Source organism: Manacus vitellinus, unplaced genomic scaffold (genome assembly GCF_001715985.3).
Source record: "Manacus vitellinus isolate BGI_N305 unplaced genomic scaffold, ASM171598v3 scaffold_66_pilon, whole genome shotgun sequence".
In the NCBI taxonomy this organism is placed as follows: domain Eukaryota; kingdom Metazoa; phylum Chordata; class Aves; order Passeriformes; family Pipridae; genus Manacus; species Manacus vitellinus.
In genome coordinates this window covers 1,056,815-1,124,957 of record NW_021940729.1, presented here as the reverse complement: position 1 = coordinate 1,124,957, position 68,143 = coordinate 1,056,815, and the positions used below count along the sequence as shown (strand labels likewise).

Sequence of the window (68,143 nt, the reverse complement as noted above, 5' to 3'; positions counted from 1 at the left end):
AGCTGAAGGTTTCTGCTTACACAGTCTATACCTTGACAGTATCATAATTAAGAGATCTGCTGATAATGTATAGCACTGATAGCCGTTTCAACCTCAGTTTGTTTAATTTCGTAGTTAATCTAGGCTACTACAAAGGATCTTTGGATACTCTGGATAAATTGATAACTAGGCAAGATTATTGAACTTTGTGATTGGCTCGTGAGGAAGTGAGCTCTCAGTTTTTCTGAAGTAGAGATTTAAAATATAAGAGTGCATTTTTGAAGTGCACATCTGAAATCTGACTACCAAAAAAGCGTGCATCTTTTGAGAAGACCAGTTAAGGAGACATTGTAAATGCTGATTGTGTTGCACCCATTCGTAATAAAGTTTCATGATGCCAGGCACTGTAAATTTTGTGGTAGGGTACTAAAAAACAGGGGTGGCTAATTTCTATTTTGTGTATGGATTTCTTCGAAATTATTAAATGTAATAATTATCCCATGTATGATACACACATGAACTGATTAACATTAGTTATTGTCTATGAAATTTTAATGGTGTGTTTAACCAGTTTTTAGCCTGGCACTTGTGGTTTGTTTCATTGTCTCGAGCTATCTGAGACAGAAGAGTGCTCAAATTTCTTGCTTGTTATCCCATCTATCTCTTCTCTTATCTCCTTTGGTCTAAATCAAAACAGTAACTGTATATGTTCACATGAAGTAAAATTCCCATTTTAAAGATACAAATCTTCTTGGTGGACAAGAGCCATCACCTCCTGCCCTGTGTGAAAACCTACTGGGCTGGTATTAATAAGATATTTGTTTTAGTGTCAGTTTGTGATGCCAAACAACAAACATTAGAGAATGCAGAGATAAAGCTGGTGCTCTGATCTTTGTTTAAACAGGTCATGGTTTTTATTTAATGCTGCATGCTCATTATGGGAACTGTCAGCAGGAATGTAAAGCGGGCTGGAGTTCTGGTTTGGCAGGCAGGGATGATTCTGACGTTGATGTTGCTGCTTCTTGAGTTAATGGCTCGTAGAATGTAGTGTTGTTTGTGATCATATTTATTTAGTTGAATGTATTATATGAAATTAGGAAGAGATCTCCAGATTATGCCCTTCCAGGAATCAAATGTGATCAGATCTGCTGCCTCAGGTGCAGTCCTCCTGACCTTCAGGGTTACACAGGAGTGGGCTCTTCTATTTAGGAGAATGTGCAGAAGTGTAGAGAAAGGTCACTATTATTTAAGTCAGCTGGAGTTCTGCCACTAAATTATAAGGAAGGAGACTCAAATCCCCTGAAACCAGGTAACTGCTTAATCAATCACCCAGGCGGTTTCTTTTTTTCAGGCATATGAAAACAATATCAAATAGTAATTAGAAAGTGCATTTGCAATTGAGAATTTTAATATTTTTTTGTCCATGAAAACGGTTTTCATTGTGGTTAATAGACATAGTGAAAATATGCAGTCCCTTTGGTTCTTGCTGAATCTTACTTTGAAGAATTCAGAGGTGTGCAAGGTAAACTGTAGGAAGAGCCTTTTCACATGTTCTGTTACCTTAAGATATATTAGAATATTGCAAGGTACAGTCTGAACTTTCAAAATAAGACTCAGTGTAGTGCTGGAAACTTTAATTTGGGTGTTCTGGATCGTACACCAGTTGGGGTTCTGTGGTCATTGTCCGTAGGTAAATTCGGTCTGCGTCAGAGTGCCTGAGAACAAAGTGGTCTCTAATTGTTATTTCTAACTTAAAATAAATGCTTAATTTAAAATCCTGGGTATTCTAGGTTATGTTTTGAAATACAAGCAAAGTTAGTAATGTGAGAGAGTCCTTTAAGGTTACTGGATTGGTACCCTTTGACTTCTTCTTGGAAAAGCATTGTTGTAGTCAATGTTATTCCAAATAAAATAGCATCGAGAGTGTGATGCGTGGGCAAGGCTGCAGATGACAGTCCAAGATCTATTGCAAAAAGGGGCAGAGCTGTTATGGGACTGGTTATTCCCCTGCTTCTGCAGTGACCACCCCTGGAGGGTGAAGCAACTCGTTCTTTGGGGCTGCTTGACCTCATTGTTGACATGTCAACAAGTGTGACACTTCTGGTGGGATTTGATATGACAGTGGAAATTGTATGAGGATTAACAATTAACCAGTGTGGTATATGGGTAGTAACTTGCAGTCATAACTGATTTGGGATTCATAACACCAACCCAAATACAAAATGCTTGATGTTTTCTTTTCGGTCACAATTTAAGATGCTTTTATTTACCATGGGAGTAAGATTGAGTTCCTAATACCATTTAAATATGCTGTATTCTGTGTGGCTATGGAGAGCCATACTAATATTACTGTAGTAGGGACTCATCTTCACTCAGATTGAGAGGTGTAATGCTGATGTATAATACATTTCAATTGCAAGTATTAGCCCTTACTTCTTACGTATTTGTAATTCAGACTTTTCTGCTGAAAACAAGATCACTCTATTTAGTGTACATCACTTTTTTGAGAGCTATTTTTTCGTGTGGCATGTCCTCTTAACCTTTTCCATTCGGCTCCTCTGCCGTGCAGTCAGTCTGTCTTCCCTGATGGCAGGTGAGGGGCTTGTCACTCGCCCAAAGGCTGAAGCCAGCAGAGCAGCTGTACAGGTAGCATACGAAGGAGGTTGATGGTGACTGATATTTTTGACTGGTTTTTTTTCCCCCTTGCTTTTCCTAACTGGGTGTTTTGCACGAGCTCCCTTCTCCTGCTGGCTCCCGATCGCGTCGCTTGGCTCGCCGTGCCGTGTCACACGCGCACACCCTGCACACCACTTCATTTCTCACCACCTTTCTCCTGCTCTCAATGGCTCTATCATATCCCATCTTCTTGCTACTTTTGCCTTTTGTGATGCTAGTCTTGCTTATTTTTCTTTTTTTTCCTTCTCCCTAAAAGAAAATGGAAGGAGCACCCTGTGCTGCCGCTGCACCGATCGTTCCTCTGCGTTGCTGGGTGGTTTTTCTCCCATGTCCTTTGTTGAGTTTCTGGAGACTCTAAACTGTTTGAGGCAGAGACTCTCTGTTCCTGTAGGGCTGTCCAGTGTCCAGCATCCTTTGCTGTTGGATTTCATAATAAATAGCAGTACTAGAATTATTTTGACTTGGTGGGACGGCCTTTCTTCCGGTTCTTTGGTAGAAAAGCAAAAAAATTTCTTGCTCAGAGCTTTTCTACGCTGTGTTGCTGTTCTGAGGTAGATCTCAGTTTTGCCCCTCAACCCTTTGTCCCTAAAATGAGTAGCTTCTGGTAAAAGTTCAAGATGCATTGCCTAATGTAGTGGGGATGGGGTGGATTAAAACTTAGCTACTGCCAGAGGTTAACAGTCTTGTAACTTGGTTAAGAATGACAATAAAATGTTGACTTCAACATGTTTTAGTGGAAACTTCAGATTTGTCAACTCTGAAAAAATGTTCAGATTTCACCATGTTGATCAAATAAGACAAGAGGGAAAAGAAAATCCAAAAATGTGTAGTGAGTTTGTTCCAGTACTTGGCTCTTTCCCTCCTAAATAGTTTTTCATTTTGATTTCCATTTCCTTTTTTCCCCTAAACTGTATAGGCTTTATGTCATAAAGGGGGTTCTTTGTGGGCATGACTTTACAGGAAGGACAAGTGAGTGGTTCAAACAACTGTTGACTGTTTTTTCTGTACGCCAAGGAATACCTGGAAAAATAAAGTAACAAACCCAGTGACTCCCTCCCTGAACATTAATCAGATGACACGAAGGACCTCAATGGGGTGGCTGCAGCTAAATGAGGGAAAAGTGGAGACAACAAAATTAATATGGCAGTATACTTCATTTCCAAAGTTTTGTCTCTAAGAGAAAAAAATGAAACTGGTAAGGATTTGCTTGATAAAGTTTATAATTTAACTCCAGGCATTAATAGAAAAAGTTATACTGATCTTGGAAGTAGTATCATTCTAAATATATTTATATGTAAACTGTGTTCTACTTTTCACCTCTGACATATATTTGTGTGCATGTATTGTAGCATTCCATTAATCTTGAATGGTGGGAATAGACTGGCCACTTTTGTTTTGTGGATGGGGCCAAAAGAGTGAAGAAAAAGCACTTTCTTCAGTTAAAAAATAAACCAAGCTCTTTCTTAAATAAGTCATGTTTCAGTACTTACATAGTCTTCATCTCAGTAAATAATATTTGGAGAGATTCAAGAGTTGAATCAGCTGACATGCCCAAATTGCAGAGTGAAATGTAGAATCAAATCCCCACATCCCTAATTTATTCCTGTTGGAATGTCCGTTTTTTATAATTCCCCCACATAACCTGTATTTTTAGCTATTTGCCTTTAGAATGAGTAGCATCACTTTGAGGCTTTTGATTTGTCCTTTATGAATGTATATACACACATGGTTCTCAGGAATTCAGGTAGTAGATTTTGTTTTACTGCCAGACACGAAGGCACATTTTTTAGAATGAGGAAGGAATTTTGTGGCTCTTGGATATTTATTTAAAATTTCCTTCTCTAGAGGTAATTACTTAAATGGATTATCTACTTCTGCAGGTATTTTTGGATAAATACAGGTAGTATGGGACCAAAATAGTATATTTTTCAGGGAAAAGATTGGGTTTTACTCAAGAAAAATGTATCCATTTAAATATTTCATGGAAATATGACAATGTTTTGTACATTCAGGCAATATCCTAAGTAGGATTACAGTAATGCATTTAACCTTGACAAACATGAGGTCTATTTGTAAATCTTAAGAGCACTGCAGTGTTTAAAATATATTGGATATATGGTAAAGCAGAAGTTTAAGGTGAAAACAAAGCAGTACTGTTGGGTTGTGTTTCTTTTTTTAAATTGAATAAATCAACAGTTTATTTGTATGGATGAGAATTTGATTCAGAAAATGCTGCCGCTAATGAGCCAAAATAAAATTAAATCTTCATAAATAGAATATTCAGTTACTGCAGTTTTGGGAACCAGGTAGGGAAATGAGAAAAGGTAATTTGAAATTATTCAAAATAAGACTAACTAAGCAGGTTTCTAAGTGGTAACTACTTTAAATAAATACAGAATTAGATTTCTTAGGTAAATGTGCAGCTTTTGTATTTTCTGAACTCAGTGTCTGTCTCTTTCTGGACACCTGGTCAGGACTTTGTTGTACAGTAGGTACAGGATATTTTTGCAGGAAACTTCACAGAAGTGGATGTTAGGGCACCATTCCAAAAGGCAAATAATTCCTCTCATTTCCTACTTGCTGTGTCTATATAATCTTTCTATGACAGTTGAAGCTAACAATTATGTTGGTGTTCCTTATAAATAAAGCAATGAGGGCAACATATAATATTTGTGTTCGAGATCAGTGGAAGAAAACTAATTTGAAGCAAAAAAATCATTTCAGTGAAGAATTTTCTCATAGTGTGTTTGACAGGTCGTTAGGATCCAAAAAAGTAGAAACAATGATGTGTGTTTTAGCTTGGTGAGAAATATCTTGGGGCATTTTCTTGCCTTTTTTTTTTCCTAATGAAGGTTAAGATAGTTGTAATTATAGAGAAATAAGAGGTTTTACTTAAGTCACTGATTTTTTTTTTTGCATGTTACAAACCAGATTGCTCAGTGCCCTGTAGATCTGCAGTTAACAAATATGTGATATATGTGAGACACATATATATATGTACGTGTGTGTGTGTGTGTATGTTGTATTGGTATGTGAAATAGGAGTTTCTAAACAGAAGAGGACAAAATGAGTAGGATTCTGAGGCTTACAAGTGACTCAGAATTATGTCCCCTGGTTTTGACTCTATAGGTGGGAATAGCTCTGACTTCCAGGGAAAAGATACAGTCACAAAACTGAGTATTATTTGACTGATAACAGATATCAAATTTAGATTTGCTGGCTCAGAAAACCATCTCAGACTTTTTTTTATAGAGGCAATCCAAAGAGTTCTCTTAATAAACGATGGCTTTGGTCTAACTTGCTTCAGCAGAAGCCATTGAACAGAGCAGAGACAGAAAACCAGGATGCTTCAGATCTCTTTCAATTAAAGAAACACCATAGGCAAAGGTTTTTGAAAATACCATAGTGGGCCTTATGTGCTCAAGATGAGAGCCATGGTAAAGGGGCATTTTTAAAGGTTTTTTCCAATTTTTGACCTTAAGACAACTCTCCAGACTTACGCAGCAGTATTCTGACACACCGTGCCCTGAGGAGAAGGGGGACACAGTGCATGTTGTCCTCTCATGGTTCTCACAGAATGAATTCAGTTTTTTGGCAACCAGCAAATGAAACTCACCCTCATCTGTACATTTATTTGCTGCCTAAAGTCAGGGATGTCTCAGCCTGTGTGGATACAGAGTCAGGGCAGCAGAGTCTGGAGGCACCCAGGAGGGCCAGGGAGGGGTCCCAGCCCCTCTGCCTGGGACTGGGGTGGAGGGAGGGCCCCAAGGCTCTCACCCTGGCACGCTTCGTGCCCCCTTCACTGGCATGTAGAAAAAGCAGTGCCCCCAAATGCCACGTTGCTTCTGTAGCTGAAGGAGGGTCAGAGTTCCAGCAGGATTTGAGGTTCATCGTGAAGGACTCTGTGAGGTTTTTTAGGGTGGCAAACACAGAACCACATAACCACAGAATATCCTGAGTTGGAAGGGACCCACAAGGATCATCCAGTCCAGCCCTTAGCCCTGCCCATCCCCAAGGATCATACCCTGTGCCCCAGAGGATCATCCAAACCCTCCTGGAGCTCTGGCAGCCTTGGGGCTGTGCCCACTGCCCTGGGGAGCCTGGGCAGTGCCAACCACCCTCTGGGGGAAGAACCTTTGCCTGAGATCCAACCTAAAGCTCCCCTGACACAACTTCAGACCTTAAAAGGCACCAGAGGTTGTGAGGTTGTAATTCAGATATCCAGGAGAAGCCTGTTCATTTTTTAATGCTGTTGTTTAGTTCTCATCGACACAAATTGCAGGCGCCTGAAGTGTTTGCTTTGGGAAAAGGGCTTAGAAGTGCATATTTCACGTCAACACGTGTTAGTTTTATTTGTTTATTTTTTTAAAAGCAAGGGGGAATGTTTCTATCTAAAAGAAGCCATGTTTATTTAGAAAGCCTAATGATTCCATCAGGAGAAGTGTGCATGATCAAACTTAAAGTCCACAAGAGTCTCGATGACATTTGATTGTGCTGCCCTCACTTTAAAGTCCTCACTTGTCAAGTGAGCAGACCAGTCTGCCAAGGGGAAACTCAGTGGTTTTGGTTTCCCAGGACTTGTTTTCTGTTTCAGAAAATGAAGAGGAGGAGAGAGAGGAGAGTGTATCTATCCCTTTGGAAAGGCTTTCATCTGCAGAGTGATTTGCCTGGCTCATCCTTTCCCAGAGAATAATGCCTTTTTAGGATTATTTCAGCATTCATTTCCCAGTGGCAGAACTGAAGATAGCAGACTAATTCCATTGATTGGCCTCTATCTGAGGTATCTAAAATGGGTATTTTAGACAGCAAAAACCCTTAGTATTTTCAGCCTATTTTTCATAGTGAGTGATTGCTTTACTAGTGATTGCTTTACTATTTTCAGCAGGTTCACTTAACTCATGGTCAGTCTTCTGGGGGTTAAAACAAAAATAGTAATTTGTGATGCTGAAGTCAATCACTGGTGGTTATAGAAATGTTACTATGACAATTAGGACCATTGCTGCAGAATACTCTGTAGTGCATTTTTTTGGGTTTAAATAAAGGCTCTATTTCCTGGTGTAAAGGATGATCTGACAGTTTATGAAGAGCACTGTAGTATAGGGAATATCTGAACCATTGTTAAAGCTCTTGGAAGGGTTTCTGGTTAACAGTGATTTGCACAAGAAGCATGTGGTCCATCAGAAACTCTCAGGCTCCTCTTTAAGGTATTTTACTGCTCTTGTCTTAGTTGCTTTCCCTGAAAAAAAAACAAACAAAAACCAAAAAACATGGCTTTGATGTTTTATAGCTGCATGAAAATACCTTTTTTTCCACTTTTTTTTGATACTACATTTTGTTTCTTCATTGCCTCCATAAACCCCAGCTTGTCAGACTGTGTGAGCAAAACTAACACTTTCTGGAGTTACCACTTTGCCACTGATCTTGGTACTGCTGAGAGTCCCAGAGTTGTCTTCTTTCTTTGTGCTGTCTCACTGTTAGTGCAAAATCTGGCAAGTGCCCCTCTTCAGCTCTTGCTGGGATGTGCTACAGTCATGCTGTTCTTCTTGACCTCCAGATGTTCTGTAATGTACCAAAGTGCCTTTATAGTTTTCTCTCTTAACTTATGACTTTTTTTTTATTATTATAATGATTGTCATCAATATTTTATCTTGGTTTCTAATTATTATTTCAGCGGCATCTGCCTGAGCAATGTTGTTTTCAAGTCTAGATTCATCCTGTGTGTTGCTGGAATTGTTTTCAGGAAGCCTCAGTGGTGTTTTTAGGCTTGAGACAAAGGGTAGATGATGAAGAGAACAGTGGGGACAATGGAATGAGATATAGTGAGAGTCAGTGGACATGGGACTGAACTGAGGGAAGAACCTAAAATAAAGCAAAATCTGTGAGTGGAGGAGTGAGATTAAAATAAAACATTGTCTTGAAATGCACAAAGCAAAAAAAGATAAATAGGATGCATAAAAAGGCTGGAAAATTCATGTAAAAGGGGGAAATATTTATGCTAGCTATACAAGAACAGTGTGAAATACAGTACCAGAAATTTCAGGCTGGAAAAGTAGAAAAAAATCTTACTACAAAGATTTACTGGAGGACCTCATCAAAGGAATTAAATATGTGTGGGTTCAAGCACCTTCCTAGTCCAGTAATTCTTCAGGAGAGGTGTTTCAATGCCCATATTTTTCTGGCCTGATGTGAAGCCCCCTGAAGGCTGTGGAGCAGTGTCCTTTGCACACAGTGGGCTTTGGGGCCCCTCTGAGCACGTGCTGGAGAAAGCAGCAGAAAAATAATGTATGGAGAACATTCCTGCCATCAGTAAGAAGATGGCTTAGCTGATTTAATAGCTTTTTCTCAGTCTGTGATTCTAACAGCCAGGTTTGTGATATTTATTTTAGTATTCATGTTCTTGCAGTCCTTTTTACATTCCTCTGTTTTTCCCTGGCAGACATCCCGCAGCTCCATAAGTCTGGGGGAAGAGGATGGTTAGCATGTTGTTGCTGTGGGGATTTGAGTCTTAGCTCTCTGTGTTGGTAATGCTGGGCATATAATTTTAAAACTTGCATGCTGTAGAAGCAGATAATTATTTCCCTGCTGCATTTTATACCCTGGTTTGGGAAAGGAATAAATTTCAGAATATTAAAGGAAAGGAAAAGTTCCGGTTTGGGGGACTACTGGAAATGGAAGCAGAAAGAGGGGAGTAATGGGTGTCAGTCTGGTTATCAGTCAAGCTGCAAAGAGACAGCTTGTTCTGTCACACCAAGAGTGTCAGTAGTCAGCCAAGCACTTATGCAGGAGGAAAACCAGAGACTGAAAGGTAAGGTTCAAAGACATCTGTGTGTGTTTCTGAAATGAGCTTGAATTAAGCTACTGGGTTCTGCTTACTGAGTCTGTGTGTCACATATCTGATTTCTGCTTAGCACAGGATATTTGTGTGATTGCTACTTATTTTTATTGCAGGATCTATCCCCTTCCCTTCCCTTCCCTTCCTTTCCCATCCCAAACCTTCCCAAACCTTTCCAAACCTTCCCTTCCCAAACCTTCCTTTCCTTTCCCCAGTCTTTAAGCTTTTTATATGTCCAGGGTTGGGTGACTGTCATCGAGTAGAAGGCTTACCTGTCCTATCACATACCTTTTTTTCATCTTTCCCCCCTTTTTTTTTCTTACCTCAGGTGGAATATGTTGTCTTCCCATTTCTTTCATGTATATAGGGTGAACTTCTGTTCAGCTCCTTTCTCAGCTGCTGTGAGCTCCTGAGAACTTCCTAAGGCCAAAGGTCCCTCAGGACCTTTGTAACCACAGTTCAGTCCTGTGTAAAGTGGGCATAATCCCTGAATTACAAAAGAAAGGCTCTGTTTTGCAGGTAGTTCAAACCCCTTATGTAGAGCTGTGGAATCATAAATTATTTATCTTACTGGAGAATATTTCTAGAGGTCACCAGTTTCTGATAGTTTCCTTCAAACCAGAAGTAGGTTCACTTAGAACAGTTTGCCCCCCCTAAAATCTCTGACCTTGCCTATTCAAACTTCTTTGCGAGTGCATCATTTAATACAGGAAGCTCCTTGGGGAGGGTTCTTCACATCTGCTGTCATAATTTCTTATTTCCTAAATGCAGCAATTTGTACTTGAGTATTCTTACCAGGATTGTGCCTCCCTTCCCTCCCCCTTCTCTGGCACATTCCTTTGTGGTGCTTCTTGTGTTTGAAATCCCAAATCTTCCCCGTTGTTATTCCAGCGTTTCCTTACCCCTCGATTCTGGGGGAGGGCATGAAGGAATCTGCTCCTTTATTCTCAGGCTGTTTTCCTGCGGCTTGTTAGTGACAGCAAGTTGTCATCATTTTACAGCCATTCAGCCGGTAACAAAACCAGGCGGAATCTCTCATTTCAGCTCCCCGGGAACAAGATTTCCCCAAACAAAAACACGCCACCACTTCTTGGAGCACTCAGCCTCTGTAGTAGCTAAGCAGAGGACCGAAGCCCACTTTTATAAAGATGTTTAGGTGCTTGACTGCCACTAAAAACTGAATTGGACCTAAGTACCTGTAAATAGCTTTAAAACTTGGAGTGGCTATGAAGGCCTCCCTCATCCATCACTCTTGGCAGTGGTCCCCTCAGAATGGAAGGGAGGCACATCAGCAAGGTCACAGAAAATACTTCCAGTCCTGCTTTCCAGAAACTGCACAGATTAAGTGAATTGCTGCATTCTAGCGTGGCTTTTTATGAAATACATCTTCTGAAGCAGATTGCTTGTATTCCCTAGAAGAAAAGAGCCCTTGCTTGCATGAAAGCAAATATTTAAGTCAGACAACTTTTAAAAAGGATGTAAAATTATACTATAAAAATACCCACCTTTATAGCTTATAATCCATTTTTTATTAAAGCTGGGAAATAAAAGTAAAATTCACATTCAAATTACTTTCTGCTGTTTCTAGGGGATACTCTTTGCATTCCAGTTGGTTTCACTTGGCTCTTTCTCTACCCGTTTTCAGTGCTGCTGTTCTAGACTCGCATAACCCTCAGGGAAAAATTTATTCCCAAACATAAAACCTGTATGGATTTTACATTTTTAATATTTAGTAACATTTAACTGTGTGTTAGCCTTGGAATCACTTTGTTTTCCAGTGCACCCAGAACGCTGGGCTAGTGCTGACTGAAAAGTGTTTGAAGGGGGGAGGCTTTCATACTTGTGCCAGGAGTTCCCTCAGTGACACTGTAAAACCAGGAGCAAGTGCAGAGAAGGCCATTTATTCTGTTTTTTTGGTGTAAAGAACAACCACTTGCAATGATTCCCTGCAATAAATGTCACAGACTTTGGGAAGATTTGGTTCACAGAATGACAAAATCACAGGATATTCTGAGTTGGAAGCGATTTAAAGTCCAGCTCTTTAGTGAATGTCCCCCCCAGGGATTGAACTCACACTTTGGCAACATCAGCACTGAGCTAATCTCAGGGTTGAGCTGGTTCTTGTTTAATTAACTTGCGCTTTTGTTGTGCACAGTCACTTTCAGGTTCTGTGGGGTTTTTTTGAGGGAGGATGGGGAACAAACATTCATCAGTGCAATAAATAAGTCAGTGGTCGTGTTGGAGAAACACCTGATGCGCCTTTCTGAATGCCTGTCTTGTCTTTTAGGTTTGTATTAAATGTCTGAAGTATTTGAGCAAGTTCTTTAGCAAGTTTACTTTCAGTCCATGCTCCCCAACTAAAGCATGTTCCTCCAGTAGCTGGGTTGGAAAGGTCTGTGATGAGTCCTTGGAGGAGTCTTTGTCCTTCTGTGTCTCCACCTTTGTCGTGTTAAACAAAGCGAATCCCAGGCAGCCCAGCAGTCACTCTCCATCTCTCCCTTCTGCTTTCAGGTGTTTCCGAGGGGGCTGTGCTGCTGAGGTGAGATGTGCTGGTGCTCTCCCATGGACGCAGGGAGATAGCAGACATGATCCCCTGAGGAGGCCGAGCCCCGCGCCGCAAGCATGGCCTTCGCGCAGTCGCACATCATGGCAGCCCGCAGGCACCAGCACAGCAGGCTCATCATCGAGGTGGACGAGTACAGCTCCAACCCCACGCAGGCTTTCACCTTCTACAACATCAACCAGGGGCGTTTCCAGCCCCCACACGTGCAGATGTGAGTATTACAGTTCTGTCCCTGCTCCAGCCCGGCCTCCCTGGGGGTTACTGCTGTGTTGGACCAGTCAGGAGGAATTCGAGGAACTGCTGCCTTTCTAACAATAATTACTGTAACGATACAAAACCAGCCCATCTGCAAGGCACTTTGTTAAAGGAGGGGAGAAAGATTGCTCCACTAGTGTAATACGTTATGCTTAGGTGTTAAAAAGAGAAATGAACGGCGAGCAGTGGCAATAAAACACGAGATGCTACAAGGGTGATACTTTCTGCGATCTTAATAATGTTTGTTTGCTCTGTGCAGTTGCATATTGATGCACAGAGCTGTTGGAACTACCCCAACCCCTGTCTGTCCAACACATACTGTTGGGTTGGTTATATTACAGCTACATACGAGGGAAAAATCATCTCAATAAATAAAATAGTGTGGGCACCCATCCGACAACTTACTCTCATTCCGATGTGCCGAAAATGCCAAGTGCTTAAAGAGTGATTAAAATACTGTGTTTGTTTCTGACTTCTTATATAATGACAACATCAGTGAAATTAACTGCTCTAGATGATTTACTTGTAACGTAAAGTGGAGAATTATAATTACAAAATGAAACCTGCCATAAAGTTTAGAGCCAGAAGGAAGAGCAAAACAGTAAAAGCTATTACAAATAAATTAAGTATAAAATTCTACTGTAAAATATTTTTATAGGGAATAAAAATGTCTGCACCATTTTATTGTGTTTATTAAAGAGAGAAGCAGCCTTATCTTTAGAGCAGAAGGCTGTTTTTTTGGTTTTTAAAGAGAACTCCTTTCCTTTAGGAAGACTGAACAAATAATCATCTTGTTCACATTTTTGGTGTTTAATATGATTTAATAATTTACAAAACAGGTTATGATTTCTGCAGCTAAAAAACTAAGCACTGAATGCTATGTGTCACTTTAGTGAATGCTTATGAACGTTATTTGGTATAAATTAGATTATGTAAAAAGAATCTGAAGACTAACGTGTGTATCAGGATGGTGAGCAAACACTCAGTTTTTGGGGGCAGTGTATTATGGTCTGTGATGGGGTTTTTTAGATCCCACTGAAATGCAAAGAGTAAAGTGGGTTGAATGTTAGCACTGGTTAGTTATATTACAGCTACATAAAAACATCTTTAGTTTGTAGAGCTGGCAAATGGTAGCAAAAGTACAAACAAACAAATGTAGGTTCAGAAATACTTTTACAAATGAAAATGCCAGATGCAGGTTGATTTGATGAGGCTTAGCTGTTTTCTGTGAATAGTCAGACAGCTCCTGGGCACTCAGAAATTTGTTTCCTGGTCTTAAAAGCCGAATGTTTTTTACTGGGCTGTAAGCAAGTTATTTATTTGTATCCACTTGGTACTCAACAATATGCTGTTTAAACTTCTAACCACTAAGAAATTATGGTACTGGAGGGCTTGGACAATCAACTACATGATAGAAATTCAGCACCTGAGCAAATAGTTGAAAATAAGCTGTCCTTAGAAAATGGTTCCTCAGAAGAGTTTAGCAATCTCTCATGAGTGATTAATACTATTGGAGAAGCTTGTGCAAATAGAAAAACAGGCCAAATCAATTGGAACATGTACCACAATCTGACCTACTCTTCCTCCTCATACAGAAATTGTAAATAATGTTTCTTGAATACCAGCAGGATTGCCTTTGCCTCCTACCAATGAATAGAATAGTAACAAAGAAGGGAGAAGGAGACATAAAAAGGGTAACAAAAGCACCTTTTATTCCCATGATTGTCGTGGGTGAAAGCCCTGTTTCCGTGAACTCAGGTTTTGTCCTTAACTTCAGGGAGGTGCAGGCTTTGTGCATAGTTCCAAACACCTACATTAGTGATGTTGTAGGCAACCACAAAGAGATTTCACACAGACCTGTTAACATCTGAGCCCACAGTAAACTGTTTTAACCACGGGGGTCCCCCTTTTCTTCTGCATTCAGTCCTGCAGATCTTCCTTGGTCCTCTGTGAAGTTTGATATTTCTCCTTTGACGTGTTAGCTCCTTCAGGACTTTTCTAGACCTGTCATAATCTGACATCCCTGTGCTTATGAGATGGCTGGGTTGCCACTGACGAGAAGGGTGGTAAATTCTGCCAGTGTTTTCAAGCCCATCAGTCATCTCTGGAAAGTCCTTGCCTTGCCCCTTTGTGAAACCACTGAAATCCGGTGTACAAACCAACCTCTGGAAATGTTTTTTTTTGCTCTGAGATTTTTCAGCTCAGCTTTTCAATTTTCGTGCTGATTTAAAGAAAAAACAAAAGCATTTGCACAAAAAATAATCAGCAGATCTGTATTCCTCTGCTCACGCTGCAAGCTGTGCATTGGGTGTTGGTGTGACAGCTGCTGTGGGAACATGTTACACGAGAATATGGGGATTGAGCCTTCAGAAATTATTTCCAGTAATACAACTTAGATGTGTTTGTGAAACTTGACATATGTTTTTACCTATATACGGTCTCAGTGTGTGCATATCACTTCAAGATGAAAAACCTGCATCTCATTTATTTGCCTTTTTTTTTTTTTTTGCATTGATGTTGTTTTCCCATGAAAATTCTCTGGCCTATTGCACAGAATTTAAAAGTTGCACATAACCTCTGCTGTCCACATCTTCCCCATGCCCATCCAAACTGTAGGAAAAAAGCACGTGCATTATGTGCTGCATGGGATTTCCATGGGATGTCTGTTGTTTTTAACATTCAGCTTCACATGTGAGGTGCCTGATACTCCCTAACACCCAACTTACTGCTGTGCTGAGCTCTGAAAGGATTCTGAAGGAGAAGCAGTACCTGCTTTGAAGGCTGCTCTGCCATGAAAGGTCAAAAAGTAATATTTTAAACCAGTCCACGTGTTAGACCAGACCAACCCTTATGTCGTGCCAGGGTAATATGCATAATTTAGAGCTGGCTTACTACAACCTGTAACTCACTTTGGGAGGTCTTGGGCAGGGAGAGCAGTAATTTGTGTTTGCTGAGCTGGTGTTTAATCCTTTCAGCTTGAACAGCTGCAAAGATAGGCAGGGTCAGCTCCTCATCCTTTGACTCTTGGAGATGGTCCTGTGCAGGGACTTGGTGATTCTTGTGGGTCCTTTCCAGCTCAGCACATCCTGTGATTCTGTGGGTTTTACCCAGTTCATTTTGTGGCAGAATTGTGTGAAGTGAATGTATTACCCTTCACACAGCTCACACCTTATGGCAAAGCCTGCCCAGTCTAAACCCCACCATTCACCACCCGTGTTCCTTTGCACCCCTCTTACCTCCCCCCTCCACCCCTTGTGGCAGCTCTGTTCTTCTGTTCTTCTCCAGAACAGAGGCATTTTTACCATCAAACTCTTTTTCTTCACCTGGCCTCTGTGGTCCTCTTGCAGCACACACACTCCCTCAACCCTACAACAAGTGTTTTCAGGGGCCAAACGTTCCAAACACTCTCTGTCAGGCAAGTTTTGCAGTTCCCACTAGGTCCTTGCTGACATATCTGGGTATTCATTAGGTAGGATTTGATCCCAGCTGGTTTTGCTCCTCACCTCACGTTTCATTACTTTTCTGCTCAAAAACTGGAACTTCAGAAAGACAACTACAAGGTGCTGGCACTAAAAGGCTGTTTCTCCAGTATTGCTGTAAAAAAACCTCAGCATTCCTTCTTCCTGTAAAGGTATGGGTGCAAAAGAATTTGTTCATGCTCTAGGTTTGTAGTTACAGCGTAGAAGATGCTAAGAGCTTTTTTTTTTTGTATTTAACAAGATTTGAATGTTTTAGATTTATTCCTCACTCTCTCACCAATCCCGTGTGGTTGTCAAAAACGCCTCTAAATTTCACAGAATTCTTTGACATAGGGAAAAGATGGAGTGATTAAAGATTATTATCTTATGACTTTTAAGAAATAAAATACTTTTAAAAAATTTACTTAGGAACAGATGTAGTACTATTAATAGCAAAAATATCTTTTTTTTTTTTTTGAGTTTGTTTATGTAAAAGTAAGCTCCTAAATTGAAGCACAACCAGCAAGGGATAGAAATGTGTATTATATACAGCAACAGTGAACAAAACTAATTTTATTTGTCCTTTCAAAATAAATGTTGCAAAAGTAAAATAGTTCACAACAACTCTGTATATCTCTCTGGTTTCTAGTGGCAGAAATATAACTCTTGCACCTCTGGCTTTTGGATTTTATTCCACCAGAGTTCCCTAACTGGAATAGCAGATACAGTATAGCTGTATATGGATACATTTGCTTCTGTGTAGTCCAACAAAATATGGATTGAGGTTAAAAAGATTGATTTGAAAATAAGGTGTTCTCTGCTTTCCTCTCCTAAGTCTCATCAAACTGGGTCAGATCTTTTCGTTCCCTCAGCTTTGAATCTTGATTTTGGGCTCTGAACAATGCAGCCTCACCCCTCACAGCATTTGATTTCATTTAGTATAATTAAACCCAGAAAGTCACCACATTTGTCCTGACAATAGTGAGGCTTTAATGTACATTTACAGCTGTTGGGAGAGTTCTCGTGTTGTTTTGCATTAACACAAACATATCTCCAAAATGTGTTAATTAAATTTGCTGGAATTATGTAACTTGCAGGGGGGGGGGGAAAAAGTTCTAATTAGAAAAAACACATTTAAATGTATTTATGTATCTCAAACAAATCTCTTCCCTGTGTACCGTGTAATCACGTTTAAACAATGAAATGGGATGGTGCTATTCCTTTGAAACTGGCAATGCCTTTGATTTATTTGTAAGTATTTGTGTCAGAGTTACTGCCACAGTCCAATCTCTTCTCCTTAATCTCTTGAAGTTAATCTGTCTACCAAAAAAACACTGAAAATGCTGCGCTGTGAACATCAAGAATTTTTACACCTCCCGTTAGTGTTAGGTTTGTTTTAATAAATCCTTCCATCAGGCAGATTCAGAGATCTGTGTAATCTTTTGTAAAGGTAGAAAAACCAGTGTTGGGATAGCGAAGCAGCCACCACCAAGTACGTAAATACTTCCTAACCTTGTTATGATGCATTTCCTGCAGGGTGGATCCGGTGCCCCACGACGCTCCCAAACCTCCAGGATATACACGATTTGTCTGTATTTCTGATACTCACTCAAGAACTGATCCCATCCAAATGCCATATGGAGATGTGTTAATACATGCTGGTGATTTTACTGAGCTGGGACTTCCTAGTGAAGTAAAAAAATTCAACGAGTGGCTAGGTAGGTACTGCATTCTGTGAGCATCTGAAAGCACATTTGTTTACTGATTGTATCTGCCCCTTCTGCCTCCCAGTAAAAACCACCTTGCACTCAGAAATCATGAATATTAATTTGACTTTTAAATTGGAATGGCAACGAGCTGGAATCGTTGTTTTTCACAAATATTTTTGCATTTTTCCAACGGAGCAAATAGGATTTGTGAGACTATTCATCTGTTCTGCCTTCACACTCCCAAGTGTACATTAAGCAACTTCTGGGTGTTAGCAACAATTTAAGTCAGTAGGCCTTTAATGATTTACATAAAACCTCTTCCATACATTGTTATAGCTTTCCTTCTTCCCCATCCCCCCCCCCCAAAAAAAAAAAAAAAGTTGTTGTGACTGAAAACATTTGTCTGTTTAACCCTGGAGGCTCATAGTTGTGCTGTTTTTTTTTTTAATCTGAGGCTCAGCTGCACCACAGTGATGAATTCCAAACAAAGCAAACCGTGTGCCCGTGGTTGCTGCCTTGGATGTAGCAGACCAGATGTAGATGCCTTCTGTAGGCAAGCCTTGGCATTGGGAGCTGAAATTCTGTTCCATTGGGCAAGAGAGTGGTGATTTACATGTGCTTCTGCAATGTTTTGTGTTATGCTTTAAAAAAAAAAAATGACAGTGAAAATTGGAAAGCAGGCACTGTATCCAGATAAAAACCCTGCCTGGTGCTGTTCCTGCAGCACTGCGGGTACCTCAATTTAGAATAAAAGTGGCTTCTGATACTTCATTAACAAAAAAAAAAGGGTGAGAGGGAATGAAGGAGTTGGAGAGAGAAAGGACACAGTTTAAGGGGAACAGATTTCAAGTTTTCTGTGGATGTATTTGCATTTTTTTCCCTGTCTCTCTTTTTTTTTTTTTTTTGGTACGTATTACAGCATTCCGCCCTGGGAAGGCACAAAGCAGACAGATGCATGTAGGCTGAAATGGAATATATAAAAAAAAAAAAAAAAGAAAAGTCAGGACTTCACAATTTAAACAAATATTTACTAGCAAATAATTATCAGCAGGGCTGATAAATATTTATTTGAGCTCAGCAACCCAATAATGTGTCCCACACGGAATAATTGCATTATTCTGCGAGTATTAAGGTAGGAACAGTGTGTGGAAGTGATATATTGATATAGTGCCATCACCTCTTGTCTCTGCACCCAAAAGGAGGAGGGTGGTTATAAAACAGAAAGCAAGTTTTGACCCTGTTGTGTAGGTCTGTACCATGTCTTATAATAATGTCCTGAAAATAGCATGTACAAGTTATACAAACCATATGGTTATCCTTCTAAATAATATCCATTTTATTCATCTGCTGGTGTGGGAAGAGAAGTGCTTGGGGATATTGCTGGCAAGGATGGGGGCTACACACAGTTTCTGTGCATGGTCTCTTCATCATTTTCATTCCCCCAAAAAAGGGCTTAATTTTCTGACTTTTCAGTCATGCTTCCAGTTTCCCTTGGGAAAAGGTGATCTTGGTGGTTTGAGCTAAATATTTGCAAGAGCATCTTTGAGATACAGAAATGTAGCGAGTTAAAGATTTTTTTAGCTTCTTGGCAATTTAAAAAAAAAAAGAAAAAAGAAAAAAGGGAAGATCTAATTTAATTTTTAATAAATTTTTGTTCATTTTAAATGGACAATTTTTCAACTCTTGAATATCTTGAGTGTTTACAAAATCTATAGTAAACAGCAGAATGGTTAAAAGTGTTCCTTTTGAGAAGGAATTTTAGAAGTTTTTGCTGGTTGTCCATTTTGTTGTGAAAGGGACTGGTCCCCAACAGTTTAGGTTTTTCTAGAGGGCTACTTCCAGTACCTTCCACTATTTTGCAGCTCCCTCAGCCTACCCAACCTTCTCCTTCCTCCTTGTCTTAATATTTTACTAGTTTCTAGAGAAAATAAGAGACAGATCTGGCATTGACTTTGACCTCCACTGTTGTCCTTGCTGCTGCTGCCAGACTTCCCTGTCCATTCTTTCATGTCCATGGCACAGGGCTCCCTTTCCACTTATTTTGTTCTCTGTCTTCTGCTGTCATTAGATTACAACTTGGGATGAACACCAGAATATTTGTATGGTCCAGCTTCCCTTCATCTCATCTCCCTCTCAAGCCTGAGATACATTCCCTGCTCCTGCTTTTGCTCCATGTTTTTGTGTGTAGCATTGATTCTTACCTCTTAATTTTCTGTTCTGTCATGCCCTATTAGGTCTGTGCCCCTCTGGTCTGTCTCTGTTTCATCTTTTCAGATCAACTTGCCCTTCAGCGAGTTCAGATTTTATCTTTCTGCTTTACATAAAATTTCCTGTGCCTGTCTGATGGAAAATTTATCTTACATTAACACCATTAACTTCCCTGGACCTTATGATTACACCAAGCACATGCTCAAGTGTTGTGCTAATAGAGGCACGTTGGCTTGCTGAGTCATCCCCTGAAATATGTTCTCTCCTTTTTTCTGACTCTCTGTGGGCACACAGGAAGGCCTGGACCATCTCAGATGACACAGCTCATGGTCCTGGTGCTTTGTCTGCCCTTCACTCACCCACTTTCATATTTTTTGCTCTTCTGACCCTTAAATCCCTCTGCTTGATTTCGTTTCCATTCGTTCTTTTTGGTAATTAGTTGTTTCCTCTCATGTTTTGTTTCTGCTAAACCCCCTCTCCCCTTCTCAGGGAGGGACTTGGGGTTTTACCAGGGCCAGGTTTAACTCTGTGGAAGAGATGAAATGCTGGTGATAACTGGATATGCTTATTTTCTCAACTTTCTCTGCCAGGCACTCCAAGGGCTCCTGCAGCCACAGCATTACTTTGTGTTAAATACATAGGGTTTTAATTTCTTAGTTCTTAAATTGCCTTTTGGATCTGTGCAAATTTTGAGTGCAGACACAGAGTTCCACAGTGTGACAGGGATGGTGGGGTGGACTGTGCTTATTTTGAACCTGCCACCTGCTCATTTCATTTGGTATTTCCTAATACTGGAAGAGGGAAGTGATTTTCATCTTCGTTCTGCTTAAGAATTTATAGGCTCGTCCCATATCTGCCCTTAAGATATTTTTAAGGCTGAAGACTGTTCAGAAGTCCTTAAATGCCTTTGGTCACCTGTGTCACTCTTTGTACCTCTTTGTATCCTTTCAGAAATGATGAGACCAGACCTGCACATGATCTGAGAACACCACAGATTTATTCCCCGGCAAATGAGATTTCCTAGCTCTCTTTTCCTTTCTGGTGTTGTGGATTATTCTGTTTTCATTTCTAACTGTGTGACTGAACAATGAGATGGCATTGTCATAAAATTTCCTAATACAATTCTATCAACTCTTTCCTGTATGGTAATTCCTTGCTCAGAACCCATCACTGTATCTACAGTTGGTGTGTTTTTTCCAGCACTTGAATTACTCTGCATAAATTTATGTTCAGTCTCATCTGTCCTCTTATTGCCCAGTCATGCAATATCATGAAGTGAGATTTCTATTTTGCTAAACTTTTTTAGGGTAACTTAGAAAATTAAGGGAAGAGAGGCAGAATAGTCAGTTTACAAAGCCTATGAACGTTGTCAACCCGGTCATTTCCCTCCCTTTTTTTTACTTAATTGACCTTTCTCCTCTTTTCATACTTCATATTTTCGTTTTTTTTTTTTTTTTTTTTAATCTAGTTTGTTCTCTTACTGTATTTTTGAATTTGAAAATCCAGTTTTGGAGAATCAGGAAAAAATGAAGTACAAAATCTGTATTATGGAAGGACTGAACAGAAGGCCACGAAGCCAGGGAAACTTGCTAATGACATTACAAGGATGACCTTGAACATATGCTGATTTTCCAACATGCCCAGGAGATTTTAACAGATAACACTTTGAACAGCCAAAAAGGATTTGGGGGAATTGTTTCTAAATGCATTGACCTGTTAAAACTGGTCCAGAGGAGGGTCAAGAAAATGATCAGAGGGCTGGAGCATCTCTTCCAGATGACATCATAAGATATGTCAGGCTCACTATGCACAGCAGCTTCTCTTTCTCCTCAGCTTTTTCATGATTTTAGTTTTGGTTATTTATTCCCTACCTGCACATAAATCAAATGTGTTGCAGGACTAACACAAAACCACGTGTCCTGCCTTAGTGCACTCATCAAATAATGACTCCAAAACTGTCTCTGCTTTTTAATCTCCAGTGTTGTTGGCACTGGAAATTGCCTGCTTGGCTGAGTTGCTCATGTAATTCCCTTTGCTCCAGCCTGGAATATCATTTCCAAGTTGTGCATGCTCCAGGACCCACTTTCACTTGGAGCATGTGGGTCACTTATCTGGAAATTTAACTAAATAGCTGATCTGTGCTATAAGTTGCAACACATAATTCCATACTTTCTCTGAGAAGTCTCTTCTGTGCATGGATTGGAAAGATTACTTAAACTAACACATTTTACAATATATATTATTTCAGTGTGTTTGCTTGAGATTTTCCAGTGTCAAAGACAGACTTCCTGTTTGAAATTCAAGTTCAAGCTAAATTGGGATTAAAAAAAAAAAAAACATAAACAGAAGGTGGCTTTGAGTTGTGCTGGAAAACAATAATTAGCTCTTCAGAGTATTTTCATGAGAATGTTGTTCTTATGTGCTTATTGTACACACACACACACACACACACACACAAAAAAAAAAAAAAAGATTACATTATTTGACATGCCCTTTAGGAATTGACCTGGGCAGATTCAGCTCAAAGGATAATATTTTTATTTCAGACTAAAAAAATACTTTAGAGTGAAGAGAGGAACTAGCACTACTAAAATTACCTGTTTCTAGTATTAGATTGTATTAGATCTAATCCTCTAGCATTAAATTCTGCAGACAGAATCAGCTAATGTTGGCCAATAAACATCATCCCTACTTTTAAGTTCTTGATAAAAGATCTTCAGAAAAGCCTGTGGTCAGAAGGTTTAGCTTTACTTCTGCTTTATTGCTCAGCTTTGCAAAATGAGGTAGTTGTTTTTCTTCCTATCTTAACAGGTATTTTATATTTTTAGGTCCAATAATAGTCACATTTAAAACAGATTAAAATCATCTTGAAGATGAAAAAAAATCAGCTTCAGAGCAGCAAAAGGAATTAAAATTTACAAATTGTAGTCGTGCCATTTTGACCATCAGTAATTACACTATTTTTATGTTAATGTAGAAACCCCTTGAAAGAAGTATTTAAGCACTAATTATCTATTTACAAAAGAATGGCTTTGGAAATGCAGTGAAAAACATTGAGCTGTGTAGGGATTTAGAACAGATGTCATTTTTAAAAGACTGGGCATACTAAAAAAAAAAAGAAAAAGTTGGAGTTTATTGGATTTCTTCAGTGTAAGATGGCTTGGATCCATTTGTCCACCTAAGGCTCAGACAGTACAGCAGGGCACAGGAAAGTGCTCTGCAACACACCCTTCCAGTATTTCTCCAGTTTTGGGGAGTTACTCTGTCCTGAAAACTTCACAATATTAAGTTGGCTGCTGTGAGTCTCAGGAATGTTTAAGTTACATCCCTGTATTGGGAAGATGATCCAGACCAACTGTTTTCCACATCCTGGTGGTGAGAAGCTGTAGAAGTGGTAGGTGCTGAAGCATTTGTCCTTCATTTCCTCCTTCCAAACACGAGTTTGCTTTTGGGGGATTTCTTGCCCTTTGTACCAATCCTGAGGTGGCTTCTTTCCATGAACGGAGTGGAAGGTAACCAAACTTCAGGATTCTGAGTCTCTGGTTTCATGAACACTGAGCTGTCTGACCCCTCCAGTGAGTAAAACCCCCAGTGTTAGTCCAGACTAGCAGATAATCTGGCCTTAGGAAGGCAGCGTGGCCCGGGAGTGCAGAGAACAACCATGGAACAGAAAGGTCTGGAATGGGATTCTGTGAACTGCCACTGCCTCTGGCAGAGAGGTTTGAAAGAGCCTGAGGAAGACAGGCAACCAAATTCTAGTTAGTCATCTTCAGGTTTGACAGCCTCTTTATTGTTCTTCCCCTTGTAAAATTGTGGAGATGATGCTTGATCCACCTACCACGTGGATTTGTTGGAGGATTAATTATTCTCAGTGCAGCACTTTGAACATCTCTCGTGGAGCACTGTACACAAACATTAAACCTTGTTATTAGTGCTGTGACATGACACACAGCTCTTTGTAGTCTTCCCTTCCACAAGGTGACAACTTGGGAGATGCTGAGAGCACCTTCGTGGGATCTGAAGATCTGCACAGGAATCTCTATCAGCGTGCACAAGGATCCATGTAGGAAGTGTAAAACATTTTTTAATTGCTACTTTTTAACTCAGTTCTCTGTCTCCTTTGCTTTCCTGGTCCCTAGATAGAAGTTGTAATCAGAACTAGAATATTTTAAAGGCTGTGGTGGAAATTTATCTCCTCAGAAAAATATGTTATTTAAGACTGTAGCTATCCCAGAAAGTAAAAAGAAAAGAAAAAACCAGCTGGTGGAAATGGACCCTGTGACTTGGTGGTTTTCAAGCCATCAAGTGCCACAACCTAAGGGGACACAGCAAAGGAAGGTTCAGTTGGAGTTGTGCAGTTTTGGAGGTGTTTGTTACTGACCATTGTGGGACAGAAGGTACAGAGCTACACAACCTTTTGTCTTGACTCACTGCAACTGCTCCAATGGCCTAGTTTGCTGCTTGCATTGGGTTGGTTCTGCACAATTACAGGATAATTTAATAAGCCAGGTAGAAAGGAAGCCACTTTTCCCCTAGAAGTGATTTTGACCAGTCATTACAGGTGTGTGGGTGTGTATAAAACACAGTGTATCAACGAGCCTAGGTATGAGTATTATCAGGCATTTTTTAGTTTGATTTGCCTTTGTCTGTTTTAAGAAATCCTGTTTTCCAAATGAGAGCAGCACTGTGTGTGTTTGCTGGTTTAGTGTTTGGTGTAATTACTGGCTTCTTCAGTGCAAGAAAGGCTGGAGGTAGCAGGTTACAGATGACTTGGGGGGAGTGTTCATTTACAGTATTATTCCAGATTACACACCGTACAAAAAGTATGTTAATGTGAATTTCCCAGACATCAGCCCCAGTGTTGAAACATAGAACTGTCAAAAAGATGCTAAAAAGCAATCTGAGACAGTTAATGCAGCCTTTCCACTATATCACTCACTGCTGCATTCTAAGAGGCTGGAATGAGAGGGAAGAAGCATTAAGTGGGCACTTACATGATTGTCAGTGCTTTTAATGAATACTAAAAATTCTGCTCAGTACCAGGAGAGAAGCAAAGCACACATCTGCCTGTACAAGTTTGCATTTATCCTGGCAGAGCTGGAAGCTGATAACAATTGCAAGCTGCAGAGGAGGTTTGCTGGTTGATAAAGATGCTGAACCTCTCAGTACAAGAGGAGCGGAGACACCTCGAATTTGCTCTTGAGTTATTTGCAGCGTTGATCTCTCGTTTACTGGCTCACTGATAGAGCAGGAGGAACCTCAAGCACTCAGAATTCTGCTTTGAACAAACCCAGAGGCAGAGAAACAGCAAACAGAGGCGGGTTGTTGAGCCCTTCGCGTTGTGCAGCTTGTTGTTCAAGTTATGGCTCCCCAGCGCTTCAAGTTATTCTGGAAAAAAAAATTATGTTCGCCATAAAAAGGACCTACTGTAGTTTAGGAGTTAAAAATGGCCGCAATCATTTTGTAATTGGTGCATAAACACCCAAAAATTAGATGTTCAGTTGATTTTCTTAATTAGCAATCTACGGTAATGAAAGGAATAAACAAAGATGTTACTAGCTAAACAATATATAGAGAGATATATATTCTTATACATGTTATGTTACCAGCACTCCTATCAGATTCTTAGACTGAGCAAATGAAGGCTAAGAAACTTTCTGAGGAGGGCTTGTAGTTAAACTTGTAAGATGATAATACCATCTGGCTATATATAAGGTAATTATAAGCTAAATATGATATCCCAGGCTTTTTGATAATAAAATAACCTCAAATACTAAGGAATTCTATCGATGCAGGAAATTCAGGGAGGAATTTTTTGTGTGATGATTTGTCTTCTAAAGCATTGTACTTCTACAAGTTGTTGTTTTTTTTCCCATAAGAAAAAGGTATCTTTTGCTAAAACTGCTAAATTAAGGGGAAGATGTGTGTCCAGTGTTTTATTGCATAAAAAGGGAGATTACAAAATGGGAAGGAGAGGGGAAAATGAGGCAGGAAAGATAAAGGACCATGTGGCAGAGAAGGAAAAGGATGGGGAAAATCCCTGATCCCATGTTAAGATAGAGACTGAAAGAATGATGGTGTCTTGGAGCCCCATCCCAAATTGGCAGAAGGTAAAAGTTGGATGTGGCCTGAAAAAGGAACCTCTGAAACCCAGCACTGAATTTGAGCCAGTGTGTTCCTGACAGGATTTTAATTTATAACCATTTCTTTTGATTCCAAATTCCAAATAGGAGGAAGTGGCTAGAGGTTGATTATGGAGGAAAATAAGTTTAGTTTCTTTCTAGTTAAACATTATGAGAGGAAAAAAAAACAAACAACCAAACCCTTACTCTAGAATAAAAAGTGAAATTTTGCTTAGCAATGAAATTTTTATTCACCCAAAAATATTTTAAACTGACATTTTGCTTCATTTTGTTTCCTTGGTAATGTCAGAATCACTACATGAATTTCCAAATATATCCCATTCCATCCAAGTGGTATTTTAATAATTTTAATACGGAAAAATGTATAGGTAAAACTTTTCCAGCCAATTCTAGTTGTAGTTTGTGTCCAGACTACAGGCATATTTTAGCAGAATCTTCTCAGGCGCCAAGAACAGGAGGATCCCTGGTCTTTGGGCAAAAACACTTAATCTTGTTTTGGCTGGTCAAAAGAAGAGATCAGGAAAAAAAAATGCAACATCCCCCCAAATTAATAATTTTTCCTTTTTTTTTTTTTTTGTTTGAAATCACATCTTTGACTCCCATAGCATATGTTCTTGCAAGTGTTTCTTGGCACTCCTGAAGGGCAGATCTGTTCCTTACGTGCTCGCTGCCTTAATTTTTCTGGGGAATTAGTTTTGTCCTGGATATGTGTGCAGAATTCCTGTGACAGCCATAAATTTTCTGTAATGTCATTGTCTACACAGAGCTTCTGTATTAGCAAGTTTTGCTACCTGCCCACCAGCAAAGCCATATGTTGGCATCAAATGTTAATTGGCTATCAGTTGGGTGTTTAGTCCTTCTCATCTGCTAAATGAGTGTGAGGAACTTGCACCAAACTTAATGGAATGTGCTCTCCACTCCTGGGAAAGTGCCACAGATTTGTTCCATTAGAATCACAACACAAAATGAGTTTTTAATTTCTGTTACCATTGCAGGCTCTTTAAAATTCTTGTTTGTTTTCCAGTGTAGATTAAAAATAGTCTAGAACCACTCAGGATGGAGGGGAATTGAGTCCAGCCTCCGCTTCAAAGCAGGGCCAGTTAGAGAGGAGGCTGCTCAGAACCTTGTCCAGTTCAATTTTGAGTGTCTTCAAGGGTGGACACCTCCCAGCTGCTCTGGGCACTTCTTCTGCTCTTTCAGCATCCTCATTCTTTCCTTGTACCATGTTCCCACTTGTGTTTGTCACCATTTTTCACCTCTGAGAAGAGCTTGGCCTTCTCTTTCTCCTGAGCCCGGGCAGTTGCAGACAGAGCAGGGTCTGCCCTCCACCTTCTCCAGGCTGAGCAGACTCAGATCTCGGCCTCTCCCCATATCCCACATTCCCCAGCCATCCCGACACTTCTCTGCTGGACTTGCCTCTGTTTGCAGCAGTTTTTTTTTCCCTGAAAGACTCCCACACTCCAGAGGGGGTCAAAACCCACAAAAACACACTGCAGAGTCTTCTTGGATGGAGCTACTCCATCCTAAGCACAGGTGGGGGAATAAACCGATCAACCTGGAAGTGTTTGAATAATCTGAGATCAGGATTGGCCTAAAAAAAATGGAGAAGTGGTTGTTCTAAATTATGAACTCGTGTACAAACACTGCCATACAGCAGCTATTAGGCCATGTGCTCTTGGGCATGTCTTGGTTGTAACCAAGGACCAAGGCAAGGCTACAAATTGTGCAGTAGTCTGTGCCTGGGGATGGAAAAGTAGGGATTTGGGTTGGAAGGACATAATGCAATGAGAAAATACAGAGAAATTAATAGTGCATGAAAAGGAAAAGTAAGAAGTTGCAGGTCAGAAGCAGGAAGGAGTTGCTGCTTTAAGGTAGTTTTAAGGTAGGTGTTGATCAGGTAGTGCTGATGTTTGGTGGATCTTACTCCTGTGAAAGGCACTTGGAACATTCATTTCTCAGGACTGTGCTGACCTACCAGACTAGATTGTGGTGTTGGTCCCCCTGGGGACTGTGCTTTACTGCAAAGAGATGTTCAGCACTCTGGAGTGAACACTGGTGAGTGTGGATCACACAGGAAGCAGGGAAGGTGGGAAATATGATAACTGAGGGTCTTCATCTGCAGCTGCTTTTACACATGATAGTTCATGAGAGCAGTGCCCAGCCAAGAACAAGGTTTCAAAGATTTATACTAAGGCTGACTTTGTGCTTCGACAGCACTCGGAGTGAAAAGCAAAGCATGTTCTAAAGTCTCCTAAGGAAAAAGGTTTGAACAAAATATCTTTTTTTTTAAATAATTTTTTTATTTAAATAATATTTAAAGGGTGAAGAGGAAGAGTTGAGGGGACAAAGAGAGGGAATTAGTTTTACCATGGCCTGGTGTGGGATGAAAGAAGAAAAAAAACAGCTAACTGAGCTGCAAACTCATCAAAAACCACAGTTGTTAATTGAAAAGCTGACAGACCTGTAACTACAGCAGCACTTCTGGCCGCCACTATAATAAATGTAACTGTACATTTAGAGTAATTTGCTAATTTGCCTAAGTAACACCCACAGACAGCAACATGACATAAATACATTAGTGGAAGCAACAACTATAACCAGCTCACACAGGTTCTTGGCTGCTAGATGGATGGATCAGATGAGCTGGAAAAGACTTACAAAACAGAACAGAAATGGAATTGTTAGCAATATTGTGGGTTTCTTTCTTTTCCTGTTTCCCAAGAATTCTTTTAGGCCTGTAGATGCCCATGCATATGGCAGCATGTAAACAGCATTTTTCACTTGTGTGTGTATGTGTGCACACACCTGGGAAACTTGTGGGGGTGGAGGACACATCTGCAAAAGGCTGTTTGAGAAGCAAAAAGGTAAATGATTGAATCTTCAATATTTAAATAAATACATGAAAAGAGTTTCTGTTAAGTATTCTGAAGACACATATGTCTTGGGTCCATAGGAAAGACTGGAATCTGTACACTCAGTTTTCCTAATACAGGTGTTACAAGTGTCTGAAACTTGTACTTAAGAATTACCCTCATCTTTTCATCTGGCAAAGTTCAGCACTGTGTCTTCTGTTCCCTTGACTCTGAATCACACTGTTGCATTTTATTCTGAAGTCCTATCATATCAACTTTTGCCACTGCTAAAGATTTCTGTGTTATCAGCAAGACACTTTTAGAATTAAAAAACCCACGAGATTGCTGCTGTGCAAGGCGGGTTTGATTTTCAATAAAATACTTCTTTTCTGGTCCCAATCTCCTCTTCTGACTGTCCTGAAGTTCACAGTGCACAAACAAAGCTGATGAATGCAGCTTTACACAGTTTCTGTCTTTGTTTCCTCTCAGATGTACTTAAAGGTTTCTGTTGAGCTTTTTGAGGCAGCTGATGCCGACTCCCAGGGGCAGAATCCAGGGAATAACCGAAGGCAGAGTCGGGTGGAAAGTTTCTGTTTCGGTGCTGCTCTCAGGAAGAACCCACGTGTGTGGGCATATGTGTCCCTGCCTTCCTCAGGAGGCTGTGCTAAGGTTCTTCACTAAAGACGGGTTGTAAAATATTCTCGAACATGAGTCACTTTAAATTATAGTCCGCGGATCCGAGGAAGTCACTGAGAAAATGGAGCAGGGGAAAAACACGGGATAGAGGCAGACTGGGAGATCTCTCTGTGGGATGTGGGGTTTTGACAGCTGAACCAAATCCCTGCCTTCCTTGAAGGCTTGGTATTAATGTCAGGGCAAAGAGGGCAGCAGACCCCTCTGGCTGACCCGAGCTGTGAGGGTGTTAGAGCTCCCAGCACGAGCTGACAAAGACCTGAGCTGGGGGAGAAGGGAGCTGACATGATTTTCCGAAGCTGATCTTCTTTGAACCCTAATTTCTGTCAAAGAGTTATCATCACTGTCACAGTAAATGATACTTGCAGCACAAATGGCAATTAACTAGAAGTAAATAGTAGAGCAGAAGTCTGCAGACTGGTTTTTAAGGTTGATGAGTTGAAAGTAATTTCAACACATTAATGCTAAGCGTGCTAAATCACAGTGTGCCATGGAAGAGGCAGTAATGTCATTTACCTGGAATCACCAGGAATTACAATAACGTGGAGGAGGGACGTGCTCTATCGTTTCAAGTATGTGAGAATATTACAGGAATCAATAACAGTTTGTCTGTCTGTTTTCTTCCATCAGATCTTCCATAAAACAAGTAACGTGTTTGTTTTTCGCTGTTTTAGGTAGCCTGCCCTATGAATACAAGATTGTGATAGCAGGAAATCATGAATTGACCTTTGACCAGGAATTCATGGCTGACTTAATCAAGCAGGACTTTTACTATTTCCCCTCTGTTTCTAAGCTGAAGCCAGAGAGCTATGAAAATGTACAGTCTCTCCTAACAAACTGCATCTATCTTCAAGACTCTGAAGTGACGGTGAGGGGATTCAGAATATATGGCTCCCCTTGGTAAGCAGGTTTTTAAGCATACCTAAAAATACTGTTGTTGATTGCTGTCACATCAGGCCATTTTGTGTGCATCAGCTGTGTTTGGGTTGCTGTGTTAGGAAGAAAAGTAACACTCAGTTTGATAAAGTTTGTGTCATTTTCTCCTAATGAATCATTCCTGTGACAAAATAATGTACTTTACTGGGGGTATGTTTAACCAAATAATGATGGGGAAAAGACAAGTGTGCTCTTCAAACTCTCAGCCAGGAGCATAGTCCATGTAGGGGGCTTTTGTGTCAGCAAGTATGTTTTCTATCCTTGGTGAGTTTATCTAATTACAGGTTGATTTTTATTGCTAGGGTACATCCTTTTAGCAATTTCTATCCTACAGATAATGTTGAATAGATAATTTGCAGGTGATAGATAATTTACAGGTAATATTTATGGTTAATTTACAGACAATATTTAAGGTTTATTAGTGTATACAGTAGTCATTTAACTTATTTCAGCACTTATGAAGGCCTTTTTTTAAAAAAAATCCCTCAGAATCTTTCCTTTATAGAGTAATAGCTTTCTCCAAGGTATAACTGAGTTTCTAAAGTCAAAAAATCAGTGTATTTCATGGATTTTGCTCTACTGCACAGTGGACACTTAGAGCTCCTTGACAGTATCAGACACTTGGATTTTGGCTTCCTAACTTCCACCTTGGGCCTTGTATGTGCTGCTTCTGTGTCTCTTCCTGATGATACATTACTCTGTGTTATTTCTGCTAACAGGACTGTAAATTAGGTCTTTTTTGAGCATTTGGTATACGTTTAAAATAAGTCAAACTGCATTTTAAAAGGCAGGTTTTGAAGGGAATCTGTTATTCTTCCTTTTAAAATCACATCAGGCTGAAATGTAGCAAACAAGTTGTCAAACCTGATGCATGTACCCCAATGTGAAGTTTCAGTGTGAATAAACTGTGAAATCTCTTGGATATATATTTTTTTTTTTAATGAAAATTGGCGTTTTCCCATTTGGTTGCTCGAGATGGGTGTTAATTTTCTCTAAGCTTATTATTCTACATGAAATAGTTTCCCTCTTAAGTGCACCCTTCCCTCTCTCCCTCTCAGATCTCCAGATCCTTCTGGTTCTTCTTTTCAACCTCCCCACCTGCTGTGCTGTAGTTCATCTTCCTCTTGCATCTCCCGTGTATGCAGTCAGCGTGCACTTTACTTCATTTTCCAAATTATTTGGGAAGATATTAGATGGTATCAGTCCCAATATTAACTTCTGAGAAATGCCACTTGGCATCTCTTCCCATTTTGATGTTCAACTCTAAATAGTGTAATTATGCTCTGTTTACAATATGTCTGGCAACTTCATATCTTCATTGCAGTGTTCATAACCAAGGCACCATATTTCCAGTGTCAGGAATAATTTTCCAGGCACTAAAGTACCAAAAGTCTTATTAAAAGTCTAGAGAAATTAAATTAAAGCAAAACACTATCTATAAAGCAGCACTAAGTAGAGGCTAAAGGGAGCCATTTGAACTTTCTGTGTATGATTAGATCTGCAAAAATCTGTTGAGGAAACTCTTGTCCACCCACTAACCCATAAATAATGTTTCTGCAAAATCAGATCTGCCACGTTCCCTTTGTGCACAAATTCTGTCACGCTGCACAAGTTGTCTGAGCTATCTGGCATGACCTGTTCTTCAAGGGAAAAAAAAAGATTGCTTTCCTTTCCATCTTTTATGCAACTTCAGGTTATATCTCAACTTCCACACTACATGTTTCACAGCGTTGCTAACTCATCTCCCACCCCCTTATGGTCCTGGAAGATGAGTGTTGCGAGGTCTTTTGAAGATATTTGCTTACTCCATATGGGAGAGAAAGTCTTGATGAAAGTCTTCCAGCCAAACTGGGAGATTTTTTTGCTTGCTGTAAGGCAGTGCTGAATGAAGTTGCCATACCAGCTGGTGACATGTCCAGTGGAAACATCAACACTGACAATAATAGCAGTAATAAGTGGCTTGTCATTAATCCATCAGAGCAGCAGATGCAGAAGTAGCAAAGTCCCATCAGCCAACCCACCAGCCAGAAAACTTGGGAAGAGAAGCAGCTCTTTTGTGTGGGCTAGACTAGCTGTCTGCTAGATTTCAGGCTGTAGTACACGTCTGTGCCTGCTGATCACTACTGTTCTTCAGCAGCTCTTTCTGTCCCTGGGCTTCATTCACCCTAAAAAGAGAGCTTTGTCACAGCCTCTCTGGGAAATCACTTTCTTTCTACACCCTGGTAATGTAAGCTCTAAAAAACCACAGAAATTTGCTGAACTTTCTGTGGTGATTCTTTTTTTGCCCTCTCATCATAAAGCCAGTCCTCTAGAAAGTGCTTATGGGCGTAGTGAAGACTTCAAAATTTAGAGTTCTTTAAGATCTCAGAACTCAAAGCTAAATTTCAAGCAGTTGCCTGTCTAGTGTCCTACAGTAATTTTCCTGCCTTGGAAAAAATACACATCTAGCTTTTTGAGTGGTTTTGTTTAATTGAAGAACTCCAGATTACAGTTTAGGTGTGCTGTCCACATATGACATTTAGAAGGTGAACTATCTGGAACCTAAAAGAGTGGGGCCCCAAATCCTTCCTTTCCATTTCTGGTTACAGTGCTGACCTTCATCCTTTTTATAATTAATCAGTGTTACTTCATCCTTTTTATAAATAATTAGAAGCTTGAGATGCATAAAACAGGTTAATCAATAGTTGCAAAGGACTTTGAGAACACTGGAGTAGGGTCTGAGTGAGGGCCAGCCAGCACTAACTTACTGTCTTTTGCCTGTAGCCATCTGCATTTTTATATATAACCTATAACACACACACACACATATATTTATAACCTTTATACACATTAGATTGTACTAATGTACTAAAATGTTCATGTTTTAGTTGCAGATTAAACCATGAGAGCTCTACTGGTTTGCATAACATGTCAGTCTCTAAGGTCTTTTAAATATGTACCGTTTGTGTGTGGTTAAATATTTTTAATAGCACTTGGGTATTTTGTCCTCTGTTATTATCTAAAACTCAGTGGTTGTTTTTAATTGCACAGAAGAAATGGGACACTGTTTTGTCTCAGACACCAGTTCTCTGACTCTCCTGGGCTTCAAAGGCAAGATTTCAAGTGCCAGATCGAGCCTCTACTCACTCACAAAAATTTAACAGTCTTAAATGTTAATTATGCACGTCTTGTCATTGAGCAGTCATTTTGAAATGCAAGTTTGCAATGCACTAAAGCAGCTACTTAGGAATTTGCTACAGTGGTATCTTGGACCACAAATGATCAGTATAGATGATAAGGAAAAGAAGTAGAATAACTTAGAAGGTTGGAAGGGACCACAGTGGGTCATCTGGTCCAACCTTCCTGGAGGATCCTCTCCCTGACCTGCTGGGAATGCTCTTCCTAATGCATTCCCTTTTAGTGTAGCCCTGTTGGGTCTTTTCCAATCAGGACACCCTGATTTTTGTATTTTTCTTTAGCAGGAAGATGCACTCTTGTTTCATCCCAGCAAAACCCAGCCCATATTCACAGACCTAGGACAAATCTTGTGTAGAAATTAGCTGTAGTTGCTGTGAATGTGAAACAGAAGACTTTAGTTCCTCAGGAGCACTTATTGTAAAATGGAAAAGCAGCTGGGTGGGAAGTACTTTTAAACACCCTTGTTTGTTCTGAACTGCTGTGAGAAAAGTCAAGCAGATAGAATAGCCAATATAATTATGTATATTAATTCAATATAGTGTTATTTTGGCTGCTAAGCCTTCCCAAAGACGAAGCCATTTTCCAGAGGGGTTTCATTTATTTTTCAGTAAGAGAAAAAAATGGTAACATAGAAGTACAAATAAAGCAAGCAGGAATACCAGAGAGGTGGCAGAGGATCCATCGTTTAGGTTTCTGTCCTATCTCTGTGATGTCATCATTCACAAAACCATATTAGTACGTGATTAGTGAATATTTCAGTCATAGATTTTCAGCCTTCTGTTGTAGTTCATAACCCCACAACGTGTTTTTATCTTGCAGGTAAGAGTTTTAGTGTTAGCTGCAGCTGGATTGGAGGCAGACTGCACCATCCACTTTTGTTTCTGCATTGCTAGAGATTTTAATTGCACAATTACACACTGGTTTTGCACGAAAAACTCCTGATGCAATCAGTGCACAAGATCTGCTGTGCTTGCTGAATGAGTCAAGGGTATATTATTCCTTTTACAGCCAATATTCAGAATTGCCATGTGAAAATAAACGTCTAGAACGGTGCATGTGCTTTTCTGTATCAACATGAGAACACATTTCTGAGGTTCATACTCGGGTGTGGGATCCTGAGTGTTGCCACCTCTGCTGTAAAAGGCTCCAGTAATTCACTCTGCCTTGCCATGTGTTTTTTTCCCCATTGGGTTTTTTACAGCTCAGTGAGTAATTTGTCTCTCTGTTCACCTGTTTTGTGCAGTAACTAATGGTAAGACCTAAACACTAATGAACTGCCCCTGATCAATAATCAGGAGCTCTTTGGCAGAGCTTATAGTGGCTGTTCCTCCAATGGCTGATGTTGCACCCCCACCTCAGATTTATGGAAAAGTTGTGCATTTGCTCTGATCTTGGGAAAAATGGCAAGAATTCCAGGGGCATTTTCTATTAGGAGGTGGATTGTTGTGCATTAGTGACTGGATAAGACACATTTTACTTGACAGAGCAAGAGAAATATGAGTGGCAGTAGCCACTGAATTTCCACAATCCTTCTAAGAGCTGTACACAACTGCAGGAGAAACTTTGGTCCTCCTGCTTCCAAACAACCATACAAGGGGGCTGGAGAGCATTTTATCTTCTCCAGCACTTTTTTCTTTTTCCACCATGTGTGAAAGGAAAGGACAGTCAAAGCCCTCTTGCAAACATGTGACAATTTCATTATTCTAAATGACATATTGGCCTGGCTAGCTTAAAGAAGCCTTTTAGGATGAGATTGTCTCCAGACTCATTACCCAGATGGTGGATTTTTACTTGGCTTTGATTATCTGGAGGGCTCTATCCCTGGGAAACAGAACCCCTCATTTTTCTTTTCGCAGAATTAGGATTTTTTTTCCTAGTGTCTATGTATTCTCATTTCCTCCTTCATTCTTTTGTTAAAGGCCTTCTGGAACTCCAGAAAGTTTCATTTCCCAGTCAGGGAAGATGGCAGAGCAAATATTAATATCAGCCCAGAGTGGCATTTGTGACCATTTTCCCTGCAGTGACAGGTGCCTGGGCTGGACTCTGGGGTTTTTGGAGCTTCTCTCCTTATTTTTGTCCCACACAGACTCCAGGCCACCCATTCCCAAGGTCTCCATTTCAGCCCCTTCCACCTCCATCTTCTCAAGAACAGCTGTAATAGCCTCTTTCATTCCTCACTGAACTCAGTTTCCATCAGTAAAATAATGTAGCAAAGATTTATAGGTTCATTCCACGAGAGGGACACGCTTTGCTTTTGCCAGTGATGAATCGCTTCATGTTTATTTTCCCAGACCTGGTAGAAATCTTTACAGTCATTGAGGTGAACATCAATTAAAATGAAACTGTATTAAAATAAAATATCGATTTGATTTAATTTAATATAATATACCTCCCAAGTTGGGAGCAGGAGTGTTATACTTGTTCTACTGTGGGTTTCACTCCCTGTAAAATTCACACAAAACAAGAACTTCTGCCTCAAAGTGACCACTCTGATCCTTTTTTTAATGCCCCCTTTCAGATCTGCAAAAAAAACCCTATTCAGTGACTTGCACATGACTAAAATACATAGAGACTCAAAGTTTGTGTTACTGGACAAAACCGTATTAGAAGTTTTTCTAAGCAAAATATCTGATCCTCTTATGTTCTCTTCTTTCTGCACCCTCACTCTGTCAGAAGATAAAAACACAAATAACCAAGGTGCATTTGCTTCTGTACAGTTGTCTGAGGCAATTAAATACCCCTCTGAAATTCTTGCAAACTTCAGATACAGCAGATTTTAGAGCAGGTGACTTGTTTTGATATCTGGCTCTGTCGGTGCTACAGTTTTTTATGGACAGATGCAGAAATCCTGGATGTGGATGTGTTGGAGAATGCTTGGGTTTGGTTGCTCATAAATGTGTTTTAAAAGTGGTGGGTGTTGCCTGATTGTTAAAGTTGGGAACTATTTGGAGCTTTTTTAATTAGTGGCTTTAAGGCAGGCAATAGAAGTGAGTAAATGACCACCTAAATTAGGTAGACTGAGGTGTTCCTTGAAGAAAATGAAAGTCATGAGTGGGAATAATAGACTCCTCTCATTATTTGGAATTGAGGCATCTCGAGTTGCAGACATTTTTGAGGGAAATTTGGCATCTGAACCTGCCTGATGTGGCTGCATTACTAGGGTTAGAAAGCTGAGGGTGTTTTATTTCAGGCATTCAAAGGTAGGTGAGTTGTGACAGATGTGTAAGAAATGGCAGCATGTTTAGAAGAGAGAAAGCCAAGCTCATCATCCAGTAAAAATATATTAATTATCAGCCTGAGGCACATAGATACTGGTTTAATTGTATTTTAACGGAGTGCTGGAGTGGTGTTTTTATTTCCTCTTTCGTACTTACAGGAAACCATTTTCCCTTTTGGAAGTGCTGCTTCTAAAAACACTTAAAAACCACAATGCACTGTAGTTTAGTTTGCAGCATATGGAAGATCATAAGCATGGGTTTTCCTGCAAAATGATTTTGATCTATTAAGTTCAGCTGTTCAGGGAAAGTGGTGGGGAGAGCTGAATGATGCTGAACTCCTGAAGTGTGAAAGGTTTTTCCAGTGGCAGAAAGTGAGATTTAAGGGTGCATCATTCTGGCTCTTTAACATCAGGAACAGATCACTGGATCACTTTTCTCCTTTTATTTTTTTTTTTTTTTGCTAAAATTGGTGCATTTGATGTAATAAATTTGTCTGGGAAAGTGTTTTGTTTTTTTTTTTTTTTGCATGACTTGGGAATATAGGAAGTGTGAATCTCATTCAGCAGATATTGGGTATACAGGTGCTGTTGCTTTTGTGAGCAATCATGCTGAATCCAGGAGAGGCCTCTTTAATGAATGTTTCCATACAAATTAAGTGACTGCAATGAATTGGCAAGAGTCATTAACATTGCTTTAAAAATGTGCATGGAACAACATAAAAATATCTCAACTCCAGGTGAGTTTTCTGTACCATGTTGAAAGAATATAGTTGTTATTAACTAAATAAACTAAACTGTTATTAACTATTATAAACTAAATAATTCTCCATGTGAATGGAGAATGTAGATTGAACTACACCTATTGTAGTCCACAAATATCATCCCAGTCAAACCAAGGCAATAAATCCTACTTATTAGCCACTCCTGAGAAATTTGATTTTACCATTTCCCAGGGGAATTTTTTTAAAGTCACAGCAATTTAGAATATCCTTTTTTTTTTTTTCTTTTCCTGTTAACGAACGTTCCAGAAACTGTTTTCTCTCAGATAAAATTTCTTCCAAACATTGCCTGGGGCTGAAGAGTCTGGAACAGCTCAGTCCTAGAGGAGTCACAATAGAGGAAAATCAGTGAATTAGACACCTCCTGGTTACTTCTGCGTGTGAGGGATCTGGATCAGTTCTCTAACACATTTCACAGTGACCTCTTGCAGGGGGAGCTGAAGCAGTAAATGAATCCAGAAGTGCTTTGCATCCACTTTGCAGTTGTGTTCCTCCACTATGTCCTAGGAATACCTGTACAGACCACAAATTATGTTGATTTCAGTGCAACATTTTGGGCCAGTCCAGTTTCTTGCAACATTCTGTGCCTTTACGTTTCTGTATGTGGGATTTGCATTTCTTTGCTTTGCAATGTTTCTCACTTTAGATAAATTCGAGAGCAGTTGAAAAATGCATTGCTTTAGTTTAATTAGCTTGCTAGGAAGAAAGTTCCTTTCTTGGGCAGTAATTATTAGTTGTGTCTTATTAAAAGGAAGTAGTTCACATTCAGTTACTTAGCAGAAATAATTGAATCCTCTGATCCAGTAAACTAGCTCACTTTGGATTCGGCTGGTTTTTAATTTAAGACCTATGGAAGAGGAGACCTGTAATCTCACTACAGGGAATTGGCTTCACTTTCCTGCAGTTCATAAACCACAAGAGTGAAATTGCAATCCCCCCCAGCAGTTTTCTCTTTATTTTTCGCGTTTGCTGGAAAGTTTAATTTTCTGAGACAGAGCCGATTTTAAAGTTTCAAGTGCTTTTTTCTGTTGTTGTTTTGGTGCTATTTCCCCTCCCCACCTTTTTTTTTTTTTTTCCCCCTTGAACAAAAGGACTCCCAGCTCTATCTGTAGTCTGGTGTGTAGTCTCAGACAGCGGCAATTTCGGGATGTTTCAAAGATGTAAACACAGTTGGGCACTTCCATGAGCCCTCTGGCGACATTCCAAGAGAAACACAAATAGCTGGCTGGTTTGGAGCGGATCTGCACCGAGCTCATTCTCAGCTGGAGTAACTTGGCAGGGCTCCACCAGCTTTTGAGCCGTTTACACCTGGTGAGAATCAGCCTCTCTGCTTCACAGCAGCTTGAATGTCTGCATTTTACCCCGGGTTTTTACACAGCTACTACATCAAGAAGGGGATGGCGGCTTTACATTGTGCTCCACTTGAAAAACTGTAAATAGAGCCACCATCACAGGAACTCGCTGCAACACAGCTGCCTGAGCTCCTTCTCTTTTCCCTGACCAGATCTTAAGAGGAAAAAGTAATTTACCACTTGTTGGGAAACTGTTTAACATCAGAACACTTCCTTTGGAACTGCTGTTCATAAATTATTTTATTCGATAAATTAGCATTGTTTAAAAGGAATTAAAATGAGGATTTTCTTCACTGCTAGGAAAGTAAATTGGAGCCAATCATTGAGTTTTTTAGGTTGGAAAAGGCTTCTAAGATCCCTGTGCTCGTCTTTCAGCTCAGGGGGCTGAGGACAACTGGTCTGACTGTTTAGCACTGAGGCAAAGAAGTCATTGAGTACCTCAGCCTTTTCCCCCTTCCTCGTTCTCATCCAGTAAAGGATGGAGATCCTCCTTGGCCATCCTTTTGTTGCTGATGTATTTATAGAAACATTTTTTATTGTCTTTCAAAGCAGTAGTTAGAATAAGTTCTACCTGGGCTTGGGCCCTTCTAATTTTTTTCCCTGCACAACCTCACAACATCCTTGTGGTCCTGAGGGGCTTCTTCCAAAGGCTGTAAACTCCCCTTTTTTCCTGAGCCCAGACAAAGCTTTCCCAGTATTACAGTTGTATGTGTCAAATATTTCTAATGATGTAATTTACATCAGATAAGTACATTTTTTTTTAAGGTATCTCAGATTCCTGGCTAGCTGAGGGAGCATCCAGGGTTAAACCTGTACCTTTTTGATCTAGAAAGCTGTATGGAAGCAACTGGTTTCCACCACTGTGGACTGAATTTAGGGCTGCAGGAAAGCATGAATTTGGAACTTTGCTTGGATTTTGTTCACTTCAGGTAGAAGTGTCAGCGTGTGCTTTTTCAAACAAGAAGTAAGTTTGTCTGTTGCTAAATTGAAAACATTAAAAATAATACACTTCATGCATATATGCACACGTGTCGTATTAATTTATTACTCTTGGAAGCATTTTCATGCTTGTTTAACTCAAAATGGCTAGGAATTTGCTAAGTAAAAAAAAAAAAAAAGGTAAAATAATAAAAAAGAAGGAAAATTGGAAAAGAACAGGCAGCCAGTTAGTCCATATGGCCTAATTACTCCTGGTATTTGGAGAAAAGAATGTAAACCTGCTAAGTTACTAAACTGAGAAGTGGCTACTGTGAGGGCCTTTTTTATTGATTCTCAGTGCACCTATTACATATCCTATATTTTAGTCATGTTTCATCTAGGAGAGTCCCTCCTTGTGAAAAAAAAAGACCCCACAAGTGTAGCATCTCCATTCCAAGGGATATTCCATCTCCTCAGGCAGCAAACCTCTTGTTCTTAGAGGACTCCAGGAAACACTGGAGTGGGAAGTGTGGGAGAACATTCTTTTTTCTTTAGCTGCCTGGTCATCTGACAGTGAATAACCACAAAGATGTCCTGCATAGATGGGCCTCAGATTATTTTTCCTTACATGTTGGCCCATTCAAGGCAAGTTTTACATTTGAAATGAGACTGAAAGTCTGTGCAGTTCTACATCTGTACCCTCAGCACTGAATCTTTTGAGTGATTATTCCAAATTAGCTTTTACCTTTCTTTGTTTTGGTTATTTTATTATTTTTTTAAAAAAATCAGATGGGATATTATGATGTGCCTTCCAGCAGAATGAGATAAACTATTTACATTTGGTGTTGGTGTGTTTTAAATTCAGTCTTTCATTAAATTTTCTCCTTACCTGGTACCTTCTTGTTTTCTTGTTACGAAGATAAAGGAGATTTCATTTCATTTTTCATTGTTTTATAACAGATTAATGTTTAGAAATATTGGTTCCTATTAGTCACAGCTCATTCTTTCTTCTTTCCAGTCAGAGATGTATGAAATCCTTTCCTAAACAAAAGAGGAATGATTTCATCAACTCAAATTGCAAAAGAAATAATTAATGACAAAAGGACCATACTCTTGATTTTTATCCTCCCTTCCTTTTGTGAAAACAATAATTTAATTTGATTCAGAGTTTCAAGAGTGACAACCTTGGATGCAAAGCAAGTAAGGCATAAACTCAGCAGACTTCCCTCCCCATGGAAGGAATGTTGCCTGTGATGGCCAGGAGAGTGATAGAGGATCTGAGTTTAATGGAATGAGATGAGTTGGCATTTATTAGTTATAAGGCCTTAGACTTCATTAAAAAAGAACTGGTTCCAATGTTATGAATGAGTGAATTTAAGTTTCTTTGTATTCTTTTTGTACACTGCTTTCATACTTGGTCTCTAAAATCACACCACCCTTGTCTCTCTCACATGGAAGTTAATCTTAATATAAATCTCCTCATGCTCCTCAAAACCTCTGAAACCTGTTTTCCTTTAGGCCTCAGTTGTGCCGTTGGCTCACATGCCAAGATGTTGAATAATATTTCAAAGCCCATAAGCAAACAATGCCCTCCTAATTATTCTTAGCACCTGTGACCTGAGAGCTGCTTTTGTTCCTGCCTGCTTTGGATGGTCCTCTTGTGCCAGGAAGAAAAGACAGAAAGATGAGTGTTATTTCACAACTACTTTAGATGTTGAAATGACCAATAACCCACTGAAAAAAAAGGGGGAAAAAAAGGTTTTGTGAATCCTTACTTGGAGAGAAAGTAGAGGAAAAAAGCAACTCAGTAAACTAGTTAGTTACTTACTGAGGAAAGGCTAAAAAGGCAAAAATGAGTAAATTCAGCTAAATTCACATGATAGGGAATGTAAAATATGAACACCTGAAGAATGTGAACAGCAGGCAGATAAGGAAGGTATATATTGTATATAGGGCTGTATACCCATGTTCACAGGAGTGTAGCTAGTTCTAACAGTAAGAAGAATGTAGGAAACTGTAGAAATTAGGATGTACAGTGATCTGCACATTGTGGCTTAATCCTGCATTTTTTGCTACTAATCAAGGTAATGGAGAATCAAATTTCAGTCTCTCGTTGCTTGTAATAGAAAAATCCATGTACGTTGATAGTTCCCCCCATCAAGTATCCTTTTTTTGTGTGTGTGTCTCTGCTGAGCAGATTGAGGTGCTTTGAGAATGGAAAACCTTCAGTTTTCAGGTAAATGACAGGTGAGATCTGTGTGGTGCATCACCCTTTATGGCAGATCACATGTGAAACCAAGTTATGTCCCATTTAAATGACAAAAGAATTCTTGGACTGCGTGTTGGCTCTTTCCAGTAGTAGCTGAATAAAAGAAAAAAAAGAACCTAATAAGTAATTAAAGTGGTAATATGTTTGACCATTATTTTTTTAGTGTGACTTTTTTCTGTTACTATTGTAACAGAAGTGATCCTTTCAAAGACAACTAAAGTGCTAATGATAGCTAAGAAGGTCATTTCTAGGAGGTTAAGCTGGTTTAATTAGAATTTATGAGAAGGTTACTAGAAGAGTGCAGAGAGATGTTAAGGGGTTAACCTATAAGAGATTACATTGTAGTCAGTGTTCTGTTAAAGTTTGAATTAATTTTTCCCATGGGTTTTTCACATTCTAATTTTCAACTAAATGAGACATCTGTTTCAGAAAAGGAAAATTTGCTATGGTTGTCATAGCAACTATCATTCTGTAAGAAAATTATTCCAATGGTTACTTTAGAACAGAAAGATAGAAATTCAGTACATAAAGCAACATCCGATTGCTCCCACAAACTCGGATAATTCAGCCCTTTTTGTGTGGTAGATTATTTTACCTGAAAAAACTTGTTCATATGTTTTTAACATAAGGTTAATTGTGCTGTAAACAAATTCACTTCTGATGTATTTCCCTCCAGAGTCTTATATGTAGACAAGCATTATTCTTATAAAAATAATAATACTATTGAATTTCAGTAGTGTGTGGAGACACTCAAGCTGTTTGCTTTAAGAATGTAAGACCTAAATCAAAGTACATTTCTACAGGAGTGCTTCACTTCAGAGGTGAGAGACATTAATGATGTATGTCTTAAATTGCCAAATAAATTTTCTTGGTGGTTTGTTTTTCTTTTTTTTGAAAACAACGGATTTTTCTCTTATAGAACATACATGACAGTATTTTCTTTGTCAAATGTAAGATACTATTGAAACATAAATTATGAAAATATTTTACTTTTCCTGAGTAAGCACTAAGCGGGAATGCAGAAATTCAGTGCTTGACATGAAGAATTTAACTTTGCTCTCAGGTTCCATCAGAAATGGAAATTCTAGACCAAGTTGTCTTCGTGTGATATCCAGGTCACAGACTTGTTAGTGGGTATTAGAGAAGATTGGGGTTTTTTTTTTCCCTGCTCAGAAACTTTGATGGCTGTTTCGCAATAAATTTTCAGAAGAAGGGACTTGGGGATTTATAAAATCCCTGCGTGCTTATAAAGATGGTTTTGCTTTGGGGGCACTGAAGTGTGTGATTTGTCTTTCTTCTCTCAGCTGTGAAGCATGCCAGCATCCTCCGCTCAATCCTTTCTTGGACTTGGGGTGTATTTTTTTGCCAGAAATATTCCAGACATTTCTTTCCCATCTCGTGATTGTCACAAAAAGACAGCATAATGGCAAATCACACAAGTTGTAACATCTCCCCCTCACAAAAGAACAGCTCCAGCATGAATAACTTACCAGCCCCGCGCTCGGCTGCAGGCACCACAAAGGGAGCGAGGGAGGGAGGCACGGGGGAAAGTGCTGCTTGTCTTAATAAGCACATCATGCCTATTCATAAGGGGAAATGGGCTTTTCACAGAGTGGCCCCGTGGCGTGGCCCTGGTGGAGGAAGCAGAGCCTCCCCCAGCTGTGGCTGCCATTCGTGGTCGGTCGGGTTTCAGCGGGGTTGAGCTGACTCGTGGCGAGACCTGTGTGACAGTCGTGGTGGTTTCTCTTTAGAAATCTTCCTTGTGTTCTTCAAATAATTATTCTGGGGGGGTTTGACCTTTTCTTCTTGGGAAAAGTCTGTCTTTTCCCTCGTTTTGTTTCTCGGGGCTGGTTCTGCTGGGGGACGATCCTGTCACAGAGTCACAGACTATTCTAAGTTGGAAAGGACCCACAAGGGGGGTCCAACTCTTAAGTGACTGGCCCACACAGGGATTGAACCCACCACCTTGGCATTATTAGCACCCTTCTCTTACCAATTTATCTAATCTACCTAATCTAACCTATCTGATCTCTCCTCATCTAATAAATCTACCCATGCCCAGCAGCACCAGGGCGAGCAATGGGTGGGAGCAGGGACGTGTATCCACTGTCAGTGGCTTTAAAAACATAATTTACTGTGCTGACACTCCTTTGGCCTCCTGTTTGCCCTTGCAAATATTTTCTGTCCGTGAGATTTTGCTCCTGGAAAACGTGCTCTGGGCCTAGAGACGATTTGCCAAACAGTGGAGTGTTTTCATCTGGGTGAAGAAAGATCCTTGGCGTGTAAGGTGTGGAATGCAATCCCAAGGCAGGAGAGGGTGGAGAGTTTAGAGAAAGCCTGACTACTGTGTATTTTTATAAAGCCTCCCACTTCTGTAATACCCAAGCACCCCACAAACTTCAGTTTATTTATTCCCAGGGCATTCCTGTGTGACAGAAATATTCCTGTCCTGTCAGTGGTGAGCTGGGTGTACAGAGGGGCTGTTCAAGCTCCACAGGCCAGGGTTTGGCTCTGTGTGACAGTGTCACTGCAGAGTGAGCCAGGTACTGGAATCCCAGGATTGTTTAGGTCGGAAAAGACCTTTAAGAGAACTGAGCCATAAACCTAACATTGGTAAACCATGTCCCCAAGTGCCACATCTACACAGCTTTTAAATAACTCCAGGGATGGTACCTCAGCCACTGCCTGTTCCAGGGCTTGACCCATCAGTGAAGAATTTTTCCCTAATACCCAATCTAAACCTCCCCTGACACAACTTGAGGCCGTTTCCTCTTGTCCTGTCTATTGTTATCTGGGAGAAGAGGCTGATACCCACCTGGTTACAACCTCTCAGGAAATTTTAGAGGGATAAGGTCTCCCCTGAGCCTCCTGTCCAGACCAGCCAGCAGCAGGAAGGTGAGAAGTCACGTGCCTGTGAGCCAGGTGCTGTTCCTCCTCTGAGGAAAGGCTGCCAGGAGCTGAACAGGTAACCAGAAAAGTGGGATTTTGTAGCCCTGATGTGTCTTTTTCTTAGGCAGGTGCCTTGGTCTGAGCAGCATGACTCAGAACAAGATTTCTGCTTCACTGCTAGTGCTGTTAACATCTCTTCTTCACACACCTTCTTCACCTCCCTCCCTCCTCACAGCTTCTGGAGGCTGGGATATATTTCTGGTCCCAGTGGCAGATGTACAAGGTTTCACTTTTTTTTTTTTCCTTGGACAGCTCTTTCTCCAGACCTTGGTTATCCAGGGCATGTGATGAAGAGCTAGATGAGCTGTGGACACAAAAAGCCTTTCAGTCATCAGTAGTTGAGGCTCTTTTTGTCTGTGGAAGAAAAGCAGCCTGTTCATTGTTCTTCAAATATTGGCATGGCCAGAAGATATCTGTCAAAAGATTATAAAATCTCCAACCTAAAACTAACCCCTCAATTTTATGACCTAGAATGGGAGCCTAGTCAGCAAGACATAATTTGACATTGTGATATAATTGGTGTGAAATACAGTTTTTTTAATCAATGGGATAGCAAGATGTGGATAAATTGTGTTCTGACTGGCAGTGTTACAGTCCCGCTGCTCCACGATGAGCTGCTCCATAAATATGGTTTAAAAAATGTAAATGCCTGTCTGATAAGAAATCCTGAATATGGAAAGTCTTACTTAAAAGCAAGTCAACACACTAGAGGACAGAAGAAATTTATGTGTGAGAGGAGCAGCAGCATTCTTGTTCTGATGGGATGCATCCAATTAGGGAAACAAAGCAGCACAGAGGATGTCTCTGACTTTGGAGAGGGATCTGTCACTGTGCCAGGGGCTGTCCTTGCCCAGCTGGTCACAGGATAAGGGCCAAATGCTATGGGAGCCAATGTGAGACATATTCACATGTAGGTGTCTTGAGGCAGGTGTTCTAAATGTTGTGGGAGTCAGCAGGATGATCCACACGTGGAGATCTTGGTATCCAGGTCTTGTAAGTAGTCAGAGGAATACTGTGAATGTTTTACTGTCTGCTGAAAGTGGTAAGGACTGCACTGGTTTACCATCCAAGCTAAATAATGCTGGTGGTATGGAAAGAGGGGTTTGCTGTGCACACAAAGAAGAAAATGAATGCTGTTTGTGTCTTCAAATTCCACGCTAGTGGAAAGGCAATCTGTGTTTTAATTAGATAACCAGTACATGGAAGTAGCACTGAAGACATTCTCCTCCTCTCTTGGCAGGCAACCTTGGTTTTATGGCTGGGGCTTTAATCTTCCACGAGGCCAAGCACTATTAGAGAAATGGAACCTTATTCCAGATGGAATAGATATTCTTATAACACATGGACCACCTCTCGGTAAGAAACTACGAGTGCTCTTAGCTGTGTGTTTGGGATGATTGTGCAGTAACTGTTGGCTCTCCTTAGAAACAGAGTGCAGTCCTGACTGGCAGAAGTCAAAAGTAACATTCATACTGATTTCAGCAGCACCAGGACTTCAGCTCGTGATTGTCTATGATACCTGTGCTCAATGGTAGGGAATTAAACAATGGCTTGAAAACTAAAACCTTAACACATAAAGCCTTAACGAGCTTTATAAATAAGCAGGGGCTCATTTACCTGTGCATCTGTCTAATCTGCCAGTGGTAAAACTACTATATTGAAAGCATGGGGCCTGCTTGAAGAGAAATGCAGGATTAGGATCTTATTTTTTATCACTTTAACAAGTACCCAGAATCTCTGTTTGTCCTCCCCATGCTGACTTGGTGAACCTTCTGCCTCACAAACCCCAATGCTGCCTGTTCTTTGGACAGCATGGGTGAGTTGTTTACCTGTAGTATAATCTGGCAACATGAGCAGGTCAAAAAGAAATAGTTTTGCATGTATGTTTTCCAGATATCAGCAGAGGTGATATAAAAGCCACAAGAGATTTCTTGTATTCCTAGAAAATTGTTAAATTACCTTTGTAACAGAGATAATATAATCACATGAACTTGTCCAGTAAAAGCTTAAGGTTGTTTTTTGATGAATTTAACATCTAGCAATCTATATTTAATGTGACTGTGTGTTTAACTCTCACTAATTTAACGAATGGACACGAACACGGAGCATGTACTTAAAGTGTTCTGCTGAGTGCTTTGTGTGAAATGAAGGCAGTTGGTTTCTTTAAACCTTTAGTCTCCCCAGTTTCCTGACCCTAAAACCCTCTTGTCTTCCACCCTTTCTTCCCTTTCAGAGCTTGGAGGAGAAAGTATCTTAAGGGTTTGTGTTTTGTTTTCTTTAGAAAGACGTGTTTGCATTCCCCTGCTCACTAATCCTGAGGGAAGTACCTCTCTGTGAGTGTAGTTTCTCACAGGAGGGGTTGTGTTTTGATACTTCACCCAAGTGGAGTCTCATGCCATGGACTGATTTTAATATGGACCTGTATCATGGATGTCAGAAATTAACTGTTTAGACCCAGAGGTGTCAGCTCCAAAGTTTGTCAGAAGCTTCTTCAGCACTTCCAGAATTGTTTTTTAAATTCTGTAAAAAAATGTAAAATTCTGTAAAAAAATCTCCAACCTTCAGCTGATCCAAAGATTCACTTGGAATCCAGTGCTGGAAAGTGGAGAGAGGGGTTCACACCACCCAGCTTCAACCACCTTGATAATTTAGCCACCAGGCCTCTCCAGTAGCCTCTGGGACCAGCAGAGGGAGGAGAACCTCTACAGAGATTCTCTTCCCTCACTCATCAGAAGCACTTTAATGATATATTTAATAATTGAAAACTAATTTAATAATTACAGTAATTCTGAGGAAGAGCTGCCCATCTCCACTGATTGCAATGGAATAATGTGAATTTCCCCCCATCTCCATGTCTCAGTATTTGTTCTTTTTCTTTTTTTTTTTAAATTTTTAATCTTCTACCATCCTCCAAGAATCTCCTTTTTTAAAAAAAAGTTCCTGTTTTTTTGTCTCTCTCTTACTGATGCATTAATAGATGGCTCAGGCACAGAACCCATCAGCTGTTGCTCTCCCTGACACTCAGGGCATCAAATATATGACACTTAAAAGAAATCAGAACTCTGCCTAATGTAGGAAACCTCCTCATTGTGTAGCTCTGTCCAGCTCTGTCCACAGACATTTTGAGAAACAGGATCCTCCTTGACCCTCCCAGCCAGTTATTTTAATCAGAAGGCTGATTATTGTTGTTCTGATCTTGGGCAGCATCACTGGAGCTGTTCCTAATGATCATAAATAGCAATCAGTCCTCTTGCAAATTCTGGTTTTTCCTCCAGCAGGGCTGCCTAAATTCTGTCCATCATCCATTTTCTGTGCTGCTTTCTCATTCCCTCACTTCAAGAGTGTGCATCCTCCTAAACTAATTAATACATTATTCCACAGATTTGAAATTGTGTGATTTAGATGCAGAAGCACCAGTTAATGGACTTTGTTTCTCAGTTAGTAACAAAAACCTGAGTAATTTTTTTTCTTCTGTTTTGGGATGAAACCCCCAGGATAAGAAAACAAAGGTTAAAACAGCTATTATTGACCATTGAATTAGTAAGCCGTTAATTATTAATAAAGAGATGCCATATATTTCCCAGCTTACGAAATACAGTGTTTATGACTATGGTGTCAGTGCTAATGCTCGTTTCCATATCTGCATATTTTTGTCACTTTTATGTACAGTATAACTTTTAAAGTATTTTCCCTGATTCCTAAAGATCTGCATTTGTGTTTCTTTTCTTTCTCTTCCAAAAGTTCACTTTTCTTTTCTTTGTTTTTAATTTAATTTCACCTTTAAGTCTTCATTTGCAGCTGTCTGCTCGATTGTCTGTGACAAAGATTTATACTTTCCTGACAGCTGCAGAAACCTGTTTCAAGTAACCAAACATTAAAAAAACCCTAAGATGAACTCTAATTGTTAGCTAGGTGTAATCAATTATTCTTAGTTTGTGTAGTCAGGTGTACATAATAAGCTGCAAACATATGGGAAGGCTTCAGAAGGGTGATAATGCATGTAAACAAAAACATGTTCAACATAAATAATGCTTAATTTAATGGAGAAGTTAATTTTATGGATTTTTGTTTGTGAAGTTTTTGAAGTGGAAACACTTTTGGCTTTGTGTTCTCCACAGACGTTTTGACAATTAACTGTTTCAAATCACTGAAGGAACAAAACCTACGGTTATAAGATGTTTATGCTAAAAAAAAAAAAAAGGAATGACTGGGTTCCAGAGGAGTTGCTGGCTGCACTTTAACATCTTAAATACTTCTTGTTTCCTGCAGTGAATTTTGACCTGCTGTGAGTGACTGGTGAACTCAGCAGAACGTTGCTCTGTAATTCAGGGGGGCTTCCTCTTTGTCCACCCCCTCACAGGTGCCAAGCAGGGGAAGGTACCAATCTGAATGAATTCAAAGTCTTTGACCACAAGCAGAACTTCCTCTTTTTGGCACTTAGGACTCTACATTCCCAACTTCTTTCTGAAAACTGGACTTAGCTCTCTGACTATGACACAAGGGCAAACTCTGGCCGTTTTCATAAAACCCCACAGTGCACTTTGAGCCTGGTTTTCAAGGGCTGGCAGCCAAAGAGATATTTCTCAACGTGTGAACCCACCCTGAAGCTCTGGCAAATCTGAGAGCTTTTCCAGGAGCTTGAATACCACAGTTCTGGGCTTTTAAGCCAGTTGGTTGCTGCTTAGCCATGCTTGAGTGGACATCAAAAGGGAACCTGTGAAAACCAGGTCCAGGCTCTGTAACTCTGGGCTAAAGGCACAATATATTCACAGGACTGCAGCAATGCAGGAGACACAAAGCTGTGACAGGCACACAGGGAAAATGCCAGAACGACAGAATAAAACCAGGAAGATTTTATCTTTTTAGGTTTCCAAATTTGAGCCCGGTGACAGTGGCAGAACAATAGAAAGAAATCAGATTGGTTATTGCAAACCCTCTAATACAACAACATCCCTCTTATAGTACTACTTTGAAGGAAAACATGAGACTTCAGTTGGCAGTAAACATCCCCCTGCAGTATTTTTAGACAAAGAGGCAAGTTGGTGTAACATTTCTGTCTGTATTCATACGAAACACACATTTTTCACCCAATCTTTGTGCAAGTAAATATAGCACTTAAATACATCTGCTGCAAAAGGCCTGAGTTTCTCTTCCTGTCCATGAGTTTAGGCAAGTGGGGCTTGCTGTGCCATGAATTGGTTAAACCAGTTTTGCCTGAGGGTGTTATTTTTTGGGCACACAGAAGGTTCCTCACCTGAGTTCCACTACTCTGGGATTCAATGTGATGTAGTTTTATTAACACAGATTCCATTTTTAATTAACACAGATTCCATTACATCAGTCAAGGTGTTCCATTTAAAAAAAGCGGATCCCAGGACTAGATTTAAACAGCTAAATGTTCATTTAGGTTTTCTGGAGACTCACTTTGGACTCACTGCTCTTACACCTCACCCTCTTCGAGGAAGAAAAATGAGTAAAACATTGAGTTTTCCCATTTGCAGCAGTGCAAAAAATGCTTGAATTGCAGTGATTTTTTTTTTAATTCCTTGAAAAACAACTTGTAAGAATTATCCTAGTTCATTTTATCCAGATGAGCTTTTATGGTTTTCCTTGGGTATTTTTCCTTCCTTCCTCTTCTGTTTACCAACACAGTTTTTTCCATGTCAGTTCTTCTGGGTCTGCTTGTGAAAAGCCATGAAATCTCAGAAATGCAGATTACCTGTCTCCTTTTAAAGCTTTCCATTCTTTTCCAAAGGTTTTCTAGACTGGGTTCCTAAGAAAATGCAACGGGTAGGATGTGTCGAGCTGCTGAACACGGTCCAGAGACGAATACAGCCAAGGCTTCATGTTTTTGGACATATCCATGAAGGTCAGAACACATTTCTTTCTATGTATGTTTAGAAACCACCAACACAGAAGGTTTGAGTAGCATTTTCAAACTCGAATGTCTGAACTTCTAGAATTCAGATACATATTTAGCTGCATCTTGGCTGATACCCACATTTCAATATTTGTACTTCAGCTTCTCTTTCAGTTTGTGCATCTATGAAGCAGGGTGATCCTTCCTTCACGGGGAGGATTACTGTGAATTTTAAAATAAGAACTCAAGCCCAGTAGTTACTAAATATTAGGACTGATGGATTGCATTTTCCTCAGCTGAATCTGTGATTTAAGATAATTCATGTAAGCTCTCTAGGTTGCAGTTTCTGTGTTTCTAAAATGGGTAGGAATGCTTTGAGAGGTGCTTGTAAGGCTTAAGCTTCAAGATTGTACAATAAAGTGCATATATGAAGTTGGAATCAAGAGGGATGTCACCACTGCCTTGTGTAGGAGTTCCAAGATATTTATTGATGCATTTAGCTGCTTTGGCAGGGGAAACATTTGGTTCCCAAATGAAACAAAGCAGTTCTCTTGACTGTTTGATATTTAGCTGGAAAAAAGATGAGTTCCCTTCACATAAGTAGGTAAATGGTGCCAAAAATGCTCTGCTGAAGTTGGTGACAGCAGGAGTGCATCTCCAGGCAAAGGGAGAGGTAGATGCTGTCTGCCCTGTTCACATATCAAGGATTTCAAGCAGTGCCCCCAGAAGAAACCACTGGGCTGTGCAAAAGGTAACCCGTTGGCATGTAAGTGTTTATTATCAGCTGCTCAGTCCTTGGCAATATTAACTTACTGGCAGGAGAAGGTACTGCCCTACTGCCAGATTTCTGCTCCTGGGCCTGCTCCAGCCTTGGATGTAGGATCTCTGTAGGTCTCACCAGGGCAGAAATGGAAAAACTGGAGTAGCTGGCATCCTGGTTTTGAGAAGAAATATTGTCCTTCCCAAGAAATGCCATCCTGGCTTGCTGCTGGGGGCTTTCACCCCATGTTAGAGGGGACATTGCTGAGAGGGTGTGCTGGTGTAAAATTGGTGGAGAAGATGTTCAGATCATTGTTTTACAGCTCAGGGATTAGGTCCATTCTCCTCTGTGGTGTTCTGTTAATGCCTGGTTAATGTCCTAAGTGCTGCTAAATCACAGAGTAAACAAATGATGCTGTTAGAGCATCTTTGATATTCCAACCAGAAGAGCTGGTGAATACAGTTCAAACTCATCACTATTTCAGAAATTGTGAGCCAAGTGGGTTGCAGGGGATCCAAGCAAACAGCAAGCCATGAAGCTTCAGGCAGGTAAACAAAATCACATCTGCTAAAACCAAGCCCAGCTTTGCTCTCAAGGGAAGAGAATGGCACCTCCCTAGAATGGGAAAACTCATGAAATAATGTAGTTGGCACAGTAGGTGTTGAAGCACAGAAACAAGGTATTCTTCTTGTTAACCATCACAATTTAGAGAAAACAAGAACTGCATAGCCTGTTTTGCAGTGGGATGCTGAGTCTCTGCAGAGGAGAATTCCCTTTGCAGGCAGCCTGTGCAAACGAAGCTGTACTTTGTAGAGAGAATTCATGATTTGAACAGATGAGTTCTTCCTCTGAGTGAGCAAAGCTACATCTGCAGCAGTCATTTACTGAACATCTGGGGGGAAGGGATGCTTAGAAGAGATGTTTCATCCCTATTCCCCCCTCTGCACTGCCGTGTCTGCCAAGAAAACACCTCTGCACATGGGTTTCCTGCTGATGCACCCATGGAAGTGACAAGCAGCATGGCAGGGACTAAAATCCTGGTTTTCCCATCACAACCAATCCTTGGCTGAGGTCATGGCCAAGGAAACTCTGCTGGCAGTAGGACAGGAGTGAAAGCCACAGCATTAGGAATCTTCCAGCAAATCTTCAAATGAGTAGCCAAGAAGACACAAAGTCCCAGCAGCAACGCTCAATCTGTGTTTTGCACAGACCAATTCTTCTGTGGCAAACAGAAACTGGCTTAAAGAAATGTCTGTGACAGGAACCTGACGGAGTTTTCTTCCCTCCCTAGTCCCTAATTATAGTGTGGTTTTTCCATGGAGAGTCTAGGAGGCCCTGCATTATTCAGGGTATTTTAAGGAACACACAGACACAAAAAAAGGCTTTTGGCTACTGTTTCTTTGTTTGCAAATGATGCAACTGCCAATGATTCTGTAAGACACAAAATTGCACTCAGAAAAAACCACAGGGTCCCAGGTACCTGGGATTTGAATAGCTGGATCTCAGTGTATGTAATGACAAATACATTTCCCTAGGAACTTCACTAACAATGAGATTGAATTTTAATGCAAACGCTTTCTATCAAGTGATTCCTCCCAAATCCTATATTTCTGATTGTGAATTTTTCATATTGATCAAAATACTTCAATGGAAGTTTCCAACGTCCAGCTTTTAGTTTTAGTGTAATCAAGCTTATGTTTCTTCCTGGTCATTCATTAAAAGATTTTTTACAATGGAGAGCTTTTGCTTTCTCAAAACACCAGGGCTGTTGAAGGGCTTCTTCTTCACTTTCCGAAACAGCATTTCACAGTATTTCTGCAGGCATTAGGGCTGGAAGTTTGATTTTCTGCATATTTAGCTCTGGAATTGTTTGACTTGGGTGTCTGGCCAGACATGAGATGTGGTTGAAGCTGTTCCACCACTGTGTGTGGAAATGTTATGGTGTCTTGGATTATGAATTCACCTTGTCTGTTAGAGAATGCATTAATAAAACCATTTTTTTTTCTCCCTGGGCAGGAATTTTAGTGTCTTTCCATCAAATTTGATGGAAATTGGTTAACAACTTCAAACACACAGGAAGAAGGAGTTGCTGCTATAGACAAATCCTGCCCAGCTGCACATGCTCACACACTTCCCTTGAGCCAAGCAACGCTTTTTCTTCATTGTTTGCTTGAATTATGTTCAACACTGGGCAGGAAAGAAAGGTGGAAAGATTAAAATTGCCCAAAGGTTGCTGCACTGACGACTGGAAACCTAAATGATCAGAAGGACTTTTTTTTTCAATGCCTAAGATCTATCTTCTTATCCTTCCCAAAACTAAAATGGTTTTAAGAAAGAAAGCTTTGCAGAGAAAAGTCTCTCTCTTTCTAAGGAGGTTTGGTGAGCTGGCTGCCAGAGATTATTGCCACTAGTTAGTGAGGGGCTGTTTTGTTTTTCTTACACAATTTAAAAGATGGCAAAAAGTTCTGTAGGACAAAGATGGGTTTTTCCAGGGGACCAAGAGAATTTTTAAATTCCTTCTGAGTGATAAATGTGGCACTTACCATTGTGTGGTAAAGGTGAATAGTTGAAAAATGAAGAAGGTAATAATGAATAATGAGAGTAACCAGAGTTTTTCTTACTTTGTAGGTTATGGTGTCATGGCTGATGGAACCACTACCTATGTGAATGCATCTGTGTGCACTGTGAATTACCAGCCACTTAATCCACCTATAGTTATTGACTTACCTACTCCAAGGAACACATGATTATAACGAGGATTTAAAGTTGTACCCAACACATTAGCAACTTTATATTGCTGGCTGAGAATCCCAATAGGGAACCATTCAACAAAAACAAACAAAAAAAAAGCAAAATCCTTCTTTTTTTCCCTGCTAGCTCTTCACAGATAAATTTCGAGTAACAAAAGTGGATGAGGAACAAAGACATTTTGGTGCCAGAAACAGATTAAAGACTTAACATTTCACCATTAAAATATTTGTGAACACAGAAAAGTGAATGCATTCCACATATAAATATATATATATATATACATACACATATATATATATCTAGTAGGGGCTTTTGTATATACCGTGTATTGGACTTATTAAAAGAACAATGTCTTTCAAAGGAGTGTTTCTTTAAGAAAGTTTGCAGTTTAAACTTCAGTGTTTAGACTAGGATTCCCTCATTTCAGATGTTTCCCAGTGAGCTCTTAGTAAAAGAAAAATTATGGTGAAGATGTTTTCCCTTAATTAACGTGGCAAATATAAAAGATGCTGCACAAATGACCAGTCACTGGAGGAAAGCTATTACTCCAAGTCCTCCAGGTCTAAGTCTTTGCATCTATTCAAAACCAATGCAATAGAGGCCCTAATTCACTGTACTGAAATGGAAGTTTTACTACATCTGGCATTACAGATGGTAAGGGAAATGGTGCATATTGCCAGCATGCTGTAAACAGCTCAACATTCAAGAAGGGAGACTGTGTTAAGTGCAGTATAAACTCAGGAATTTGTAACCTGTAAAAAAAAAAGGATGACATTTCCCTAAAGAAAAAAGGAAAAAAAAAAACAAAGAAGAAAAATATATAACTGTGTTTTCATATGGTAAAGAGATCCATGACTGTATTTAAAAAAAAAAGAAAACAAAAAAAGAGAAAAAACACAAAAAACCCACCCAACGATCAGTAACGGTGTTTTAAATAAAACCCACGGGGACCCTGGGTTTAAAACCTGCTAATGGGACGTGCAGCCAATGCTGAGATGACTGGTTTGAGTCTGGCCCTGATCAGGAGGGGTTAAATGTCATTGTGATCGTTTTGTCCCTGGGGAACATGGTGGATGCTCTGGGGGAAGGCACCATCCCAAGGTGGGGTTTGGGGATTCACTTCTGGAGAGCTGTGACGAGTACACACTGATGGGCACAGAGCAGAGGGCACCTCCCCTGGGGCTGCTGTTTGCCCACTCATGGACAGTGCTGAGAGAGGCCCAGGACAACCTGAAAGCCACTCGTGGTGCTGTAGGTGCCACCAGGCAGAGCAGGGGATGTGCCACGAGCTGGTTGGGGTGGCCCACAGTGGCACTGCCCATGCAGCTCTCCTACAGGGGTGTTGAAGCTGCTGGGGTTTCACTCCTGTCCTAGGCAGAAGCTTAAGAATTGATTGGAACCCACCAAAAGAAAGACATGGATTTCTGCCTTGGACTAACCAACATCTCCTTTTGCCTCGATGGAGGTTGTTCAGCTGCTGTATTCTGAACGTGGACATCCTCAGTTTGGGGCTGATGGCATCTAGATGTTAATCTTGTTCACAGAGGTTGGGCAGAGCTCAGCAGTGCCAGTTCAGAGCTGTCTGCAGGTCTGTGCCTGGCCCACCTCTGCACTCATGCACTGGATAATTGTGTGTGTGACTTTTTGCCCAATATGTGGATGTAAATGTGAGCTTCACGTGGCAGCTGCAAGTACATGACACACATGCACAATTTAAAATACCTGTGTGGCAAAACCAGGCTGTGTCAGCTGCACCTCTGAGCCAGGTGGGCAGAAACACTGCTTTTTGCTGGTTCCCCATGGGCAGCAGCTCTTCCATCAGCTGCTGGGAGCCGAGATATTCCAGCCCAGTCACTACCTTGGACCCACAAGAAGCCACCAGACCCCCAGAAAACATGACAAGTCACAGGTCTGTCATTCTTTGTAACCTGTTGGGTGACCTTGTGTCTAAACTGATGTGCTGCTTTTTCCTGAAAACGAAACCCAAAACAGTCTTTGACGCCTTGTCACACGCCTGCAAGTGGTTTTTGGGTGAGTGGTTCCCATGAGCAGCCTGCCGTGAATTCAGAGGGGGCCACTTTTGTCAGAGCTGCTGGTGTAGAAATTACAGATCAACTCCTAAATCAGCAAGAACTGAAATTCATAGTCGAATATGAACTCCTGCCATCACTGGGAAGATGAACAATAGCACTGTAGTTAGAATAAAAGTGTCTTGGCTAGTCACAATTCAAGCAGTTTGCAACAAATGTGGCAGGAAATTGGCTGTATGTTAAAGTCTGAAATGTTTACATTCGCTCATGGCACTTAAGAGACTAAAATGTTAAAGTGGGGGGAAGAGGTCCTTTTATTGGCCTCAGCAACATTTCTATGTGGACCATAAACTATTCTCTTAAAAATAATTTTTTCCTAAGGTATCTTCCAAATACTGTGTATTTTTATGTGGAAAGGATATGAAAGCAGCTGTTACTTCAGAATATCATTTAAAGTACTTGAGGTATGAAAGCTTAAAGATTATTTAATCATTTTGGCATAACTTGAATGTTGTTGTAATTTTTGGTCAAGCATGTTAGACAAATAAAGTCTTAAAAAAACCCCAACAAACCAAAACAATACCACACAACAAAAAACAAGGTCTCTTAATATCCAGCTCCGTGTCAGAAAGACTGCCATGTTCTCCAGGGGTGGGGATATTAAAGGCTGTGAGATATTAAAGGACAATGGTGGTATTGAGGTATTGATGGTTTTGGCAGAGGGGGATCAGCTGGCAGAGGGGCTGGGGACGATGGGCAGAGGGTGCCCTGCTCTGTGTGCCAGTTCCCTGCTACCACACCTCCTGCAGAGGGGAGCAAGGTGGAGTTTGGGGTTACAGAGGGAGGGGAAAGCAGCAACCACTGCCTGTAACTGCTGTGTTTTGGTGGGAGACCGTGGCAGATGTGCCTGGGATGCCATGAGGGAGTGCTGCAGAGGAGCTGTGCAGAGGCTGGGAAATGGGATGCCATCCTTTGGGCATGGATGGCAGCTGGGGGAAGAAGGATGGTTCATACTCTGAGTGTAAGGACAAAACCTCACGGAGAGGGAGATCAGGGCAAAGTGTCTGGTTTTATTTTAACTTTGTGGGCACAGAAAGACCTGGGCTTCTGATCTACCTCAGGTGAGGGAGGCCATGAAGAGGAAGGTTTCCACAAACTCGGTTTGGCAGTTGTCAGCTCTATCTAAATTCTGGGGTGCTCTCCCAAGTAATTTCCTGTCCCACCTCCCTGTTGCTGACCTTCACTGGGATCTGTCCAGAATCACAGAACATGCCGGGCTGGAAGGGACTCTCAAGGATCATGGAGCTCCCAAAGGAAGGTGCTGATGTGTGTCAGCAATGAGTGCATTCCCATCACCAGGCAGAATTGTTCCTGAGATTAATTTTGGTTCCTTTCAGCGATGAATAGGGGAGATATCACTGCACGTCAATGGGGAAAAAAAAAGAGAAGACAGGATTATTTATACCTCCCTCAGTCACATATGGCCAAGGATGTGAAATGTTCCTTGGCTAGAAGGAAGGAGCAGGCTGGGACTCAGCACCCACCCAGGCAGCTGCCTGTCCCCAGGCAGCCCCACCCAGGGCAGCTGCACCCCAGCCTGGGGAACCAGCTTTAGGCTTTCACATGGTGCTCTCTGGTAGCCCCTGAAGGCAGAGCCTTCAGTGAGGTCCCTGCAGAGAATGGGGCTGGTGGGAGCAGCATGCTGGCCCAGCTCCTTCACTGGGGAGGTGGCTGCAGGGAGGAAGGGTGAAAAGAACCCCTCAGAGTGACACATGGACACAGGGCAGAGGGGAAGGTGCTCTGGTCTTGCTGCAGGAGGGAGACACAGGGGATGAGAAGCAGTTTGTCTTCTCCAAACACCAGTTGCTGCCAGTAGTCAACATAAAAGCTTCAGAGGAAGGAGGAACAAGACATCCCTCGGAAGGAAATTTTTGGAGTAATCTGCCATCGGGGATCTCTGCCCCCCTCCCATTTATTGCTGTTTGTATGTAATTTCTCTCTTAAAACCCATATTATTGCTCACTGCTCATGTAACTCACATACAGGGAGTTTAACTGCAAATGGTCTTTCCTTTCAGGTACATTCCTGTCCCTTTCTTGCAAGTCTCTCTGCATCTGTGATTTTAGTGCTGTGCTGGAACAGGGAGCTCCCTGGATGATTATGCACAGTGCATTAGAACAACAGCATTTTGCTTATCCTCGTACATGTGCTGCTGCTCAGCTTTATTGACTGTCCCTTTGTTCTCTTTTTATGTGAAAAGTGAAAATAGGAGTACTTATATGTACCTTCTTTGTGCTGTTTGTTATTTTGTATTCTGCCATTATGTTACTTTTTACTCACTTCACCTGGAAATTAAAATCATTTCAATTCTAGCTAGACTCTATTTCTAACTCTCTTACTTTCCCATCTCAGAAACTTTCCCCTTGTCTCTTTTTGATGTGTCATTTGGAAGCTGGTGAGAGACAGCAATGCCAGAAGAGGACCTCCTCTTTCTTCCTGTCCGAGCATTTGGACAGTTCCCTGCTACTTTCTCCCCTGATCTTTATCCTGTATCTTCATTTCTTTAGGAGTTTTTGGGATCATATATATTTGCAGCCTGCAGTGAAGCACTGTGGTGAGCTGCCCGTGGCCTGAGCTGGGTTTTCTCTTCAGGAGGTGGCAGCTGATCTGGACTTACCTGGTTTTCACAACCATCATCCCCTTCCTCCCAAGGAGCCTTACCCAGGCTGTGTCCATGAGGGGGGATGATCCTCCCCCACTCTGGTCTGTTCCCCTGGCTTTGATAGTGCCCCTGGCAATTCCTCATCAGCACTGGACAGGCTTTGCTGTTGGAGGGCACTGGGTGGGATACAGAGCTGTGTGACATTTCCTCAGCCCTCATCCTGCTGGGGGGGTTTTGGTTTCTTAGCTCCTGCCCAACCCATGACCCTTCTTTCCCTCCCATGAATAACTCTTTCACAGAGGTCTTTATTAAAACCTCTGCAATTGCCCACACCAATTATATCAGCGACATCTCTTCTTGCCAGGACTTTGATGTACCAAAAGCTTTCAGGCAGATTAAAGGAACAGGCTTTTCTTTCCCACAAACTGGCCTGCTTTGTTTCCCCACGGCCAGGAAAGTGAATTCCCTCTCTGGAGCAGGATGGACTAAAACTGGGCAGAGCAATTAACCTCACTACACGTCCCTGGGCTTGTGCACAACGTGCCCTCGTGCTGTTTGCTCCCATTCAGGGCCCCAGGCAGGTTTGCCATTTCGTGTACTCCCACTACATTTTCCTTGTCGTTCTTTCTGTGTTCTGAATGGGATGAGCAGCTTGAGGAGGGCCAGATGGGAAAATGCTGGATGCTATAAACACGCTGCAACGGCTTATGGTGGCTTTTAATTTCGAAATCAGGGGAAGGAAACTGCTCTGGCCAAGCAACTGAGCTGCCCAGCACCCAGGAAAGGCTGGGGAGAGTCGAAGGTGACACTGAAGAACCCTCCCAGCAGTGCAGCCCCAACTGCCCCTTCCCCACTGCACTCAGAGCCTGGCTGTGAGGGCCCTGGGGGGGACAGGCTCAGGGCTGCACCTCACCTCCAAGGTTCTGGGGAGAGCTTTGTGCAGAGGTACTCTCACCTCTGGGTGTAATAACCCCACCTGGCAGGCTGCTGCTGCAGTGGGAAATTTCCCACCTCACCTCCCACCATATGGCCCGGGCCAAATTTTCTAGAAATAATGAGGTTATGCAGGATAAAGCAGTTTCAGTGCAGTGGGCAATTAAACCTGTGTTTGTTTCCTCTCCTGTTTTGTAAGGCAGTTGCATAGTGCAGTCATTCTGGTTGTATCTGTTTCCTGATATTTTAAAATGAACATAGAGCTGCTTCATGTGTGTCAGCTACTGATCACCTTCCCTTTGTCACCAGCTCCTCTGCTTCCCATGGTCAGTCCTGCTGGTCCCTGACACTTCATGGGACTCATGGTGGGGCCCCCTGGACATCCCCACTCTGGAATACCTCTGTGATCTCCCCAGGGGGACTTAACCCATCCTGGTCTTGCTTTTGAGCCTACAGATAAACCCCAACACCTTCCCCAGCAGCACCAGCTCCAAAGACCTGCAGAAGAAATAGAACAAGGAGGTAGGTCCTTCTGCTTGGGGTGAGCCTGGGGACAACTCATGGTATCACCCTGAGCCTCTCTGGGTGAGGAAGCGCCTGCATATGGGGTAGGTTGCCTCCACGGGGCAGGAAGAGCCCTGTTCCAGGGGGAACAAATGCCAGCACCTGACAGAGCAAAGGCAGAACAGGGCAGCAAGGTGAAGCATGGCAGAGCAGGCCAAGCCTCCAGAGAAAAGTGCCCAGCAGGGTCCCCCAGCACTGGAGTCTGTTCCATCAGTTTGGGAAATGGAGAAAACATTTGGCACCCTGTGGTGCTTTGACTGGGGTTTCCACCCCTCATTCCCATGCGGGGTGATGCAGCACCTCTGCCCTTGCTTGCAGTCCTCTGTAGTGGCACACACACAGGAAAGGAGAAGCCCCTGAAGTCACCAAGTAGCCCAGAGAAGGAATTTCAAATCTGCCTCCCCATCATCTCACCCTGTGCCCTCTGGACACCCCCCTCTGGGGAGCAGTGCTTAACCCCTACACCTTCGAGAGCACTTTCCTTCCCCACCTGTTCTCGTTGTAACACAGTGTGTACAGTAATTATGTTTATTGCTTGTTCAGAAAGCAATCATAGCTCTGAAGTGTTACCTAGCAGGTTCGTTTCTGCAGATGCCCCTAACAACAATTAATCACACGTATTAACGTGCGGTCAAGAGACTTGTCAAAACTGGAGCTCTCGAGCTGTAAACAGAGCTCGTGCAATTAGCAGTGCCTGCTCTGAAAACACTTGGATTGATTCATTGCTCCTCCCAACACCTAAGGAAGTCAGGGAAGTAATAAATCATGAAAATATAGACAAGGCACTCAGCAAACTATGATGAAGACACTTCATCAGCTGCCTGTAGCTCTGTGTCAGCGCCGCGCTGGAGTCGGCGCCGTGTGAACTGGTTGTGTGACAGGTGTAACTACCAAGCACTCACAGGCACTGCAAAATAAACCCAGAAATGCTGCCTTCTAAGTTACAAGTAGGAGATTTCTTAATTGCTTTTAATCCAGCTGCTACCAAGCATATGCCCTCCCTTAAAATAAAGGAACAGGAGTTCTAGTGCACAGATTTTACTCAGAGAGTAGGATTTCCTCTACCAAGCCCACAAGACTGGGTAAATGGAGGGGAAAAGGGTCCAACTGCATTTGCTGGTTAGGAAAGGGTCCTTCCATCTCTCCACAAACTCAGGATGCCAGAGAGCAAGACATCTGGCTCTTCCTGGAATCCTGGATGTGCTTTGTTAAAGCAGCTCCTTTTAACTTGCAAGCAAAAAAAAAAAAAATCAACATTTGCTAAAGGAATAAAAGGAAAAAGGACAACAGGAGAGGAACGGTTCCTCCAAACTTTGAAGCTGTTGTTATCTATTAGAAACAACAAAAAGAGCTCAAAGCTGGGAGATGGAAAGCAACAAAATGTATGAAAGCAAATGACTTGAATGGGGCTCTCAGAAGTGCTGGTGACGTTTCATGCTCCCCATTAGCTTCTTTTCTGTGTCTGAGTGAAAAAGGAGAGCGTCCTTTAAAGAGCAGTGTTGTCTCAGTAGTCTCTGCATTTGGCATTATTAACAGCAGTTGTGTTCAGCAATTGTGGTGTTGGTCTGAAAGCCACCAGGAGCTCCCAGCCCACATGTTGAGTTGAAATAGGAAGGTGGTATGTGGCGGGGGTTTTTTTTATTTATTAATAAAAAATAAAGACTGTTTGCATTCTTTAAAAGTTCCTTGCAGTTGTAATAGGCAGTTACTTCTCTTGACTCCTTGGTGGCTTCACAGAGGCTTTTCCTTTCCTGTGTACGTGGCTACAGGGCACTGCAAAGCTGTTCCCTCGAGGAGGGGATGCTTATACCTGCTTTGAGCATCTCCAAAGGTTTAAAGTTCTTTATCCCTTTGGGCATCTGTGCTGGTGAGCATCTAAATAAGTATGAGTCAAAAGCATCATATATTCCCTCATCCAAAGGCTTATGCAACTTTTCAAGATGTTCATCTCTGCACTGTGTCCTTTTCTAGCTGAGCTGAAGAAGCCAAGAGAGACACCCACGGTGCTGGACCTTCCCAGGGAGAAGGTTTAGCTGGGATATGAGACTTCAAATCCAGGAACTTGAGCTTAGCAAGCAGAAAGGTTCATTCTTTAGGGAAGGATTTTGCTTTAGGAGTTGTTCAGTCAGTGATTGATAAGTAAATATGATGCACAAGCTTTACCGTTTCCACAAGAGAAGTCTAAGAAATTTTGTGTACAGTAAAATGCAGAGAGCATTTGCCTCACTGGGTTCCTGGAAGAAGCAGGAAAAGGCAAAACCAGGGAGTCAGATCAAGTCCTGTTGCACAGAGGAGGAGAAAGTATTCTACAAGGGACAGGCTGGCACCAGAGTGATGAACTGACCTGAGGAACCACAGCACACAGGACACCACTTCATGGAAACAGAAGATGTTGCTGCACTGATTCATGATCCAACTTGGTAAAATTTGTACTCCAAAAGGAACTGGGGTAGAGGGATGTCTGAGGTATCCTCCTGGAGGAAAATGAAGGAAATCAGAAGATACAAGGAGCTGGCAGTGAAAATGCTGTTTAGCTAGGAGGTGTAAGTTAAGAATTTGGGCTTTTAGGTTTGGAAGGGCTGCACTTCTGCAGAACACATGGCTGTTTGAAGCTGCAAGGAGTGGTTTCAATTAACAGAAGTATCTGAAAAGAAGGGACCACCAAACCCCTCAGACTATTCAAACTCTCTCTGTTGGTGACATATAACAGAGATAGACTATACTATGCAGAAATTCCTAAATTGACTATGTATCAAGATTAAAAGCCCAGGTAATAAATGCAAGGAATAGAAATTGCTTGTTTAGAACCATGCATTAGAACTAGCTGATATTAATGAAGCCTAATAGGATGACACATGACAGGAATGTTGATTAAGTTGTTTGTAATCTCTTTAGGAAAGATCAGCTCTGCAAAAGGGAAATAAAACTGTCTCCCACTATAAAAGGGGGATGCTGGCAACTAGGAAGTCAGTCAGCTGGAATATACATTCATCCACTAGACCTAAGAAGTAAAGCTTGTGGTGTCCCTGCAGGTGATATGCACTTTGTGACATTCAATTGAATCATAGAATCATAAAATATCATGAGTTGGGTGGGCTGCTTTGTCACAAAAGGAAATTAAATTGATCTTTATGAGTCGTCCCACTACTTAAACACACGTTAATATTGTTTTCCACATCCCCCACACTTGTCCTTGTGAGGCAGCTCGTTGTGAATGGCATAAAGGGGAGATCTCAGCCAGCCAGGATTTCTGAAGTCCCCAGCTGGCAGTTTTCTGACAGAAAGGCTCCTTCCAGCAGGAACATCCACACCACATCTCATCTTGGCCAACAAGGAGGACTCACTCACAGAACGAGGACGCTGAAGCAGCCTGAGGTATCAGCAGCCATGGCTTTGGTCACCTCCACTGTGTGAGCACAAAATAAGGAGATAAACCCCCTCAGATAAACTCTTTGCCTTTCAAAAGGGAAATTTCACAAAGCCAAATACTAACACATCAGTAAGGAGAAAAAAAAAAACAACAAACAAACAAAAATGTAAGCAAGAAAATATAGACAGTGTTTGCAAACTGTTTAATCAAGTTTGCCAAAGAACAGTCCCAGAATAAAGAAAGACCCAAAGCAGTTTCAAAAAGACACCCCATCCTGATTGTGAGGGTAAATAAAAGCAGATTGAGGGAAAAAAATGTATGAAGGGAGAAATTTGTGTTAAAAAGGGACTAGTAAAGCAAACACACACAGGGGCTATCAGTGGCTTGAAATGGTAATGATAAGAATAGAAAAGCAAGTAGAAAGGGGAGGTTCATCAGCAGTATTATGAGAATGGTGGAATTTTAAAATAAATATCTTTGCTGTTGCAGACAAAATGGCCTGTAGTGGCAGTGGGACATTACCCACTGCTACTTTTAAGCCCTGCAGTCCTGAAAGAGGGTATTAAATGGCAATTACCAAATGTCTCAATTTAGAAGTTTGCATCTGGGAAGTTAGCTAAGGAGTCTTTTAAACTGCCAATAATAAATGAGTTTTCAGACATGAGAGAAGTCTGAAAATCCAAAGAAAGCTGAAATGGTGCCAATATCTTAAAAAGGGGAAGAGAATGGCCAAAGGGAGAGAGCATTAGCCTGACTTTGATCCCTGGGGAAAAAAAAAAAAAGCAGTGATGGGATTGATTGTGCAAGGCTTTAGTAATAAAGAATGAAAAGGGGCTAATAAAATTAAATGCTAATCAAGGTGGGTTTAAGGTAAATGGATCTTCTCAAACTAATTTGATATCTTTTTCTGAGATTACAAGTTTGGATGACAAATGACACAGTGTTAAGGTAATAGACTTTGGTAATAGACTTCTGTAAGGCACATGACTTGGCACCACTGTCCAGTATTTTGAGGAGGAAACAGGAATGACATAATTTCAACATGGCATACAATAAATGAATTAAAACCCACTAAGCAATGTCATTAAGTAAGGAATCATCTTTAAGAGGCTGTTTTGCAGGGTTCTACCCGTCCTGACATGGTTCCTGTCCTGACATGAATTGCATGCTGGATCTTGACCAGGAAACCTGCCTTCCCTCCAAAAAATAGTGTCACTGAAACTTTAAAGATGAACCAAGTGTTGAACTGCAGGGAATACTGAATAGGATGTCTCACAGGTAGGAAATGAGGTACAGCAAACTGATCTGTGTTTCACTGTGGCCATGTACAAAGTTGTATCCCTGAACACAAGGGACATGGACCAGAGGGACTTTGCCTCAGGGAGCAGAGCTTTGAAAAAAGGGGACTTGGATATGTGTCTGGCTGCCATAAAGTGCCTGGTGTGCCCAGAAGAACAAATGCAGTTGACTGGGCAAAGCTGGCAGGAGGAGCTTACACGTCCTCTGCCTTTGGCATTCCTACGGCTGAGATTTGAAAATGTCCCAGTTCAGACATCCCTGACTTGAGCATGGTTTTGAGAAGTTGGTAGTGACACCAGGAGGACCTGTGGAAATGGGAAAAGGGCTGCAAAATTTGCCTTGAGAGGTGAAAATCTGGGAAGTTCACTATGTCTTGCTGGAAAAAAAAAAAAAAAGTTCAGTTTGGTTTCACTGTGATCTTTATGTAACTGCAGAATGAACCAGCTGGAAGCTGCACAGAGGCAAATTCATATCTGAAACAGCATCATCTTAAAAATATATGTCTTCATATGAATGAATGAGAGAGTAACAGCCACCAAAACAACCTTGGAAAGATTGTGCTGATTCTTTGCAAGTGGCAGTTTTAAAATCGAGATCTGATGTGTATCTTCAGACAAAAATTAATTACAGGTGTCCCATTCACTAAAAATAAGTGATCAAACAAACAGCCATGTGAATCCTTTCAGCCCAGCTTATGGAGCTTTGGATCAGGCCATGCCTTGGTCATGGGGAATGCTGCAAAATGACCAGTGGTCAGGGTTCTTCAGCCCCCACAACCTCACTGGGACTGTGCAAACCACCAGAACCAAGGAAAACGCTCCTTTACCTTGGCAGGAAATTTCACACCCTGGCAGGCAATTAAAATGCAAATTAAAAATGTTAATTAGAACTGTTTCAACATCTATTCTAATGCACAAGATGGGAATTCTGCAGAGAAGGATGCATTGTTCCTCAGGCAAAACCTTCCCCACGCCTCGACTCCTGCTTCAGAGCGAGTAGAAATAGCTGCTACTTTTTTGAAAACCTGGAGGAAAAGGAAAGGAAAGAGAAAAAAAAAGAAAGAAGAAAATAGAGTGCCGAGGTCTGATCCTGACCTCAAATGCTGGCTTAAATCCACCAAAGCCAGAGGTCAGAATCAAGCCCTGTAAAATTCCTAACTCTGCAAGAAGGTGTGAAAGGGTATCTACCTCACAATGAAACACCTGTGTTACACTAGTTTTACTGTTCTACCCCCTCTCCTTTTTTTTTAAATCACAGCCAATTTAAATGTGCTTACAAAGACAGACACCAGCTAACCTAAGGCTCTGGTTAACACTGGACAGCAGCCTGGGGATAACTTTGTTTCAATTCAGCACAAAAACCAGGTTTTTACAACGCCAACAGCTCTGTAAATGCACACCAGCAGGTCTCCTTTCCATGTTAAATATGTAGTTGCTCCATTAAGGCTCATCCCAATACACCCTGATGTTTAAGACAACTTTCTTCCCTTTCCTGCTTAAAATCTACCCACATAGATGAAGTCTGGATGCTCCCAGAGCTGTGATGAGGTTGTTTTTACAGCTATTTGAGCAGCATGTTATACCTGCTTATTTGAAGATGATGATATTTGTATTGTTGCTAAGAATTCATGCCAAGCATAATTTTGGGGCGTTGTGAAGATATCATATTTGCATATTTTAAGTATTGATATAATACAAAATTCTCTTTATGACTCCTTTCACAGCATAATAATGCTCTTTCCACTGCATGACAGCCTTTAGCATAGAAAAATTCAAAAACAGAAGAAAATTATTTTTCAGAAAATGGATTTTTTTTTTTTTTTTAAATCCGATTTTCTTTTTCCCGTGTTTGGAGCATCCCTTACTGCTCATGACCCGCTGCATATCATTCCCATAAAAACAGTAATTGCACAGAGATACAGGCACTTCTCACTGCAATGTATTAATCAAACAAATGACTGCATTCTGAAGAAGTTTGATTTATTTTTTTTCCTGAAGCACACTATTTCCAGCCTTGCAGGCTCTGTGCCAGTTGCCAATGTGGAAGATGGCCCATGTGAATCCCTTCTCCCCTTTCTCTCCTGTCCCTTTGCCTTGCCTCAGCCCTCTCTGCCCTTCCCTCCTCTTCTCCATCCTTTGAGCACACAGAGACTCTATTTCTGCTCTTACAGGCTCTGTGCCAAGCCCTGGGATAGGAGTGGCTGGAAGTGAGTCTGCAAACTTCTTCCTTCCCTCCTCTGACTGATTCCCTGCTTTCTCTTGCGTGGCTTCCTCATGCTTCTAGCGAAGAGCTTTCGTGCCATGCTTTTCTTCCCTGCTCCAAAGGGGGTCTCCCAGAGCTGCCCCCTCTCCCAAAGCACTGGCAAGCAGGACTGTCTTGGGGCAGGGGTTTGGATCCACACGTGTTCCTGGGGAGTGTCCTGTTTGCAGGGGCTTCAGAGGGAGAGAACCTGAGAGGAAAGATGGGGGAAGGAAGAAAATGTAGAGACAGACACTGGCTTTTCTTTTCTGGTCTGCTTCTGTGTGAAAATCATTTTCTGTGTGACATTTATATTGTATTTTAATCACCTGAAAGGCCCATGGTGCTTGGCTGGTGTGAGCTGTCTTGCAGTGCAGGGTTGCAGTGGCTGGAGCTGGTGGTGACCTGGTCCCTCTGGACAGGCTGTGGCTCTGGGGGGGCTTCTCCCCATGCCAGTGCTGAGTGTCCTCCACCACTGAGCATTTCTTGGTGGCATTTTCTTTCTGTAAAAGGGTTTTATGAACAGTCAGAGCGTGTAATTTAGCAATGGTGAGCTGAAGGCAACGGGTCTCCAGGCTCTGTGAGAGGCATTGTGTGGCCCAGGGTGAGTGGCTGCTCTGCTGAGGGACACAGGAATGAGCAAACCATGGCTGTGACCTGGCAGGGACATGAGATTCCTGTGCAGCCACAGCTTTGTTAGAGACTTCAGCC

The 68,143-nt window shown here is 41.1% G+C and overlaps 1 protein-coding gene across 1 annotated transcript; it reads left to right on the top strand.

The window, feature by feature from the left end:
- The first annotated feature begins 11,998 nt into the window (after positions 1-11,998).
- On the top strand, positions 11,999-55,201 carry MPPED1 (metallophosphoesterase domain containing 1). The gene is made up of 6 exons (XM_008930735.4): positions 11,999-12,261; positions 17,300-17,481; positions 30,043-30,268; positions 46,206-46,321; positions 50,721-50,834; positions 54,214-55,201. Exons 1-6 carry the CDS (start codon positions 12,110-12,112, stop codon positions 54,330-54,332), a joined length of 909 nt encoding a protein of 302 aa, XP_008928983.1. The 5' UTR covers positions 11,999-12,109; the 3' UTR covers positions 54,333-55,201.
- The last annotated feature ends 12,942 nt before the right edge of the window (positions 55,202-68,143 follow it).

Coding starts and splice junctions, on each gene's coding strand:
- MPPED1 (XM_008930735.4), top strand. CDS start 12,110: ATGGCCTTCGCGCAGTCGCACATCATGGCAGCCCGCAGGCACCAGCAC. Junction 17,482..30,042: donor AAAATTCAACGAGTGGCTAG/GTAGGTACTGCA, acceptor TCGCTGTTTTAG/GTAGCCTGCCCTATGAATAC. Junction 46,322..50,720: donor AACACATGGACCACCTCTCG/GTAAGAAACTAC, acceptor TCTTTTCCAAAG/GTTTTCTAGACTGGGTTCCT.